This window comes from Amaranthus tricolor, chromosome 8, assembly GCF_026212465.1.
Source record: "Amaranthus tricolor cultivar Red isolate AtriRed21 chromosome 8, ASM2621246v1, whole genome shotgun sequence".
Taxonomy (NCBI): domain Eukaryota; kingdom Viridiplantae; phylum Streptophyta; class Magnoliopsida; order Caryophyllales; family Amaranthaceae; genus Amaranthus; species Amaranthus tricolor.
The window spans coordinates 18147753-18208700 of record NC_080054.1 but is presented as its reverse complement, the minus strand read 5'-3'; the positions used below and the strand labels follow the sequence as shown (position 1 = coordinate 18208700).

The 60948-nt window shown below is 32.0% G+C and overlaps 4 protein-coding genes across 24 annotated transcripts; 2 read left to right on the top strand and 2 right to left on the bottom strand.

Annotated features, from left to right (window-relative positions):
* Positions 1-359: 359 nt before the first annotated feature.
* On the bottom strand, positions 360-1461 carry LOC130820357 (calmodulin-like protein 30). Its single transcript, XM_057685697.1, has one exon. The coding sequence runs from the start codon at positions 1396-1398 to the stop codon at positions 829-831; it is 570 nt and encodes a 189-aa protein (XP_057541680.1). The 5' UTR covers positions 1399-1461; the 3' UTR covers positions 360-828.
* Positions 1462-20142: 18681 nt separating this feature from the next.
* On the bottom strand, positions 20143-23766 carry LOC130820356 (uncharacterized). Its single transcript, XM_057685696.1, has 3 exons — positions 23722-23766; positions 22625-22803; positions 20143-20445 (listed from the first exon to the last, which is right to left on the bottom strand). The coding sequence occupies exons 2-3, from the start codon at positions 22800-22802 to the stop codon at positions 20270-20272; spliced, it is 354 nt and encodes a 117-aa protein (XP_057541679.1). The 5' UTR covers position 22803; positions 23722-23766; the 3' UTR covers positions 20143-20269.
* A 1122-nt stretch (positions 23767-24888) lies between these two features.
* Positions 24889-35897, top strand: LOC130820354 (secreted RxLR effector protein 161-like). 21 transcript variants are annotated; one of them, XR_009045171.1, is made up of 5 exons: positions 24889-25054; positions 31972-32237; positions 32342-32389; positions 32693-32780; positions 35138-35897. XR_009045171.1 is itself a non-coding variant. In XM_057685695.1 (2 exons), the coding sequence occupies exon 2, from the start codon at positions 29500-29502 to the stop codon at positions 30151-30153; it is 654 nt and encodes a 217-aa protein (XP_057541678.1). In that variant the 5' UTR covers positions 24889-25054; positions 25377-29499; the 3' UTR covers positions 30154-31963. The 21 variants fall into 21 exon arrangements, 1 of the variants encoding a protein (XP_057541678.1); XR_009045169.1 differs by having other exon boundaries at positions 31972-32083; positions 32155-32237; positions 32342-32780; positions 35138-35886; XR_009045170.1 differs by having other exon boundaries at positions 31972-32389; positions 32690-32780; positions 35138-35896.
* A 19701-nt stretch (positions 35898-55598) lies between these two features.
* Positions 55599-57313, top strand: LOC130820353 (uncharacterized). The gene has a single exon (XM_057685693.1). It carries the CDS (start codon positions 55821-55823, stop codon positions 57057-57059), a length of 1239 nt encoding a protein of 412 aa, XP_057541676.1. The 5' UTR covers positions 55599-55820; the 3' UTR covers positions 57060-57313.
* The last annotated feature ends 3635 nt before the right edge of the window (positions 57314-60948 follow it).

The following is a 60948-nucleotide window of genomic DNA, read 5'->3' as shown; positions in this document are numbered from 1 at the left end:
TTTTTTAATTTTAACTTTTAGGTTAATCAAACAACAAAAAAAGTCAAACAATTAGAAAACCATTTGACAAATAACTTTTAAGGAAATGAAATATTGACTTTTTAAGCCAAAAACCAAAAAATTACAAGAAATAGTTTTTTCATTGGCTTTGACTCTGTATCCATTTTCTCTAATAAATAGTCAACAACTAATAATTAATTTTTATTAAACATCTCAATAATAAATAACTCAATTAGTTGTCCAATCAGTCAATATTTTAGCTGATTAAACCAACCAGCAGCTCTAATCAACTCATTTACCAAAGAAACTCAAAATATACTTTTTACCACTATTTCTACCTTTCCTTGCTTCACACAAAATTTATACTTTGGGCAAACCCATTGAACATACGGAATTTTTGATAGCTTAACATGTGCAAGCCAAAAAGCCTACATTGTTTTTAGAAAAACACAACGGTATCTCAATTCATGAATTCTACTCTGTCTAACTCTCTGTCTCATTGCAATAAAAAAGGATCAATTGCTTTCTTTATATTTTTTTATTATTGTAAGAGAATAATGAAAAAGAAAGTTAACAATCTCAAAAAGAGCATATAAAGTAGTTATCATGCCCTCAACAACATGCCATCTAGCTATAGATTATAGCATGGTCAAACAAAGTAAAAATAACATGGTATAATGACATAGTAGTTAAGGAGATACTCTTAAGCGTCTCTCGATGATACGATCTTATAACAAGGAGTCTATATGCTAATAATTTCTATTAATTGAGCTATTCAACCCATATATAAAGCACATCTCAAAAAAAACCGTCTCATACAATTGATACTTAATTAACTAATTTCATATTAGTAGTCATCATGGTGATAAATTCAGCCGAATTAATCATCCCATCTCCATTACTATCAACCTCTTTAATCATCTTCTTACAAGCATCTAAGCTATAAATTTGGCCCATCCTCCTTAAAACTTCCATCAATTCCTTAGCACTTATTTTTCCATCACCATCACAATCAAAAACCCTAAAAGCATTCTCAATATCATTAGATTTAACCTTATTATTATGCAATTCCATGTACTCATTAAAATCAATAAACCCATCTCCATCTTTATCAACTACTTGGAAGGCCTTAGTGGCTTCTAAATCAGAATTTATTGCATTGTTCTTACCATTAATTGCCCTTATCATGGCCTTGTATTCTTCCTTTGAGATTTTTCCATCTTGATTTCGATCATACTTCTCGAATACTTGCTTCATTTCTTGCATGTTTGCTTGAAATGTTTTCGAGTTTTTCATCGAGTTTTGTCGAGTTGCATAATTAGAGGTGTTTGTTTGAGTGTTCGTGTTTTTTCTTGAGAGGTTGAAGCCATATCTCTTGAGAAAACTCAACTTTGACATATTTTTTTTCTTCAATGTGTGACTTGGGTAGCGTATATTTTTATGTAATTAGAAAGTATGAATCGTTGGGGATAAATTATGCTCTATATGTAGACATTTTTTGATTCTTGTAGGACATATTAACGTGTTAGGAGCATTCACTTTAAACAAAGGATGCTAGCTTTTTTGATATAGAATAAAGTAGACAATTTCAAATTTGATTTTTATTTAACTTGAAAAGGGTATATATTCTTTCAAACTGAGCTGACTTTGGTGAAATTCTAAACTTAAAATATTGTGTAGAATTTTTTTTATGAATATGTTGAAAAAATTATTGTTAAAGTTTACTCTTTTATTTTTTTTTCTCAATTAAAACCCACGTAAAAGTTGAAGTTTTTTTCAACGAAAAACCAAAAAACATCAAAAGTAAATGCGTTAAGAACCGTAAAAGAAAGAATTAAACAATTTAGCCCAAAAATAGCTCAATTTTTAAAAACAATTCAACTTGAAATCAATCCAATCATTAATTTAGCTTGTCTAATAATTATTAATTTATCATTTTAAATTTACTATTAAAAATAATATTTTTTATTGTAATATATCAATTTAATAAAATTTAAAGGACAAAGGACCATACAATTAATTAATATGGACACAAAGACACGTGTTCTAAAAAGTATAATGGGTTGTACTATGAAATAATCTTGTAGAATTGCAACCACCAATACTACAATGAAGAATCTATGCGCCACACAGCGCATGCCATTACGTAAAAGTTAGATCCTTCGTCTACTTTGGCAATCCACTACACCAATTACACTGATTACCGCGGCAAACATTGTAAGTGCATAAACTATTTTTTAGTTATTTGATAATGTCCGGTGAACGACATTAAACAAAGCGTTTATGTTCAAATAATATACATTAGATGGGTATTTAACATATATGTGAAACGTGTTTTACAATGAGACCATCTCTTATACTAATTCCCTGGAACTGCATCAGACATTGACGACATCGAACAAAAGAAACATCATATATCATATCGTATCATTCATATATAATCTAATAAAAAGACTGTAAAATTTAAAATGACATTCAAATAGTGACTTGCTCTATGGAAAAATTCTTAACAAAACTAATATCAACTTATTTCTTAATATATGAGTAGTATATCACAATAAAATGTGTTCTTTTAAATTTTCATGGAATATTATAGGAGTATTTTTGAATAACAGCTAGATAAATTTCCAATTAAAGTTTCTTAGATTATATATATATTTTTTTTATCTTGTAGTAGTTGTTACTCCCTCCTTTCCTTATTCCCACAAGAAATGCTCACGAGAATTAAGAAAAATAAAATATTTAGGATAGTAAATATATTATTTTATTGAATAATAAATTTGATGAAGGAAAAGTGAGTACCATAAATAATATAAAAATATTAAAATAAGGTTAGTGGCAAAAAATGGGACCACAACTAATAAGAAAAATATTTTTATAAAGTTAGTGGGAAATATGTAAGGACCATAAGGAATATAAAAATGTTTAAATAAGTTAGTGGAAGATATGTGGGCACAAAATCATTATTAAAATATTAAAATGAGGATAAACAATAGTACTTTTGTCCAAAACTTGTGATATAAAGAAATATTTTTTATGGGAACAATAAATAAAACATTCCAAAATGACAAATGAGAACTTCTTTAAGAAACGGGAGTAAATAATAATGTTTCTTAATTAAAATTTTAATATCTAAAATATTTCATCAAGAAATAAGTTCATATTAGTTTTGTTAAGAATTTTTCCATATAGCAAGTCATTATGAGAATATCATGTTGAATTTTATAGTTTTTTTTATTAATTATATGAATGATATAATATGATATGATGTGATACATGATTCATCTTCTATTCTATGACAAAGTTAGATATATATTATGAGATATGAGTAATATATCACACTAATATATGTTCTTTTAAATTTTCTTGAAATATTATAATTTTGATTTAAAAAGGTAGATAACTTTCAATATAATTAAAGTTTCTTAGAATATATATTTAATTTTTTATCTTGTAGTAGTTGCTAATTAATAAAGTTTCTAAATTAAAAATTTAATTTCTATAATATTTCATCAACAAACAAATGATGATCAAAAAGTATTTTGAGAATGACAAATAATTCTTATGATACGTTGGAAGATTACTCATATTTGTCTTAAAAAATATTAATATTTATATTAGTAATTTTATTTTTTTTATTAAAAGCACTATATATTCTAAAATTTCTATCTATTTTATAAAAAATATTATAATTTTATACTGAGAACATATAATTATATTTCTATTTAAAATTTATATTTATATATAGTTTGATACTAATAATTTTGAGTATATCACGAGTTTCTATAATAGTGTTTCGTAATTTATCTTCATCACTAAAGGTTAGTCATCTAAATTAATGCTCTCTTTTTCAGTCATTTTAATTAAAACTTTTTGATTTTTTATATCTAACCCAAAATTAATTATATTTGCACAAATAAAGAATAAAATTAAAATTAACGGGGCGTTTGGTACGTGAAAATGAAAATTTAAGGATAAAGGTAGGATTAGGATTGCAATTGATTGTTGAAAATTGTTAAAATATAACTCAATACTTTGTTTGGTATGTTAATGAGAATAATTTGAAAATTGTAATATCTCTTGTTTGATAGTTGGGAATGAGATTGAGAACAAAATAATTTATCAATGAAAATAATTTGAAAATAGTAATACTTTTTATCTCGTTTGTAAAATTTACCAATTTACAACGGTATATATGTCTTCCGCCATATTTGTGAAATATACACGAGAGGAAGATCAATAATACTCTAGTCATATTTAGTTCTCCCAAAAATTAATTATAACTTACCATTTTTAAAAACATAATAAATTAAATAATATTCGCTTGACTGAGCTATATGTAATAAATTATTAATTTTATGCAAAATATAAAGACTGTAAAATTACGCATATTATAATTTTAGAATATATTGCCATGAAATACATATAGTGTAAAATTGATGTTGACATAACAATTTATTTTGATAGTTTATTTTAGTCTTAATTATATGATAATATCTTTAAGTAATTTAGATTAATTTTTAAATTTAATTTAATGGAGTACTAGACATTATGTTATCAAATTTAAAACAGACAAATCTATTAATCTATTAACTATAAAAAACAAGTAACTTTTTACACTAATCATTTTCCAATCTAATGAACAGTAATTTTATTTTTATTTTGCAGCTTCTGAGGTTATTTCTTAAACCCTAATCTTTTTATTTTATTTAATTTTATTTTTCCTCTTGCAAGTTATAATTTATTTAGGGTTTTTGATTTTTCCTCTATATGTTATGTGGTTAATTTGGTTGTTAAATTTTGTGGTTGATCTTTAATTTGATTAGTTTTTCGATTACTGATGGTATTTGCTGCAGCAACCCAATATTTTTGTGTTGGGGAACTAATTCGTCCACGGGTATATGCCATCTCTTCTCTGCTTTTCTGCTATATCTAATTCATTGCATTTATTTTACTTTCTTAAGATAGTCTCATCCTTCTGTTCTTAGGTTACTGGATAGAAAATCAGTCAAGACTCAAAGAGTAGAAATGGAAGCAAGAAAACCATGCTTCTTTGTACTGGTGTTTATGTCAATTCTTTTTGGAGTTGCTAAATTTTCGCCACCCCTTTTCATTTTATCTCCACCCCTTTAAAATTACGTATTTGCCCCTATAGTTTAAAAAATTACAAAATTACCACTGGACTTAAAAGTTAATTAATAAATGTAAATCACGCTTAATAACACTATTAAGAATTTAATGCAGAAGATTTGTCTATATATATCGAATTCTGAGATGCGTATGAAGTACGAATTCAAACACGGTATACTATCTCTCTAAAAACTGGTATTATCTTTCTAAAAAGTGTTAAAGAAGTTGTAACCCGTAATTGGTTAAATATGGCTAACGAAAGCGACTATGAGTCGGATGCGGTACGTAAAGTTTTCGTTGGAAATTAAAAAAAAAAAAAAGTTGCACAAAAGTAGGCGATTGAACCATGGTTCAAGTGCACAAAATTGGGCGACTGAACCATGGTTCAGTCGCACAAATCTGGGGGACTGGTTCTAGGTCCAGTCGCCCATATTTGTGCGACTGTCCCATGGTTTAGTCGCCTCATTTTGTGCGACTGTTAATTTTTTTTTATTTACGTATTATAGTTTTTATTAATTATTATTATTATTATTATTGTTAGTACTATTATTATTATTGTTGTTGTTGTCATTATTATAATTTTTATTGTTGATAATTTTATTTTAAAATTTTTTAAATTTTTTTATTTACATAATGTTTTTATTATTATTAAAATTGTTATTGTTCTTGTCATTATTAATTTGACTTATCGTTATTTATTTATTTATTTATTTATTTATTATTATTGTTATTATTATTATTATTATTATTATTATTATTATTATTATTATTATTATTATTATTATTATTATTATTATTGTTGTTGTTGTTGTTGTTGTCGTCATTATTATTATTATTATTATTATTATTATTATTATTATTATTATTATTATTATTATTATTATTGTAGTCATTAATGTACTTAATTTATATTATTTATATTTCAAATTTGCAGGAGTTTGAAAATTTTGGAGACAACGTAGACTACTCCGATAGCTTTGTTACGGATAGGGAATTTATCTCCATAGATGAGTTACATAGTTGGGCCGATGCGATAGCAATAACAATCGGTTTTCAATTTACACGTGCTTCTTATAAAAAGAAAGAAGGACGTCCTAGAGTTAGTGTCTATTTAAGATGTCACCGCTATGGTAATATTAGGGGTGATGTACATAATCTAGATAATACTGCCCGACCTGGTTCTAAAAGTAGAAGTTGCGAGGGTAAATTTATGATTGTAGGAAGTAGTCGTAAACCACCAGAAAGACCTTGGACGGTAAGGGTGTATCCTGGTGAAAAAGGAAAACATAACCACCCGTTCTTAGTGTACAGAGATGGTCATGTAAGGGCGAATAGGATTAATGTAGATATTCGGGAGCACATACGACAGCTTAGTGCAACCGGAATGCAACCGGCCTTTATTATGAATTCTATTAGAGATAATTTTCCTGGTTTTTATGCTAGTATGAATCAGATATATAATATTAGGCAATCAATAAGGAGAGAAGAAATGGAGGGTAGGACTCCCCTTCAACACTGTCTTCATATGGCCACAGAACTTAATTATGTGGTCTGGAAAGACTTGGATAACGAAGGGCAATTGAGCAGACTATTAATTGCAAATCCTACCTCTATCCAAATGATACGTACGTGGCCGTATGTTGTGCTAATAGATACAAAGTACAAAACGAACAAACAAAAGTGGCCACTATGTGAAGTGATCGGAATGACGCCAACCAATCACAACTTCTTGGTTGTGTTCTGTTTGATGCGAGATGAGGCGGCTGTGTCGTATTCGTGGGTGCTGCAGGGATTAAGAGATATTTTCGGCACTGCTTAGACTCCTAGCGTCATTGTAACCGATCGAGACGAAGGTTTATCTGCAGCTATTCGTGACGTCTTCCCAGGTAAAAAGGCTTTGTTGATTCATTATTGTGGTTATATCTAATGATAATGTCTTAATTACGTTCAATGTTTTGTTTAATGTAAATGTGCGGCATTTGTTATGCATCTGGCATATTGGCAACAACGTTGAGAACATGGTGGACAAGTTGTTCGGCGGCAAGAAAAATCAACAAGGGCAGGTATTCAGGAAAAGTAGATGGAATCCCTTGGTTGAAAGTTCTACAATCGGGGAATATGAACAGAGATGGCAAGTGATCGTCAGTACGTGGTCGGTTAGGAACAAAAAGGTCGTTCGGTATTTGACTGGAACATGGATTCCACTTAGAGAGAAATTTGTGCGTGCGTGGACGAATGATTGTTTACACTTGGGTAACCAGACTACCAGCAGAGTTGAAAGCCAACACTCGTCTTTTAAGTATTACCTTGGTAGCGGTAATAGCTCATTCGATACCCTTTTCAAAAGGGCACACGCACAGATTACAAATAACCAAGCTAGAATCCGACAAGCGCCACAGGAATCCATGACTTCTGTACCAAGATCGATGCGACAACATTTCTTTAGACCTCTATATCACCACGTATCTCTCTATGCCTTAGAACAGCTCCAGCTTGAGTATAACCGCATGTTAGAACTGGGTGATTTTGTATTTAACAAATGCGGTTGTGTACTTCAACAAACCCATGGATTGCCGTGTGCATGTTATTTACATATGTCCATCGGATCACATGGTGCTTTGTATTTGGATGACATTCATGAATTCTGGAATACTTTGAGGTACACAGAGGTAGGAGACGAACCCGATGAAGGAGTATGATACGCGAACACCAATGACAAAGAGTACTTTCAATCTCTGGTCGATGAAGTCCTTAAATCTGATCCCGCTATTGTTCGCCGAATGTCTCAGGTACTTGAATATGAACTACACTCAGATGGTGCGGAAATACCTGAGCCTTACGCAAGTCCACCGAGAAAGGGAAGACCAAGCACAAGTAAAACTATGAGAAGGAGAAAAAGTTCATTTGAATATAGCAGATCATCTTCTCGTGGTCGAGGGTCTAGATCTTCTTCCCGCGGGAGATCTAGTGGCAGATCTAGTGGTCGAGAGACGCAATCTTCAGTAGGAATTAATTTCAGTTTCAACTTATCCGGTACTTGACTTAATTTTTCGTTTTTTGCATTAATTCGTCACAGTTTACGCATATTAACCTTATTTACATTTATTGTAGATGATCCAGGAGGTCGTGATTTCTTACAGTTTTCATGGCCTAATAACATCCCATTCATCCTTCCTCCTTACTTGTTCGACTGGATTGATGTATTAGGTGATGGTAACTGTGGATTTAGAGCAATTGCCGTCACAGAGCTGGGAGGCGAGGAAGCATGGCCTCTTTTAAGACGTGCTATGAGTATGGAAATGCAAATGAACAGAGCGCAATACCTAACTTTGTATCTATCCCAGGAGTCACTAGACAAGGCTATATTCAGAATAGGTTCACACATCAATGGACCTGCTCCTTTCATGCACTAGGCGACTCATAGTTTTTTTTTATTATTCTTTTGCAACTAATTAAATTAAAAATAACTTACCTCGATTAATAATTTGCGGATTGAATTTAATTTTTGCTCCAAAATTTAGCTTTTGTAAGGTTGTTTTTAGTTGTAGTGAGAATAATTTTAGTGGGAGTGTGGTATATATAGAAAATTTTAGCTTTAATGGCAAAATTGTTATTTTTTCAAAATCTAAGGGCAAAATGGTAATTTACTCAGAGGGGTGGCGATAAAATAAAAAGGACGGCGGAATATAAGAATTGGGTTCTTTTTAGCGCAAATAAGAAACTGAAAAGGTTTTTGGGTTTTTTTTTGTTTTTGCAGATATTTGATAGAGAAATCCAGTATGAGAAGATGGGTATTGTCAGCATCTATCTTTTCATACTCGACGATGGTTACGTGGTGAGTAGATAATTTCTCTATGAATTCAGGTTCTCAAATCTAAACGATTTACTTGCTTTATTGCCTTTTGGAAACCCGATTCTTTTTCATTTTATCGCCACCGCCACTCGAATGAAATTACGAATTTGTCCCTGAAATTTAAAAAATTACAACTTTGCCATTGGACTTAAAATTTCTTATTTTTATACTAATAATAATAATAATAATAATAATAATAATAATAATATTTAAAAAAATAAATTAAATATAATAATTAAAACAAAAATAAAAATTTAATAATAATAATAACAATCACAATAATAATAATAATAATAATAATAATAATAATAATAATAATAAAATTAATAAATTTTTTTTAAAAAAATAAAAAAATAATACTAGTCGCACAAAAAGTGCGACTGCACCTAGGTCGAGTCGCACAAAACAAGCGACTGTAGTCGCACGTTTTGTGCGACTCGACCTAGATACAGTCGCGTGCAACTAGTTTTTTTTTTTTTTTTGAATTTCGAATTATAAAATTTCTTTTGTTTAATTAATTTATTTTTTAAGTTACTTTTAGTTAAATAATAATAATAATAATAATAATAATAATAATAATAATAATAATAATAATAATAATAATAATAATAATAATAATAACAAAAATAATAATAATAATAATAATAATAATAATAATAATAATAATAATAATAATAATAACAATAATAATATAAATAAAATTAATAAAATTTTTTAAAAAAAAAAATAAAAAAATAATACCAGTCGCACAAAAAGTGCGACTCGACCTAGGTACAGTCGCGTACAACTGGTTTTTTTTTTTTTTTCTGAATTTCGAATTATAAAATTTTTTTTGTTTAATTAATTTATTTTTTAAGTTACTTTTATTTAAATAATAATAATAATAATAATAATAATAATAATAATAATAATAACAAAAATAATAATAATAATAATAATAATAATAATAATAATAATAACAATAATAATAATAATAATAACAATAATAATATAAATAAAATTAATAAAATTTTTTTAAAAAAATAAAAAAATAATACCAGTCGCACAAAAAGTGCGACTGCACCTAGGTCGAGTTGCACAAAACGTGCGACTGTAGTCGCACGTTTTGTGCGACTCGACCTAGGTACAGTCGCGTGCAACTGTTTTTTTTTTTTTTTGTTTTTTGAATTTCGAATTATAAAATTTCTTTTGTTTAATTAATTTATTTATTAAGTTATTGTTATTTAAATAAATGTTGTAATAAATTATTTTATTTTAATAGTGTTATTAAATCCAATGGCAAATTTGTAAATTTTTAAAATTTAGGGGTAAATTCGTAATTTTATTAGGAGAGGGGTGGCGATAAAATGAAAAGGGTGGCGACAAATAATAATGCCTTTTGGAAATGTATATGCTCAAATCTCACCTATATTTTAGACTTTTCAAATTGGATGACTTGCACATCTAATTCTTATTACCCAATTTTTATTTTTCGCCGCACTTTTCATTTTATCACCACTCTTATTTTAAATTAATTTAATAAAATGGTCAAAATGCCCTTGGACTTAATAATTTTTAAATTTCTATAAATAAAACACTTTAAACTCACTCAATAACACTTTTATCACTTTAAAAAACATAAAATCTACACATAAAATTAGTCGGAGCTAAATTGCGATTGAACCTAGGAGGAGTCGTTAACAAAAACTCGAGGTAATTTCTATCTTAATATAATTTCAAATTAAAAAAAAAATACGGGTCGTACAAAAAGTGCGACTGAACCTAGGTGGAGTCGCACAAAAAGTGCGACTGAAGCTAGGAACAGTCACACTTTTTGTGCGACTCCTCCTAGGTTCAGTCGCACTTTTTGTGCGACTCCACCTAGGTTCAGTCGCACTTTTAGTACGACTCGTAATTTTTCTTTTTTTTTTGAATTTTGAAATTCCTTTTGTTTATTTAATTTTTTTTAAGTTATTATTTAATAAATGTTGTAATAAATTATTTTATTTTGATATATTATCATATTATGATAATATTATTATAATAATTAGTTTTGAATTTAAATAATTTATTTAATGTTTAATTATTTTTAATATAATAATAATATATTAATTAAAATTTAGTTGTTAATTTATTTTTAATATAATAATTGTTAATAAAATTTTATTTTAGTTGTTAATTAAATTTTAGTTGTTTAATTATTTATTAATATAATAATTGTTTATTTGTTTATATGTGTGAATTATTTTAGTTGTGAATAATTTATATGATTGTAAGTGTTTATTAAATTTACTTAAATGTTTATTAAATTAATATTGTAAGTGTAATTAAAATGAATATAACTTAATGTATTTTTTTATGCTTTTAATTTTTTATTAATAGTTTATTAAAATATGAAAATTGTAGTAAATGGCTGGAAATTAGGGAAAAGGCTTTTTTAGAGGGTTATTGAGCGGGAATAGTTCTAGGCCGAGTTTACTGAGAGGGGATCCCCATGAGAAGGGGGTTACGGGTTCTGCAAGGCGAGCCAGGCAGGAACAGGCGGCCAGACATAGTCAGGCCTAACGTTCGAGTACCCTACACCATGTGCAAAGTCGCTTTGAGCGCCAGACTAGTCTGCGTAGTAATACGGTCAACTCAGGTGATGATGATACTGATTACAACGAGTCTGTCAGTTGGGAAGATTCTGTCGGTCAACATGAGTCTGTCGGGCATCCTGTTGATTGGACGCTCATCAGAGGGCATGCCGGTCAATTTAAGATTAGAGGGCATGGCACGGCTGGCACTTCTGATCACGCAGGAGTCGGCTAGGTTGAGGATGCGGCTCCATGGGGGAGGAGGCGCTCACAGTCTGCGGATATGGACTGGTTGATCACAACACCCCAGCCCGGAGGCCCTGTTGACACCAGTTTAATACCCAGCTACGATAGGCACGTAGCGAAGGTTATATTTGAGGGACAGAGCGCACGCCTTCGATTTTGGATTGTCGCCCTAGGAAGAGGACGTTGGAGACGATCATCAGACTGCAGGACATGTCTGATGAGCTGTATGGGGTGTTACCTGCCACTCCTCTAAGTCGTCTGTCGTACATAATGCACCATCACATTGATAATGCTCTTATTACGGCCTTTGTGGAGAGGTGGCAGCCTGATACCAATACCCTCCACATGCCATGGGGGGAGATGACCATAATGTTACACGACATGCAACGCATTTTAGGAGTAGGCATTGACGGTTCACTTCACGCTGAACCTGCTGATGGTGACTCGAAGCTTGGCCTGGCCGGTCTGTTTGAGGAGCCAATTTCGGAGCTGCGTAAGAAGGGGTATTTCAGCGGTGGGAGCATTAACGTTGGTGAAATGTTGCAGCTATGCCACCGTTCTCAGTCTTTGGAGACTCAGACTACTGCGTATTGAAGAATTAAAGAAAACTGATTTTAGCGTTTAAAGGAATACTGTTTTGTATTAATTTTCTTTATAATTACAACCCTAATTTATACAAAATCTATGAACTAATTAAGGTAATACAAAGCTTGGACAATCAGACATTCCCTTAATACTTTGAACTATTTTGAGTAACCAAATCAGAAAAATATTCCACAAATCAGAAAAATATATTTCCACACTCCCCCTCAAGTTAGGTTAAGGGATTCCCAATGCCTAACTTGGATAAAGTAGTTTCGAAGACTTCAACTGAAACAGCCTTTGTGAGAATGTCAGCTAACTGATCTTCTGACTTTACGTGTGGAATGCTGATGATTTCCTTCTCCAATTTTTCCTTTATGAAGTGCCTATCAACCTCCACATGCTTTGTTCGATCGTGTTGGACCGGGTTTTCTGAGATATCAATAGCTGATTTATTGTCACAGAATAACTTGCAAGCTCCTGTTGGCGGAAAGTTGAGTTCGTATAAGAGCTTTCTTAGCCATAAGATCTCTGTTATTCCTTTTGCTACCCCTCTGAATTCTGCTTCTGCACTTGACAATGCGGCTACCTTCTGTTTCTTACTTCTCCAAGTAACCAAGTTACCCCCTACAAGGGTAAAGTATCCAGATGTAGATTTCCTGCTGTCTCGATCGCCTGCCCAGTCAGCATCTGTGTAAGCTACGAGATCAAGATGATGGTTTTTTCCAAAGAAGACTCCTCTATCACTCGTGCCTTTCAAGTATCTCAAGATTCTCATTACTGCTTCCATGTGTGGGGTTTGTGGTGAATGCATGAATCGACTTACGACTCCAACAGCATATGATATGTCTGGTCTAGTGTGAGATAGATAGATCAATTTTCCCACCAGTTTCTGATACTTCTCCCTGTCAGCTGGTTCTCCTCCAGGAGTCGTCTGGAGTTTATGATTAGCAGCGATTGGTGTCTCTGCTGGTTTGCAGTCAATCATTCCTACTTCTGCTAATAAATCTAAGATGTATTTCTTTTGATTAATGAAAATTCCCTTCTTGGATCGGAAAACTTCTATACCAAGGAAGTACTTTAAATTTCCCAAGTCCTTCATCTCGAACTCCATGAAAAGCCTCTTCTTAAGCTCTTTTATCTCCCTTTCATTGTTCTCCGTTATAATTATACCATCTACATAAATTATAAGACATGTGATCTGCCCACCTTCTTTCTTTAGGAATAGGGTATGGTCGGAATGGCTTTGTTCATACCCAAATTTCTTCATTGCTGCGGTAAACCTGCCAAACCAAGCTCTTGGAGACTGTTTCAAGCCATACAATGCCCTTTTAAGTTTACATCCTTCCCCGGGGCAAATTCATCTGTAAAGCCTGGTGGAGCATGCATATACACTTCTTCTTCAATCTCCCCATGTAGAAAAGCATTCTTTACATCAAACTGATAGAGGGGCCAATCTTTATTAGTAGCTATGGAGAATATGACCCTGATGGTGTCTATCTTAGCAACTGGGGAGAAGGTTTCAGAGTAATCAATGCCATAAGTTTGTGTATATCCCTTTGCTACAAGCCGAGCTTTGTATCTCTCAATAGTTCCATCTGCATGATACTTTATTGTGAAAACCCATTTGCAGCCTACTGGTTTCTTTCCTCTAGGTATCATGCACTTGTCCCATGTGCTATTTTCTTTAAAGCCGAGATCTCATCTATCATTGCCTTTTTCCACCTCGAATCTTGGAAAGCTTCTTCAGTATTCTTGGGCAGGGATTTTGAGTATAGGCTGGTTTGAAATGCCACAGCTGTTTGTGCCAAGTTACTACTTTCCCGGTTAATAGGATACCGAGATCTTTGTGATTCAAACTCTGGATCATACCTCCTTGGAGGAACACCTCTCTTGCTCCTTGGGGGTAATTCATATCTGCAGGGTGAGTTAACAATACCAGATATATCATCATTTATTTGGGGTTCAGATTCAGTTAATATCTCTTGAGACTCACAGGCAACTTCTTGATCATTGGATGCTTCAGACAAGGTAGGGAAAGTCTGAGGAGAAAGTAATACTATGTTTTCCGTAGCAATGTCTGTGGGATTACCTACTTGCTCTTTCGGGTTCAGATCATCAATTACAGAATATGTTAGCCAGCTCAAGTCATCACAGACAGTCTCCCCCTGAGGACGAGGCTGGGAGTAAAAATAGGAATGTTCAAAGAAATCACAATCCATTGTAGTATACATCTTGTTCTGTGTTGGATCAAAGCAGTGGTATCCCTTTTGATTTATACCATAGCCCACAAATATACACTTTACAGTCCGGGGTTCAAGCTTGGTTCGAGCAGTTTTGGGCAAATGAACATACACAACACACCCAAATATGCGAGGAGGTAAGGAGTGAAAAGATGGGATAGTAGTATGGGTACGAAGGACTTTTAGAGGGGTTCTGAACTGAAGAATTTTTGAGGGTAGTCGGTTGGTGAGATAAGTAGCAGAAGCAATAGCTTCAGGCCAAAAATAAGGTGGGACATGGGCTTCAAACATAAGGGCTCGACCTATTTCAAGTAGAGTACGGTTCTTTCTTTCTGCTATGCCGTTCTGTTGGGGTGTATGAGGGCAAGAGGTTTGATGAATAAGACCATGGGTAGTAAAGAAATTTTCCATTTGTTTATTCATATATTCCCCCCATTGTCTGATCGAAGAATTTTAGGCTTAGCATGAAATTGTGTGACAATCAAATTATAGAACTTAACAAAGACATCAAAAACTTCAGATTTGTTTTTCAAAAAATATATCCAACACATTCTAGTACAATCAACGATAAAAGAAACAAAATATGAATAGCTATGTTTTCTAAACTCAGGTGCAGGACCCCAAACGTCAGAATGTATCAAAACAAAAGGTTCACTGCTATGATTAAAACTAGGAGAATAAGAATGCTTATGACTTTTTGCAAGAACACAAGCTTCACAGTCCAAATCCACAATACTTTTAGCTAATGATGGAAAAAGACGTTTTAGATACCCTAAGGATGGATGTCCAAGACGTCGATGCCAAGTCCATAATTGATGATCAGGGAACCCACGAGCAAGCAAAGTGTGACCCGTTTGAATCGCCTCGTCCACATAGTATAAACCATCTCTTTCAGTACCATGACCAATAATCGTCCCTGTCTGAGCATCCTGCACAATACAACCAGATGAAGACATAAGTACAGTACAATTTAACTTCCGGGTCAACTGACTAATAGATAATAACTTATGAGATAAGCTGGGAATTAAAAGACAATTGTTAATTTTGAGAGAGGGAAAAATTGTAACGGGTCCAGATTGATCTACACTCACACACTCCCCATTAGCGGTCTGAATATAGGTGCGGGTTTTTTATTTGTGGATAAGAGGTCATTAGGATCAAAAGTCATAGTGTCGGTAGCCCCACAATCAAATATCCATTTGGAAGAAGAACAAGGTTTACAAAGGAGACCATGTTTTTGAGGGTTGAGAATGTTTTTGGGTATTTGGGAAATGGGTTTTAAATTGGGCCGGGGGTGGTTTCTGGGCTTAGGGTTTGTGGTGTTGGGTATAAAAGAGTGAGAGGAGGGGAGTTTTGTGTGCCGGTTTATTTCCAGATCTTTCTCCATTTCTCTTTCCTCTGGTCTGTCTTCTCCCTTTCCCTTTTTCTGTTCACCTGTGTTGCCATGGGTGACTTCTTTGTTGTGGGTTGGTTCATCAGTGACCATGTTTGTGATGTAGAGGGCACCAGTAACCATGTTAGCCTTACCGCCGGTTTGTTTTGACTGAGCCTTGGTGGCGGTTTTCCATTGCCGGTGCTCCTCCCACCACTCCGGGTAGCCGATTAACTTAAAACACCCTTCCTTTGTATGTCTACTTCCTCCACAGTAACTACACTTCAGGTAAGCCTTGTCCTCCATGTCACGCCGGAATGAAACGTTTGACCGGTGATGTTTGACGGCCAACCCACTCCCAATTTCTGAGGGATTTTTTCCCGATGATGAAGCGTGAATCATAATACCACGCGCGTGAAATTTTGCGCCTGATTGCAGCATAAGCCATGTCTACTGTTGGGAGTGGGTCAAGATTCAGTAAGTCCCTTTTTTCTTTGTCAAAAGTTTCATTAATTCCGGCCAAGAATTGGAAGAGCCGTTGTTTCTGGATGAATGTGTTAAAAATGGTAATGTCTTCAGCGTGTATCATCGGATTTGGTTGTCTTCGATCTATCTCCTTCCATATTGTGGTCAGCTTCCCATAATAAATCTCTAATGGATCTTGGTTTTGTTTGATATTATTTGCTTGTGAACTCAGATCAAATATCTGAAGTTCATCCTTCCACTGCACAGTAAGACCTCGATCCCCTTCCATAGGTCTTTTGCAATCGTATAATCTAGGAATTGATTTATTAGTTCAGTGTCTATGTTTGAGATTATCCATGATAGGACTATTGAGTCCTTTTGCTTCCAGTTTGTGTAATTAGGATCTGAAGTGTTGGGAGGGTCGTCAATGATATGGCTGAGACGACCCCTGCTTTCTAATGCTATCTGCATCATTTTACACCATGTTGTGTAATTTTGGTAGTTTAATTTTTCGGCTAATTTCAAATCTGGAGAAATAGTTTCAAGGGTTGTGTTTGGTTTTTGCATCTGTTGAAACAGTCTGAACATGTGTTCCATCTGTTCCATTGTTATGATTTGGTTTGAGTTTGTTTCTGCCATTGTTACAGGTAAGTTTTTTAAGGGTAAATGATGATGCTGAACAAAGGTTAATCCCAGATTAAACCTTACAGCTCTGATACCATGAAGAATTAAAGAAAACTAATTTTAGGGTTTAAAGGAATACTGTTTTGTATTAATTTTCTTTATAATTACAACCCTAATTTATACAAAATCTATGAACTAATTAAGGTAATACAAAGCTTGGACAATCAGACATTCCCTTAATACTTTGAACTATTTTGAGTAACCAAATCAGAAAAATATTCCACAAATCAGAAAAATATATTTCCACACGTATAACATGGCTATTATTATGTTGTGGTCGTTGTACGTCGCACAGTCTATTCTAAAGTGATATCCTGTTGCGATACTGTCTCTCTAAATCTTTACATGAATTGTTAGCTGCTGCTCTCCAATTTTGCTGGCTGCCGCAGTGGAGATGAATCATAGAACTTGGTTTAGTTATGATGAAGTTCTGGTTGCTCCGCCTACCCCTCATCCATCTTTACGACTGAAAAAACTATTATTGTGTAACCTGCATTTGTTATGATGAATCAGAGTTAATCTCATGCCATATGCAACTTGGTAAAATCTTTCTTGGACAGTTACATTTTAAACTTTTATCTTTTCTTTTGTCATCTCCCTTTTTGAGCATTTGGGTGCTGAGCTATGCATATATACTTGCAATGAAGTTTTTTAATAAACACGTGAGATGCAGAAATTGGTTCAGTTAATTTTATGATCAGCAGTTTTTATATATAGTGCCTCACAGGTTTCTGGTGGATGACTTGGAAAGATTATATTTTTTATCATGAGAATGGGATAAAGTATTCTACGGGTAACTGTTTTTTATGTTGTGTTGATACCTACACTGTCTTCTGGGTTTGCCTGGCATGATGAAGGATTCCTTTAGCTTGCAAATTACCTGCTTGGCATTCATATATGGCACACGCGTAGGAATTCAATCTTATTGGAGTAGGAATGAACTAATGTGCGAAGTATGGGGAATATTGGTTATTTGTATTGGCTTATTTAAATCCAAATGTAGGTGTTTTTGGATGTATATACGACTTTCTCGATCTATGATATATACTTAACTAAATTTTCGCAATTCAATAAATAGGTTGAAGAACATAGAACTTTTCTAAGGCAGAATTCAAATTCATTTACCAAGAATTTGGTGATTATAGGGTTACTATGCGAAACTTGCAAAACTAATTTCAATCATTGTAAAAGGAGCTAACCTTTGATTTTTTTTGTCTTACTGCAGAATTCGAGCATAAGACACAATAAAAGGTATCATGTTTTTGCAGCTACTATTGCTTTTTCTTATATATACCCACGCTTCTTGGGTCATTACAATTCTCATTTGGAATGATCAGACTTCATGGGTATTAAAATCTTAACGCCAATTATAAATCAAGGTCCTATTTGTCACTACCGAACTGTTGTTGCTGCACACCCATACCTGCAACAATCTAACGCAATTTATGATTCTGCTTGGTTTTGTGTTATTGCAACAGTCACCTATATCGATTATATTGTCAGTCTTTTCCAAGCAAGCTATTCAAACTCTTAACTTTCTGCTCATTATAGCGAGATATAGGGGAGGCCAAGTTTGCTATAATTTTCTACTTTTGTCAATCCCACTTAACTTGATACATTTTTTTGTAGTATGCTTGTTTTTCTTATAGATTTATCCGCTACTTCTTTATGTAGATTTTGGATTGAAGATGAAGCGAGAAATACCCAAGCGCGGTCAAAGGTTCCGGAGGAGGGGGACGATGATGAAAATTGGATGGACAATAATGCTTTAGGAGTCGAGACTAAGAATTATTTTGTTGCTTGAGTAGACAAAAATTTTGTTAGTCTGATTAAACTTGTGTAATAACTTGTCACGGGGACTAGGGGTGTTCAAAGAAATCCGCTTTGCAAAACCTAACCCGGATTATCCGGTATCCGGTTCTTAAAACCGGATAATTTACATCCGGACAGGGTACCCGATTTCTAAACTGAATATTCGGGTCAGATATAGATATCCATTTTTTGTTGATTTGGATACCCGGTATCTGGTTTTTTTTTTTTTTCAAAAAAAATTAAACAGCTTCATCTTCGAACCTAACCGGCTAACCGGCCTAGGTATTTAAATCACTCATGAATTCACTCTTAATTTTTCTTAAAACATTAAAACCCTTTAGCGCCATTTCTACTTCATCACCATCTAATTCTATAGTCTATACCAGTCGAGTGCAGATTAGCCTGGTAGAGTGGTAGTAAAATATTGGTGAAGTTTTTTTTCCTCTTTCTGTGATGGAAAAACAAGTAGTGAAGCAGAATAATTAATGTCCCCTAAGTAAAACAAAATAATAGCTTCTTCGATTTGCTAAGGGAGTCAGATCAGAAGGTTAGTGATGATGCTATCTTTAATATGGTAATCTCATGTCATACCCTTAACATCTGTTATCTTATAATGTTATTCCCAAATAAAAAATATTTCCATAAAAAGAATTAATTGCTTTACAAGTTGTTTTAATGTCCGCGAGCTCAATGATAACCATAAAATACAAGTTGTATTTTACTATTTATTATTTGATCTAATGAAATGTGGTTTTACATTTCCTTTAGCTCCTTCCATATGTGGCTTGGGAAATAAAGTTGTTCCACGAAATAACTTTAAATTATTTAATATGTTTTTTATGCGTCATAACTGAATATCTAAAGTCATAATATTTTAATATTTTTTCATGCCTTACTTTTTGATTTTGTAGGCTAACATTACCTATACAAATTCAACCATTGCATCTTTCACAATTTTGTAACACATTGACATTGTAATATTTTTTATTCGTATTATTGTTAATAAAAGCGTATAAAATACATTTTGAAATTCGATAGTGTAACCCACAACTAGATCTGAGAAAACGGTCGGTCGGTCGGGTTTTGGGTCGGATCAATTTCGGTCGGGTCATTTTCGTGTCGGGTCAGTTTCGGATCGGGTCAGTTTCAGGTCGGATCACTCCGGGTTTCGGATCGGTTCGGATTGATCCAACGGGTTACCATAAAACATCAGAATATCCAATCGACTAATTCAACATAAAAAAAAATCATTAAAATGTCTAAAATGCATCATACTACAAAAAAAAATATCCAAATGAATCAATTTAAATGTATAAATAAGAACATGTTAAATAGCAAATTGTTCAAACACTTCATCTTCATTTTGATTTTCTTCTTCGCCTTCATCTTCTTTTTCATCTTCATCTTCTTCATCTTCATCTTCATCTTTATCTTCTAAATCTTTGTTAGCTTCTTCATTACACATTGGTGGAAGATCAACCTCTAATCCATTTTCAAGTGGATCTATCAACATAAAACAAATTCACAAAATAAACTATAGTTTTAGTTTAACGAATTGAAGATCATATTATTTGCATTCAAAACTCAAATAATTGATAAATTTACCTTCTTTTACTTTATAACCAAATAGCCAACTACGACTAGTAATTAAAGCCTCAGCAGTATCCGGTTGAAGAGAAGCTCTATACTTAGTAAACACTCTACCTCCTAAGCTAAAACCTGACTCGGATGCAACAGTAGTAATTGGAATGGCTAATAAATCCTTTGCCATACGCGCAACCTGTGCATGTCGAGTTTCATTTGTTTTCCACCATTGCAATACATCTAGTTCAAGATGATGATCAAGCCTAGACTCCTCAAGATAAATATCTAATTGTGACAAATTTGCACTAGTCCCTCCAGCAAAAGATGAAAATCCCTATTAAAGTACTAGTAATTAGAAGGTTAAAATAATAACAATACAATTATAAAAAACTTCAAAAAAAAAAATACTTACAGGAAGATCATCATCCACGACATGACTACTAGCTTCACAGTCATAGGGAGTATCATTCCTTACATACTCCGCAAATAAATCATAGAGTTTGTCTTTGACTTGGTTGGCTTTCCAGGACCCATTTTGAGGATCCAAGTGTTCAAAACAATATTTGATCAATTGAAATTTATAACGAGGATCCATCATGGAAGCAAAAGAAAGAACAACGCTATAATTTTCCCAATATTTATCAAATTTATTTTTCATATTCTTTGCCATATCTTTTAAAAACTCATCTTCACAATCAGCATATTGTATCAGCAAACATTCGATTCTCCACACACTTTTAAAGTACAAGTTGGCAGTTGGATAATTTCTCCCCGAAAACTGTTTTGTTATATCATCAAAAGGTTTTAAAAGTGCAACAATTTTTTTAACCTTTAACCAATCATCATGTGTAGGAATATTAGGAAGGTCTTTGTCAATTCTTTTCAGGTTTTCATAACAAGGACAATAAATCAATGCCCTTTCAAGCATCCTATAGGTAGAATTCCATCTTATAGGACAATCCAACCACAACCTTTTAGAAATACTAACACCAATACCAATTGCACACTCCCTCAACTTTGCTTTTCGTACTTCAGAACCATTTATATACTTAACCAAGGTCTTTATTGTTTTTATTTCATCTCCAATGACCTTCAAACCATCTTGAACAATTAAGTTCAAAATATGAGCACCACAACGAACATGAAAATAATCACCATAAGCAAGCAATGGATTATACACACTTAGACTATGAGCAAGCAATTTTTGCATATTATCATTGTACTTAGCATTGTCTAATGTGATAGAGAACACCTTTTGTTGAAGCTTCTATTCTTTTATAATTGCAATTAACCTTTCATGTATCATGTTGGCATTATGAGGAGGGGGGACATGACAAAAGGCAATAATCTTATTGTGTAACTTCCAATCATCATCAATATAATGTGCAGTTAATGAAAGATAACCCTCATCCACAATCGAATGCCACATATCAGTAGTTAAGCAAAATTTTGAAGACACCCCAATGCTCATTTGTTTCTTCAACTTAAGTTTTTCATTTTTATGGACTTCTAAGCAATACTTCTTAGCGGTTTTTCGACAAATAAATTTACAATCTTCATTTAAGAAGCTATGTATAGCTCGATTTCCAGCATCTTCAGCAAATGTAAAGGAATAACCATGTCTTATAATTGCCCTAGCCACTAATTGTTTATACATGGAAGGGTCAAAATGTTTTAGATCACCCTTGTCTTTCTTACCCTTTTTTTGTTTGTTAATTTCAAAAGTAACTCATGCAAAGCAAGACTCACTATGACGCTTAAAATTTGTGGTTCCATTAGTAGAATGAGCAAGAATAGGACCTTGTTTGCAATATTTACAAAGAGGTCTTGGAATATTGTCCTCAAACATGTGACCATCAAAACAATCATAATCCTTCCAAACAGGAGAAGTCCATTTTCTTTTTTTACATTCGGACAGTGGCGCATTCATGTTGTTTGTAGCTGCTTGCTCTTCTACTCATAAAGACAAAGAAACAAGTTTGTATCAAGCTGATTACTCAATGACCGACTTAGAAAAATTAAACATTAGACTAATTTATAAAAAAACATTCAGTTAAACTAATTTATAAAAAAAAAAACAAATTTATTCATAACTTACCCACACTTGGACATGAATTCGCACTACATGAAGAAGAGATTGAAAATCCCGGTGAAATAATTGGAGTTGAAGATGGAGTTGAGGATGAAGATGGTGAGAGTTGAGTATATCCTTGAATTATTGGAAGATTTGGCATTGAAAATGGAGATTTTGGAGGTCTTCGTTTTTGTTTTGACATGCTTATCAACAAACAAACAACATACAAAAAACCCATACATTATAAACCCAGACTTTACACAACAGCAACACAAATTTTTAAAGCAGCAAACTTACTTAACTTGTACTACAATTCAATAAATCAACCAAGATCGCCAATAACATAACCAATAATAAGAATTTAACTAACACAGAACACCAATTTCGCAGAGAAGTACACCCTTTAAATTACAGTCCACAATAAGCAACTACATCGACAAATAGGAGCACAATGTAGTCAGCCGTTCAAGTACCACGATTGGTATTATTCATGTCTTTCACTCCTTGATCACAGTTACAGTCGAACATGATTCAGATCTGACAAAATCTAGCTCATATACAAAGCATTTTCAGGAAAGCATGTACCAAACAAAAAGGTGGAGTTTTTAGTGTTTTGTGAGCTCCAAAAGTAACCCAAGAACAAACTATCCACTATAGTACTGAAATCTTTACGACACCTAAAATTCGTTTTGACTATCAGGCTTTGTTTTCCTACACCAAACTTAATTAAACGTCCTCGGAGGGTTGCAAATGCTGACAGATCTTTCCCTCTTCAAATTGTAATTGATTCAAAAACTTCCGAAATATTTCAATTCAACCCTTAATTGGCATCACAAATCAGAATTAACAAGAATCAACAACAACAACAAAGAATCAACAATGGCAGAACAACAACAAATCAGAACTTACATTTGGAAATAGGAAAATTTGGAAATAGGAAACGCAGTTTAGGATCAGATTAAAGAATGAAAACTTCTGAAATATTTGAATTCAACCCTCAATTGGCTTCACAAATCAGAATCAACAAGAATCAACAACAAAAACAAAGAATCAACAAAGAATCAAAGGAAAGGGACTAAGGGAGTGAAGACAAAGAAGATTCAAATCAGCAAGTAACTTACATTCGACAATGGCGGCAGCAAAATCGAGCGTGAGAACTTGAGGAAGATGAATGGCGGCAGCAAAATCGAGCGTCAGAACTTGAGGAAGATGAATGGAGGCAGCAAAATCGAGCGAGAGAACTTGAGGAAGAGGAGGAATGGCGGCAGCAGCACTTAGGTTTTTTAACTTAGGTTTTTTTAACTTAGGAATGGCGGAAGAGGAAGAACGAGAGAACTTAGGTTTTTTTAACAAGCACCAACCCATCGGGTCAGACCCGACCCGGACCCGACCGACCCGTTTTTTTACGGGTTCTTCGGGTTCGGTCATTTTTCGGGTTCGGGTCATAATTTTCGGGTTTCAACCCAATTTTTTCGGGCGGGTTTCGGATCAATTTTCGGGTCGGATCAATTTTTCCCAGGTCTACCCACAACTAGTTTAATTCAAATGTAGAAAGACTATATATAATAAGTTGTCAAATTATCGAATTTATAATCTCGTGTATTGCACAAGTTTTTATACTAATTAGAGATATTAATAAAATTATTATATTGACAAATGTGACAAATCGATTATTACAATGAATAGGAACAAGTTATGAAATATACACGATTTTTAGGGTTTATTACACTTACACTTTTATCAATAGATTTATTTTAAGTATTAGATCACTCATCTTTCATAGTATTTATTATTATTTATCTTGTTTCTTCTCAAATTCTAAATGAGAAGATAAAAAAAATGAATGGAGTATTAATATTAAAATTTTGTGTATTACAAGAGTTTTTATGCTGATCAGATATATTATTAATAAAATTATTACATTAATAAATGTGACAAATTGATTATTACAGTGAATAGAAGCCAGTACATTGTTTTCCCAGCTTGTCTTGTATGAGATCTTCTCACTATAAGACGGGCCCATATAAGCGGTCAATTTCTTTAATTGATTACTTTAAGATCGTACGTGATCGTTTTAATGTTGTAAGTAATCACTCCAAGAGTATAAAAATTGATTATTTTAAGATTGTAAGTAATCAATTTAATATTATAAATAATTACTTAAAGACAAAAAGTATATATTGGACTAATTTAATAAAAATGGTCTAACCGTGAGACCATCTAATTCATTTAAGAATTAGCGTGTGTTTTCCTCAAAATTTTGAAATACACACGATTTTTAGGGTTAAGTAACTTCCCCAAAACTAATCTAATATTCTAAGCAACTAAGAGAGTGGAAAGACGTGGGACGAAGAGGCGCGGTGACCCTCAGCAATCAATCCAAGTTATCGGCTCGCATTGTCGTACTTATCCTGATGATGCCCTTTACCAAGCTATTCAAGATCAACAAGGCTTGTAAGTTTTTTCTTTCTTACAATTGTTATATAAATTTTGAGGTGCGATTATGTCGTTGGTCAATCATATAAGAGAAGATGCTTTAAAGATTGGAATTGAATCTGGTTTGGTGTTGAAGTTCGAATGGTTCTGCTTTATTTTGGAAATTTGAAGTTGCATATTTAGCGGAAATGACAGAAAATAAAGGAGTTTTTGGTTTATTATGGTGTGCTAGAGTAATAAGTAAATAGTTCTTCTAGTGAAGTTTAGCATTTCATTCTTTTCTTCTTATTACATTGCAACATGATGAGTATTGATTTTTACAACACCTTTCAATTCGAAGAACCAATCACGGCACAACATGAAGAAGCTTAACAGAAGAAGGTAATAAAATCTTTTAAGAAGCTTCTGAATGATGATTTTATTAATAGTTGGGACTAGGGATTGTATGAATTATGTATTGAGCCATTTTTTTAATATTAGTGCCAGCAAAGCAGTGATAATTGGGGACTTTTTGTGGTATATGACGAAGGAAACGATTATGTGATTGAATTGGAGAATTTTGATGAAATGCTTGAACCAAATATCATTCAAGAATCAAATTTAAAAGTTTTTGAGAATAAGAATCTTGATGAAGTTCTTGATGTAGTCATTAAAGGTTTTATCTCCATAATTGCGTCATTGAGAACACTTTGTCTAATAGTGAAATTCTTGATGTAGCCATTGAAAGTTTAGTACACAATAATGACATCATTGAGATTTCTTTGTTCAATGGTGAAATTAACTACCAAAACAATGTTGCATTCTAGTGTTGAGAAAAATATTGAAAAACCTTTAAAGAGCAAAAATTTTTATAAAAATTCTTATGTTGATGGATTCAGAAGATCAATGGGATGGATATCTTGACTATAGAAAACTTAATAGATGGGAAAACTATTATGTGTTCACTAATGTGTTGGCATTGGGTGGAGAAGATGGATGATAAAACTTCTCAATTAGACTTTGTTGGAGACCATATGAGTTTGTGGCCAATATCAACGATATGTTCATTGAAAATGCAATTAATTATCTATATTGTTCTTTGGGGCATTGGAGATAATCTACGAATTTTGATTTGGAGGTTGATGTCTACATTGATGACATTCTCTTCATTTTGTTGTTATATGAAGAAAATTCAAAGGTTGAATTCAAAAGGAACTCACAAGTAGTCAAGAATAGTGGTGTTCAACGGCTCGGGCCTCTATTTTGAGCTCTCTTATCCTACCTGTTTTTAGAAGGGTTTTATAAGGGTTGGGTTTTAAATGGGTCGGGACAATAACAGGCTCTGTTATAATTAAAATGAAGCGGGCTATAAAATTCTTGGGCATTGCTACAAGAGAAAATGTTGGAAGTCATTCTTTTTAACAATTTTTACCATTGTAGTAGATTTTCAATTCAGTATTCTATTTCTTATAATTTGTTGTTTTAGTTAAGACTTAAGGACAAGTCTTTTTGAAGGGGGAAGTAATGTTATGGGAGATTAGTAAGCATGTGTTGAGCACATGATAATAGTTTGTATGAATTTTTGAAATCAATGAATAAAGAACATCTTCCTCATCTAGCTCTCTTATCTCTCTATCTTATTTTTAATCCTTCTAAATTTTCTACTATCTTCTCTACAATGTTTCTTTTAATGGTCATATTAATTGTCCAAATTATGGTTTATTGTTTAGTTGAATGGGTGAGTTGTTGCTATATTAACTAGTTTTATGATGATAATCATGTTTTCGGTGAAAGTATGCTTTGATGGTCCAAAGTTTAAGGGGGAATAAAGAATATAAACTTTTTATTGGTGTTACTCTTATAGAGGAACTTGTGGATGCTATGCTTGTAGAAAATTAATTTTTGACGGCTTTTTGTTTCATTTGATGATGCATGAGACTATTTTTTTTTTGGTTGCCTTAATGTGAGCTATTATTTTCTCATATGTTATGATTGTTTTGGCCTATCAAATAATGATTGAAGCTTTTTTGTCGATGATTGATTGTTGAACTCAGACATAGTAATGTGATTCGACTACGTCCACAGGCAGGGGAGAGAAAAATTTTATCACTAGAGGAAACCCAGAATACAAATATTGGCTAGGTTACAGAAAATAAGAGTTTATAAATTACTCAAAAACAGAAAATCTTAGTCAAACAAATTTTTTGGGATAATGCAAAACTAATGCCCAAGACTCCTTTTATAAGGAGAAGAATAACAAGCCTTTGTTGTTCTTCCGATGTGGGATAATGAAAAAACATCAATCTTCCAATGTGGGATTCAAGGCATAACCTTACAAATCTCCACCTTGACTTGAATCCTCTCAGCAACAACAGATAACAGATGTACTATCCACGAGTACCAGACACAAGTCCTCAACCTCAGATTTTTTTTTTCTTTCTTGCCCTAAGAGGGCAATCAACAACTTCCCACATTTAACAAGTCCAAGCAATGTTGGAACTTGCTGTGCGGAACAGACTTGGTGAACATATCAGTAGTACCCACTTTGTTCACCTCAATTATCTTCTCATTGCTTAGGAAATGATATTTAACATCAATGTGTTTGGTTCTCTCATGATGGACTTGATCCTTAGCCAAACATATGGCACTAAGACTGTCACAATATACGATAGCTTGATTATGATATAGACCCAGATCACTAATCAGTCCTTTCAACCAGATTCCCTCTTTTGCAGCCTTTGTCAAAGCCATGTACTCTGCTTCCGTAGTTGACAAAGTCACTGTAGGTTGCAAAGTAGCCTTCCAACTAACAACAGAACCACCAAGAGTGAACACATAACCAGTCATAGATCTCCTACTACCAACATCTCCAGCATAATCAGAATCGGAGTAACCAATAACCAAACACTGTATATCACCTCTATAAATGAGACCAACATCAGAAGTATCCTTGAGGTACCGAAATATCCTCTTCACAGCTTGCCAGTGCTCTTTTCCAGGTTGTGACATAAACCTACTGACAACACTAACAGCATGTGCAAGATCAGGTCTAGTGCAGACCATAGCATACATCAAGCTCCCCACTGCACTAGCATAGGGAACTCGAGACATGTACTCCTTCTCTCCAGCAGATTTTGGTGTAAAAGAAACAGATAAATGAATATATACAGCAGATGGAGTATCTACTATATACAGCAGATGGAGTATCTAAGGTTTTAGCATTAGACATACCAAACCTGGACAATATCTTCTGAATATACTCTTTTTGAGACACAAAAAGTTTAATCTGGCTTCTGTCTCTGTAGATCTCCATTCCCAAAATTTTCTTTGCAGCACCCAAATCTTTCATCTCGAACTCAGCACTCAAAAGACCCTTCAACTTCTGAATATCTGACTTATCCTTTGAAGCTATTAGCATATCATCAACATACAGAACAAGATAAATGTAGAACCATTCTTCAACTTGCTGTGATATACACAACAATCATACGGACTCCTATTGTAGCCAATCTCTATCATGAAACTATCAAATCTCTTGTACCACTGCCTAGGAGACTGCTTCAGTCTATACAATGACTTCTTCAACTTACATACATAGTCTTCTTTTCCAGGAACTTGGAACCCATCTGGCTGAGTCATGTAGATTTCTTCCTCCAACTCCCCATGTAGGAAAGGTGTCTTCACGTCTAGTTGTTCAAGCTCAAGATTCTGATGTGCAACCATTGCTAGTAGCATTCTGATGTCCACGCAGAGAATGGTTTACAACCTATGAGCAGATAGATAGAGGTATGGTTGAGCAACTACATTCAGAAACTGTTCAGCCAGATCCTTCGATTGCATCACCAGTTCAGACAACTTTGGCTTATGATCGACCTAAAAGGTCGAATTTTGGGAAGCCTCCAGAGAGGTATGGGTACGAGGATATGGTAGACTATGCTCTCCAGGTTGCTGAGGAAGAGGATCCTTATGAGCCATCCACCTACAGAGATGCAGTTACATGTACAGAGTCTGCCCAATGGCTTGCAGCAATGGGAGACAAGATGGAGTCACTTCAAAAGAATAAGACTTGGGATCTTATACAACAACCTACGGGGAGGAAGATTATTACTTGCAAATGGGTCTTCAAGAAGAAGGAAGGAATGGTTCTTACATTTATCTTGTCCTGTATGTTGATGATATGCTAATAGCTTCAAAGGATAAGTCAGATATTCAGAAGTTGAAGGGTCTTTTGAGTGCTGAGTTCGAGATGAAAGATTTGGGTGCTGCAAAGAAAATTTTGGGAATGGAGATCTACAGAGACAGAAGCCAGATTAAACTTTTTGTGTCTCAAAAAGAGTATATTCAGAAAATATTGTCCAGGTTTGGTATGTCTAATGCTAAAACCTTAGATACTCCATCTGCTGTATATAGTAGATACTCCATCTGTTGTATATATTCATTTATCTGTTTCTTTTACACCAAAATCTGCTGGAGAGAAGGAGTACATGTCTCGAGTTCCCTATGCTAGTGCTGTGGGGAGCTTGATGTATGCTATGGTCTGCACTAGATCTGATCTTGCACATGCTGTTAGTGTTGTCAGTAGGTTTATGTCACAACCTGGAAAAGAGCACTGGCAAGCTGTGAAGAGGATATTTCGGTACCTCAAGGGTACTTCTGATGTTGGTCTCATTTATGGAGGTGATATACAATGTTTGGTTACTGGTTATCCCGATTCTGATTATGCTGGAGATGTTGGTAGTAGGAGATCTATGACTGGTTATGTGTTCACTCTTGGTGGTTCTGTTGTTAGTTGGAAGACTACTTTGCAACCTACAGTGACTTTGTCAACTACGGAAGCAAAGTACATGGCTTTGACAAAGGCTGCAAAAGAGGGAATCTGGTTGAAAGGACTGGTTAGTGATCTGGGTCTATATCATAATCAAGCTATCGTGTATTGCGACAGTCTTAGTGCCATATGTTTGGCTAAGGATCAAGTCCATCATGAGAGAACCAAACACATTGATGTTAGATATCATTTCCTAAGCAATGAGAAGAGAATTGAGGTGAACAAAGTGGGTACTATTGATATGTTCACCAAGTCTGTTCCGCACAGCAAGTTCCAACATTGCTTGGACTTGTTAAATGTGGGAAGTTGTTGATTGCCCTCTTAGGGCAAGAAAGAAAAAAAAATCTGAGGCAGAGGACTTGTGTCTGGTACTCGTGGATAGTACATCTGTTGTTGCTGAGAGGATTCAAGTCAAGGTGGAGATTTGTAAGGTTATGCCTTGAATCCCACATTGGAAGATTGATGTTTTTCCATTATCCCACATCGGAAGAATAACAAAGGCTTGTTATTCTTCTCCTTACAAAAGGAGTCTTGGGCTTTAGTTTTGCAGCATTCCAAAAAATCTGTTTGGCTATAGTTTTCTGTTTTGGAGTAATTTATAAACTCCTATTTTCTGTAACCTAGCAAATATTCGTACTTTGGGTTTCCTCGAGTAATAAAATTTTTCTCTCCCCTGCTTGTGGACGTAGTTGACATATTGTCGGTGAACCACGTAAATTCTATGTGTTTTGATTTTGTCAATCTTTACACTTTCTTTCTTGCATCAGTTATAACAAACTGGTGGATGAACCTTGTACCAAGATGATCTCTTGCTTCTTGCTTAAGTTAAGTGCTTTGACATTTTGTATGGTTTTGGACCAATCAAGAATGATTCATCAACTCTCATTATGAATGAGAAAATGTGCATTAAGTGGTGGATGGAAGTAGTGGGAAAGAACTTGAGCAACATATGCTTGTTTATTGGCAGTGGTTAATACTAGTATAAAGAGGTAATTGACAAGATGTATCAATGAAAATTGGTTTTTTGATTTATCTCTACTTATAATTTGTTATGAACTGAAAAACCAAGCACACTCACAGAAGACAAGAATAGAATGTTAGTGTATGTTTTGGCAATGTTCGAGCCTACCTGACTCCAATCTTATTACTCACTTCAAAATCAGATATTACAGATGACAAGAGTAATGGCTTATATAGCCTAGCTTGACCTCCGAACTACTTTGGACAGCTGTACAATTCAGCCCTATTTATTATAACAGAAATAACAAGAATGTACAGCTAACAGCCCTTCTAAGTCTTAATATTCTGTCTATCCTCCTCTGATATGTTATCAACTTCCTTTCCTTAAATGCCGGTATGACACAATTCGAAACGCATGATTGCTTTGTTAAAAGATAGCAATATTATAAATATCATGTAATACTCGTAATGTTTTCTTGTGCTTTTTTACAATTCGATGTTATTGATTTTAGGGGAGCTCTTATTTGTTGATCTCTATTTAGTTAATTTCAATTTCAGATTTCACATTTTACCGTCTATATATAAGGTCCATACAAAAGTCTTGCAGTTCTAAATTCCTTGTTGCTCATTGCTTTTCATTGTTAAATAAAACTGCAACCATGCTTCATTTCATGATATTGTCAATCTTATTCTCATTTTATTTCACGAGTCCAATGGTAATTCCTTTTTAGTGAGGAGTTAGGTATAGTTTGCTTTTACAATATTGCTAAAGGAGGTGATTAAAGGTTGAGAAATAGATGATTTGAGCTGAATAAAAATTTGTTGTTGAAATGTGTTGTTACAACTCTAGTCTGCATCATGCAGCAAAACATTGCCGATATCTTTCCATCCCTACCATGCTGAGTAGGTCTTAAGAGCTTAGAACAACCGAAATATAGGCTGCAAAACCATCTGCATTGACTACAAAAGCCTTTTTACAATTGTTTACGAAACTGTAATGTTGTGCGTTAAATAAATTTGCAATCAAAAAAATAATGAGCACAATTCTATGTTTTCAAAATCAGTATCTATGAGGAAATTTATATCCTTAGTTTTTTGATGTGGTAGCAAACTTAATTATGCGCACTGTTTTTGTTTTACTTCAATGGTAATTTTACCATGGTCATGGCAGATGCTTTGTCAAGTATGCATTCTTGGGATAAGAAGGCAAAAGAGGAGGAAAAAAGGCAAAAGGAAGTGATTAAGGGTGATCCAGCTATTATAAATGCAGTCTCTGGATTGCGGTATTCTCTCCTTCAGCTTAGTATTTTACCTTGTTTATACGCATAACACTATCAATAATAAATTTTTTCAGAGGAAATTGAGTCGCAAGGAGAGAAAGAAAAGCTTTTCAGCTAGAAAGGGAAAGAAAAAGGGAGGCGGCTCGCACAGGAACTTGTATTTTTCATCATAACCCCTATTTGTAAAATCTCTCATTGCTTGTTCATTGCAACTGGGTAAGTATTTTTTGTTAGCTTATGATTTTACTTGCATCTATTCAGAGAGTCAAGATGGAACACCACATATGATGCTTATCCTCGTTTTAGAAGGTATGTGAACATTTCTTTGCGAGTCTGGGTAGGTTGTAGCATCCCCACTCCTCCTAGTGGTTGACTACTAGACAGCTACACCACTTCATTACCCCACGCCACCGCTAAGTGGCTCGGGTCGGGTGTACGTTACTCTTGTATTAACCAAGCGGTTGCTTTCATTGACCTTTGATTGCGAAATATTATTTGGAACTTTCCACTATACCATTCCCAACTGGCTCCCACTTTGGTGGGGTTTAGGAGTCGTATTTACACTACCTTAAATAGCTAATTGACTAATAATATTTCTAACACTGTTAGAAGTATTTTGGTATTTGGAGAAAACAAACTCAGGCAAATATAGACGTCGTAGTCGTAGTGGAAGAAGTAGCAGCAGTCGCTCCCCACTGAGGTAATTAATTGTTTTGTTGTTACTCTTATCCTTTGTGATTTTATTGGAATTTTTGTCTTTGGGCCTCCTAGAATCAACTGTTAGAATTTGTATTTTTAATATTGTCTAGGGCCTTTTAAGGTAGCTGTTGTAAAGTGGTAGGTTAGACAAACTTAAATATATTGCTCAATGCACATCCATGAACCCTCTAAAACAACTGCTTGATTAAGGATGTTTTAAAATTAATTATTTTTATTTTGTTTCTGGGAGGAACTTTCCTAAATTTTGGGGATGAAGGAATGTTTCATGTGACATTCCTATAGTTTGTACGTGTACGTATTTGTGATTGATAAGTGATACAAATAATTGAGTTAATTTTTCTTTTGTACTTAATTGATCGAGTTTGAGCACCTCATATATTGTATTGATTTCTCTTTTAAATAGGAGTATGTTTTTAGCTTCTTGCTGGGGATCTCATTTGATGGCAGTATGGCTATGGTTATTTATTGATGTTGTTTTATTTTTTTTATATGTTGATGATGTAAATTGAGCACCCTCACATTCACAAGTTTACATCTCCGAGCAAAGAATCTGTTACTCTTTAAATCTAGAATGCAAGTTCGATTCATTTTGATGATTATTAAGACATGAATCTTAATAAAGTTGAAATTGAATTAGTTTTGTGAAGTGGAATTACTATTTTATTGAGATTGGTAAAAAACTTTGTATTGTACAATTGATTGATGTATTGGATGACTAGGCTATTAGTCGCACAACTTATTTTGAATCATAGGAATATAACTATCTGATCCAACAATTTTAATCAATATATATATTTATTATATTATTTTAAAACATGGCTGCATCAATTCGTGTCGGCTACGTTGTAAAGGTTTTCAAAATCAACAAACGAATATTTCTTGCGTTGTAAAGGTATAAAAAAACTGTTTTGGGTCGTATCAAGGAATATTTTAAGGCTTCGATTGATATTTAGGCACTACAATAACCGCATTACTCCCTTTATCACATACACAACTTTTGAAATTTAAAAGTTAAACCATGAACTATTAAAGGTAAAGGACACTCTTAGTATTCCACACAAGGCAGGGTCCGGTTGGGGATATTTTTTTTCCTGAAAGATGAGGACAAGCTATACCTGTTCCCCTCGAGGAGGGAGTAAAAAGAATGCGCACAGTCAAAAAATCCCCCAACTGATACCTGCGCTCAGTAGGAGTTGAACCATGAACTATTGTGGATGCCAAATAGCTTAAACATCGCAGCCCTTTCTGATGTAGAAGTTAAATATAATTGTAAAATTTAACTCCTACCTTTGTTGATTAATATTTTCGAGGCTTTATGTAAGATCATGTCAAATACCATTTGCTTCAATGTGAAGTTAATTGGTACATCCATGCCATCATTGTATAAAAGAATATTTTATGTTACTATTTGTTTATTGGCTTATTAAATTATGTGCATTCTTATCCATGTCATCAATTTGATTGTCAAGCTGAAACTGAATAGCTGACCAAGTAATTAGTATTCTATTTCCCTTTGGCATACGTGATTGTAAGAGCAAACTTGAGCAAACTTTGGGTAAGCCTGGAATGATGCAACGAGGTAACGAAAGCACAAACTTGAGCAATCTGAATAGCTGACTAATGTTGTCTACTTTAAGCTGTTGCTTAGGTTGGTAGAGTGTATGAAACTTACGCACGAAGTTGGCCGAGGATTCTAGTCTGAGATTTAAAATCACGGCAAAATTTTGTTATTTTATTAGGCGCAGGGTACCCATCATCGAGTATGCCTTTACGATGGATAGACATGGGTAGACTTTTTTTTGGGCGGAATGATATGATATTTGTCAATTTATTTGTGCTCTATTGGGATTAAGCTGCCTGAATCGAGCATTGCATACCTTGGATTCAAAGTGGTATGTGATGCCCTGTGAGAATGTATTGTTTTAGATCACCATTTTCCAATTAATTTTAGCCAGTTTATGACTTGTTTGCTTGTGGCCCCTTTTTTTGTTTCTGAATTACTGCCCTTCGATATATTTTCTATGCACAGTATAAACTAGTGGCTTTTTCTGGTTAATTAAAGCTTGTTGAAGATATATGATGATACAAACACTGATCCCCTTAAATTTTCTAAATTGGATTTTGGAAAATCAAATTATAAAAGAAAAAAATAGAAAAGGCAATATTCAAAGAGTTTCCATGTTCCATTTCATCTTTGCTCCGACTAAATGGACTTAATGTGCTGTTAAGTACTGTTTGAACGTATTAGATGTATTCTTTGAGGTGAAATAGTATTCTTGATCTTATCTAAGTACTGTTATTTCTTAAGCTGCTTCTCCGTTTGAATTTGACTTGCAGTTGTAGAAGTTGCTCCAGGTATTGATATAGATTGAGAATGGAATGAAAGGAAATAGATTGGGAAAAGTAATTGTAATGTAAGTGTTATTGTTAGTAAGTTGTTTGGCATGGAATGTATTTAGAAATCTAAAACTCATGTAAATTGATATCTTTGGCCTAAAAGCTTTGGCATAATATGAGTATTTTGTAATGTGTGAGGTAAAAGATATATTTTCGAGAAAGTAGAAGAAATGTGCGGATAAGATAAATCAATAAAATATGTTACAAAACTTGTGGGATAGAAAGAGTATTAGTTTATAGATCGTTAATTTTGCATCATCATCATCCTCCAAGCTTTTTGCTCTTTGGTTAATTTTATTAATCAATTACGTATTTACATGTTTTCTATTCAAGGAAAAATACGTCCTTTTTTTTTTACATATTTTTTAGATCTTTTTGATTATTTGCAAAATTTGGTTAGCTATCGTGAAGATAATTCAACAATAATTGCAAGGTTGAATCATGCATTTTTGGAAAATTGTCGATTACTCTCTACGCAAGGGAAACATGCAACGATATGAGCACTTGATTAGAGAGAACCAATTTGACTTTATGTCAGGATAATCATCTGTTGAAACTATTTATGTTTTGAGGAGATTGATAGAAAAATATAGTGAGTGGAAAAACGATTTATATATGGTGTTCATCGACTTGAAGAAAATAGATGATAAAATACCACGAGGTATTGTCTGGAACAGCCTCAAGGCTATAGGTATTTCATAAAGGTACATTAAAGCAATTCAAGATATATATGAATCCTTTACTAATTACAATCTTGTTCTGAAAATTATTTGCTTTTCACATTCATTAAATATCGGATACTGCTTTCATAAGTTTAAAGTTATTAACACTTTATAAGCTTTTAATGGATAAGAGTCTTTTAGTTTTAACTTAATATTTAAGTTTTTAACATATTTAAAGTCACTTAGGTAACACATTTATAATTATTTAACCAATTAATATACAAAAAGTCTCAAGTCTCGACTCTTTAATCTAAAGCGCCAAAACAAGTGAATTTGTAGTTGAATTGAATGAAAAAGAAAGAAACGAAAAAGACAAAGGTTAGAAATGAAAAAAAAAAAAAAAAAGTAAAGATGATAATAAAGTATCAGTAATTCTGGAAAACTTTTCACTTTATTCGAAATCCATCACACGCACTTGTTTGAGTTAATGAAACTAAGAAAAGTAAAAAGAATATGATGCCTTTTCTTTCGCATTCTGATTTCTGATCATCATAAAATGTTACGCCTACGCCCTATGATTCCTTCTCTTTCTTTGATCTTCTTTCTTTTCATGCTTTTTAGCTTACAATTCATATTCTATTGTGTTGTGATTGGTGTGACTTGAGTGCACATTTGATGTGTGCATTCATGTAGTGACTCTTGGGTTGGAATCCCATAAGTTTGTCATGAATGGGTGTATTAAGTTGAGTCTTGATGATTGTGGTTTATGACGGTGATTAAGTATGGATTAATAAGGTAATGAAGTGTGAAGAGTTATGGGATTTAATGGAGAAGTGCAAAGGGCTCCTAGTATGCTGTTTTTGACTCTTCATATACTTAGGGATGTTTCATTATCATTTAATCATAGCTTTAATGTACTTAATGTTACTTAGTATGATCTCTCCTATAAATAGAGAGCTCTTATTCACTTTGTAAGTGGTGAAATCATCCACAAATACACCCCAAGCCAAACACTAGCCTATATCTCTTCTCTATTGTAATTCTCCATATTTGAGAGTTCTTTGAACTCCTTTTGATAATATAAGAGATATTACACACCGGAGGACGTAGCCTTAGTTGGGTGAACCTCGTTAAATCTTTGTGTTGTTTTATTGCTTTATTTTCTCCTACAAACATTGATATCATTGATAGCGTAATTTGTTTGTCACTAAAACTTCATACACTCGATCTTGGTAATATTGGAGTTTGAAACACATTGTTCGAACTCTAATACATCGTCGTTTTCATATTGCTATAGCCGACCACTTCCTCTCTTACAAAAACATTCCTACGTGTTTATTCGGATCATCAAGTTAGATATTTTGAGTCGGTTTGAAATTGATTTTGTGTCAAATTAATTTTTTACATAATTACAAATTAGTTTTGAAGTCTATTAAATCGAGTTCGATTACAAGGTCGGGTGAATTTCGAATTATCAAATCTGTTTCGAACACCTCTTTTCAAAAGTAAGTGTTTGAGTCCTCGTAGAAAAAAATGATCAAACAATAAATTAAAAGTTTTGATAAAATTAATGAAAAAGTATAAATCATAGTCAAAAAATTAGAATAGCAAATTTAATTGGATAAACTAAATATAAAATTACAAACAAATTCTATGGGGAGTAATTAAGAGATGGAAAGATAAATAAAGAGATGGAAAGTTAAGTTAGAGAGTCTATTTGGGTAACATAAAATTGTTGATTGGTTTTTACTAGTAGAAAATATGACTAGTTATAATTGTTAATTCAGTTTTTAAAAGATTTATTTAATGTGTTATTGTGAAGATCTTAACTATATTAGCCATCAAACTTCACTATTTACATTAACGACCCGTTTAGTAGATAGTAATAAACAGTAGTAATGGAAATGAAAAATTAGAGTAATTTTGGTTGAAAAAATCTCTTGACTATCTTGATGGTCATGTTTGTCCAACTTCAATCATCTCATTTTTTCATAAAATTCATTCCAATGTATTACCATTGAGAGATGTGGTATTAGGTGGTAATGGAAGTTTGTAAACAAAAAAACTTTTTTGTGATCAAAGTTTCATTACCATGGGAATGATATGGAATTTTTGATGAAATTTTACACTATAAATCATTCTCATTACCACCATTTAGTACCACTAACCAAACGAGGCGTAAATACATATATGCAAAGTAAAAATGTTACTTTTCCATATTATTGATAGATACAATGGACCTTAAAAACTCTCACATCATAAAGTCAATTAATAATGGGACAAATTCATAAAAGTTGTCTTATTTTTCTTTTTTTGGTTATCAAATTAGTCTTATTTCTATTTTTGGTTATAACCCATCCTTCTTTACTCACCATCCATAGATTTAATTTAAATTTTCTTCTATCTATACGTATTTCTCTCATATTTTCACAAAATACCATTTTATAGACTTTAAATATTCATTAATTTTCATTTGGGCAAAATTGGACAATGGGAATATATACAAAAATTTCACACACAAAAAAGGTAAATTCATGTAAAAGAAAAAAATATTTAATGAATAAATTTTGTTTTAATTCGAGCTAGGGGGTACTTTCTAGCTCAATCCTATCTTATGATACCCTATACTAGAGTGAGAATGAAAGACAAGAGTCAAGTTAAAACTTAAAAGGATTGCCCTTCACACGAGGGGCCTGTGATATCTTTGTAGGAGTCCCAACTTTTTAGGGACTTTAAGCTTTAAGCATGTTGCACCGCTACTAAAATATTGGCATACTTTATAATGTGAAATATCATACTTTCATGGTTAGAAGAGTTGTTACTTTCCTTCTCTTGTGATAAAGGTTGAGTAGGAATAATGATATTGCTACTTTTTTATATTTTATAATGCATTTATAAATCTTATTCTTTGTTAATGAGTTTGAATTAAGTTGCCTGATCATTTTTTAATCAGCGGAATATATTAAATATGAGTTATATAAAATTTATTATTATATTTATGATTTTTTAATGATCTAAATTAATCGATGGACTATGTAAAAATTTATTAAGGTTTACAATACATCATTTGTCCAAGGAGATGTGGATGTGTTAGATTTCGTTAATTTAAAAGAAAATGTTTGTTATAATTTTTTGAAGAAATAATTTTTACAAATTTTTTATGGGCGGTCTCACTGTTGAGACACGTCTCATACTTAAGTTAAATAATCTAATATTAAAATTTTTAGCTTATAGACTTCTTATTTTGAAATCGTCTTACAAAACATACTCAATAATTTTTTTAGCTTTGCGATGTGGAAATAGGTCTATTAAAGTCTACTAAGGCAATATGTACCTACAAAATATCAATAGCCAATAGTTGCTTACTCACCTTTGTCCCATAAAATTCATTTCATTTTATTTTTGGTCTCATTTCCATTTTTTTTTTTTGTCAAAATTCAATTTAATCATCATATAGAAATTTAACTTCATTTTTATCTCTTCTATTTATTTCTCTCACTTTTTAATAAAAATATCAATTTACCCATATTTCTTAATTTTTCTACCAATGCAATTGTCAATCTCAATGGGCAGGACCGAGAGAGTATAAAATATTACTTATATTTAAAGTTAATTTGCCTATAAATAAAAAAGACCTAAATAACAAAAGATGACACCTCATGAGAGGGTGAAGAATGAATATCTTGAATTTGTAATAAGAAATAAGCTGATTATATGGATCCGTCTTATAATAAAACGTTCTCATATAATATTTATTTTAGAGACCAAATTGAATGGAGTGGATTATATTTTAATTTGGTGAAAAGTATATTAAAAGCCACTTTAGAAAGGACACACTTTGATCTAACCTAGTTTATCATTATAGACATGTATTATACAAATATTTTCGAGACCAAATTGAATAGAGTGGATTAAGGTTTAGTTATAGTTGAGATTTGGTCGCAATTATTTTATTTTCACAATGTTTAGTTATATTACCTTTTCGTTTATAATAATAATAATAATAATAATAATAATAATAATAATAATAATAGCTATGATTATTTTAGTTTCTACCCTACGTCGTAGAACGTGCAAGCTCTTTTGGATCAATAAATAATGTAATTGCTTATGCTTTTTTATTAAAAAAAAATGAGCATAGTTGATGTTTGTAATTGTTTAGTCAACTAATAAATGTTAATTAATCTAGTATTGACATAAGTGCTTAATTTACTTCATTATAACATCATGCTCTTGTCATCAAAGATTAATTATAACGAAATTTGATACTTTATGCATTTAAATTTATTTTAGAAGTAAAATTATTTTGGTTTATTCTACTTTGACTTAATGAATTTAATTTGTAAGTTTATTTTATTCAATTTTTTTAAATTTTTTAATGAAAATAGGTTGATTTGGTTTCACGACAAAGTTCTATAAAAACCAACCCTTTTACATATTTTGTGTGATCCTATTTAATTATTGTTGACATGAAGTAGCAAATTAACCATTTTACATACTTTTGAGCTGCCTGGTTATTTGCTTACCTTACTCTTCATCAATGTAATCTATCATGTTTATATTTAATTTTAATCCTTTGGACTTTCATCCCCAAACGAGTGAACACCGAGGAATAGATGAAAGAGAATCATTTTAAATAGTTTATGTATGTACAAAGACGAAATATTAGTAAACTGGTAAGGAATATAGAAAGTCGTAATACGAGACTTAAAAAGAGAACGAGGGAGACAAAAGATGACTTAAAGGACGAGAGTGAAAAGGGATATAAATAATCTAAACTTAGAAATTAAGATGGTTGCAAATTAAAATAGAAAAGAAGAATCCATAAAAATGACTATTGCAACCCATATATTAATTTATATAGTTGACCACAATTTTGGGATGAAGGCTCTTAAATTATTATTGTTAATTGTTATTGTTGTTTGTTGCAATTTTATAATATGTAATTCCAAAACAAATTTAACGGTCACAACTTTGACATCTGACGTGTTTTACTGTATAAAATTCACATGAATTATATATTTATAAAAATCCCGTATAATGCACAGATTTATCGGTATTAAGATATATTATGATTTTTAAACAAATATATAATTTTATATCATCGTTATTAAGTTGAAATTTTCACATTAAAATTTTATGATCAATGTAATTATAATATAACAATGCAATTTGATGATAGATATTTTTTTTTTACTTCCCTTTAATGTATACTATTTCATACCTTTGAATTGAGTGATTTTAAAAAAATGTAATAAATGAAGAGAGAAAATAATTTGTGTTGGAGAAATTAAAAAAGAAATTAAAAAAAGAAAATAATGCAATTAGAAAAAGAAATTAAAAAAATAAAGTGGTGGGTCACTATAAAAATAGAAATAATGCAAAATAAGAGTGATAATTAATGCTAAATAAGTGGGATAAAGTCAAAAAAGGAGTTTTAATTTTTTTCAATTTTTCCTCTATTTTCTTGATTTATACAAAATATATTCTTGGGACTAATCTCATAGGACTCACGCAGTACTTTATAATACACTATTAAAACTAAAAAAATATATAATAATAGATAAAAAAGTATACAAATATCTAACTTGAAAACACAACCCATTTGCCATCATAAAATGCAATGGTACGAAAATACCCTAATATTTATAAATAGTAAGATAGTTTAATAATATAGCAATTAATTGATTTAATTAATTATTATTTCACGTAGAAAATCTTCGTGAGGATATCAAATGAAATTTTTCAGTTTTTTTAGTTAATAGCATAATATACTATCAAAAAATAAAAAAAAAATAATAGATAAAAAAAAATACAAATATTGACTTAAAAATACAACCCATTTGCCATCATAAAATGCAATGGTACTAATATACCCTAACAAATATTCTTTGTTTCTCTCAATTTGTGTTACTTACATTTTAGTATGTCTTACTAATTTTACATCTTGTTTTATTAATATCATGATAGTTTAATAAATATAGCAATAAATTAATTTAATTATTATTTCACGTGGCAAATCCTTGTGAGAAAGTCATATAAAATTCTCCAGTTCTTTTAGTTAATAGTATGATTAAAACGAAGCTAAAAACACCATACATACACAGATTCATCTTACATATTAACAAGATTTTTGACCAAAGTCGTTATAATGCTAAATCTCAAAATATTACATATAAACTAAATTGAATGGAGTCGAAGAGTACAATTGTCTTATTTAAAAAAATATATCATTTTGCTTTCCACTAGCTATACTTTTTTAATGAGATTTTTTAAACGTAATTTCAATAATTCTATGGCTACTGGGATTAATGGAAGATTAGAGTGTGATTTGATAAGTTAATTTGATGGCTAATATTGTTCTAGTACACTAGACAACATTATAGAATTATTATTTTTGTTACTTTTATGATGTAACGATTAATAATGTCTCAAGATATTGTATGAGATAAGATGGAAACAATTAATTTAATTAAGTCTTAGCTAGATTATTAGCCAAGTACTAGTGTTAATAAATTAATGGACAGAATAAGCATTGGATAAACCTTTTTTCTTATTTAATCACGCTTTTTGTTTAGAGTGTGATGTCTTTTTTATGAGTTTACTTTTATCCCAAATAAATAGCTTTAAGTATGATTCGGTGAAAATCAAAAAAATGTTAATGTATAAGTGATAAAAAGGTGAAAAATGGAAAATAATATGTGAATGATTTCAAGTATAAATTAATAAATATGTGAATAAGAATTAAAAAAATATATATATCAAAGCCAAAAATCAAAAGTAATCAATTATTTGCAACAAGGGAGTATATTAAATAAATATTTGATGATCATCATTCGCTTTAACATTCTTTTGAGAAAGTGATGCGAAACTAGCTTCTAATTTACGGATACTAGCTAGGGTTAAAATTTAAAATATCATTCCTCAAGTGTCAAAATCTGATCTCTTTTTCAGGGGCTCTATATATACTTGTGTGCCTACTTCTTTACCTTTTTGATCATATTATGATTCAACATTAAGATTATAGAAGTATGATACTTCCTCCGTTCCGTTTTAGTCACTACGTTTGCATGGGCGTGAGAATTAAGAAAAGTGATTGACCTACACTGTAGCTAATTGTTTACTTTATAGAGTATAGTATTTTATTATTGTTAATTGAAAAAGAAAAAGGAAAAATAGGTTGTTAGGTTACTTTATAGAGTATAGTATAGTATTTTATTATAAAGTATAGAGTATAGAGTAGGATAAAATTAGGGGTAGGTAGAACTTTAAATGATTGTTTTATTACTAAAAACAGAAATGTAGCAAGTAATATGAAATTGCCAAAAATAGAAAATGTAGCGGGTATTATGAAACGGAGGAAGTAATTTAATAGCAAGAAGTTTGATATTTACTTTTTGTGATCGTATATTTACGATATCCTACTCATAGAAATTATAATCGGAGTATGTTCATAAGATAAAAGACGACATATCATGCTATAAACGAGGATGCGATCAAAAAGTCATTCGACTTGAGAAAGACCTACAAAGAAAAGTAAAACAAGACAAGTCAAGACAAAAAACACGACAAGATAATACATGATAAATATTAAGGCTAATAACATGATTAATTAAATATCAAAGCAATCACAAAAACCAACACAATAAACAAGGCATAGGTAACATAATAAGTGTATGTCTGGGCGACTATTCTAGGTTTAGGTTACAAATACGATTTCGACTATTCTAGGTTTAGGTTACAAATACGATATCTTCAACTACGTTTATCTATATTCAAGTCCTAAGAATGGTGCAACTCGTTCATGTCATTCATAATTTGCCCCTCCTATGTTTTTTTAGGTCTACCACATCTTCTCTTTCTATCAACCATGTTGCTTTTCCACCCTTTTGATCACAGACACCGTCGGTTAACTTTAGTTGACTTTCTTTACACACAACCAAACCATCTTAATCTCCTTTTACGTATCTTTGTAGAATGGGTGCAACTCATAGCCTCTCTTGGAAAACTCGGTTCCTAACATTTTGGTGTGTCGTCCACAGTACCACCTTAGCACTGCATCCTTGCTACATCCCTCTTATGCTCATGTATTTTCTTAATTAGCCAACACTCTATCCCATACAACAAGGCGGGTTGAAATGCAACTCTGTAAAATTACCGCTTTTACTTGTTAATAGACTTACCACATACAACAAGGCGGGTTGAAATGCAACTCTTTAGGATTACCGCTTTTACTTGTTGATAGACTTCTACCACATACAACAAGGCGGTTCGAAATGCAACTTGAATTTGTTGTCTTACATCTTCATCTCTATCTCCTCTAAATTATTGATCCTACATATTTAAATTTGGTTGTTTTTGCTATAATATTTCGCCAATGTTCACTTGAGGTTCTTCTACTTGCTCTCTTCCACTAAAATTGCACTATAAATGTTATGTGCGATTCTATGCACATTCTGAGTGCCCAACCGGTTAGGGGCTAAATTTATTTTAAGATGCATTTTTTGTGTAATCAAGCTTTGTAGTTCATACTTAATTATTCGTTTTTTATGTATTCGTTTGATTATAAGATAAATTTTGCTTGTTGTTTATGTGCGAAACTGAAGCATAAATTGTTTTGTTTTAGAATGTAATTATAGATTATGGTGTAAAGTATTTATATACTTGATGCAATTTTCTTTAATAAATCGTAAATGTGTAAGGGCCCCATTGTGAAAGAAATTCAAAAAAAATAAATTTGAGCCTCCATATATCTTTGCTCCGCCCCGAAAAATATTATCTTTTGATGTTCAAAAATCAAATGGAATTGAATAAGTGATACTCCTACTAGTATTTGCCCCTATTCAACATTAAAAACATGAAAAATATGTTCAATTTTCATCACCTAAAATTAAGAATCAAACATTTATTTTTCCCTCTTTGCCTATCGGGATTTCTAAGCATTACCCCAATTAGCAAAATAGAGTAAAGGGAAACATATTCTAATTACTATATGAACTTTTGATAGCCATGTACTTTATTTAAATAAAAGTTAATTATATTACATCTGATGATCTAAATTTGAACGATCAACAAAATGAATTTTCGGTAATTTCTATTAAGCAATATCCCGAGGATAATATTTATTCTAATACAAATTATATTTGTTCCATTCAAAAATGAAACAATATCATATTAGATACATGTAAATTATAATCATCAGTATTGATCAATTATCTTCAGCCAACAATATTATTTCCATGGTGATTAATTGTAATTGTAATAACTAATAACAATTAATATTCACAAATTCTTACATGAGAGGTTTCACCATGAGATGTGCCCTATACATAGATTAAATAGCCAATTATGAACTTCTTATTATGTGATCTTCTCACCGATTCACTGAGAGACGGTCTCTGTTGTGCGACAGCGGAAGCAAGATCGATGAACAATAATGAAACAATAAAGAAATTCAATGCAAACAATAAGAAAATGACACAAGAGATTTAACGTAGTTCACTACCAATGTGATAGCTACGTCCACCGGCACCGAGATCAGATAATTTCACTATGATCGCAAAGAATTTACAAGATGAATCTCAATAACACTCACAAATAATAATGGCTCTCTTGTGATCTCTCTCAATTTGTGATTAATGAAACTCTACCACTAATAGAAGGAGATATATATACTAAAACCTAACTAAAAGATACTTGGGCTCCAAGAAACTCAAATAATTGTCAAAAATCCACGAGCAAATAAGACAAAACGCGTAACTATTAAAAGCGACGAGACATCTATAGTGAGCAACGACTCGTGGCAAAAAGCGACGAGTCGTCTCCAAAAAGTCACGACTTGTGGCAAAGTTTCTGACCCAAAAATGCGACTTCAGAGAGGAAGCCACGACTCGTCGCTTTCTCTACTCCAGAAGCGACAACTCGTCGCTTAGTCTCTGACCTTCACCTTTACTCGTTCTTCTTCAACTCATCTACAACCCAATCAAGACTCGATTCGAGTCACCAATCATCAACAGTCTCTAATAAAAGTAACTCATTCATATTTATCAATTACATTAAGCATATATTAAAAATCGAAAAAGAAAGAGGTCCTACAAGCACAAAATCAATATTAAGTGCCAAAAATAAGATCTATAATACATATTGATGCATGGGCATTTGAACATTATAAGCTGGTTTTCCTTAACATTATTTGCATGTGTTTGGAGAGACCGGCAAAGAAAAATTTTCCCCACATGTATATGTCTACTTTGACATTAATATAAATGAACTTGCGCATAATTTTTAATCAAATACTTTCAATAAAACTTCGCCATCAATTTCTTGGATTTTTGATCCACATTCTCCAACCATTTTTCATAAAATGTCTATCATTGTTGGTGCTTCTATTAATGATTGGACCCAAAATCATACTTGATTTACGTTTAATATGTAATAACATGACAAATTAAAGTTACTACTCCCATTGAGCACTAACGTTCAATTTGCTTTTTAAACACTATTTATCTCTTACTCTTAATTGGTATTTTATTATTAATCTACAAGTTAAAACATAGTCATGTGAAATCTTGTTTGATTCGTCTCAATGCAAGGATTATTCATATCAACTTTCCATAATTTTTAATAATTTACAATTAGAAATATTAAGGATTGAATAAGTGCATTGGATAGAGTGTATAAAGTAAATGGGACGTTAATGCTGAATTGAAGGGAGTATTACATACGAGAGTATATCTTAATTCATAGATCTATGATAATGACAAATTAAGAATTGTTAATATCTTTTTTATAAAAAAATGTATATTTAGTCATAAAATTTTTAAAAATTATTATTAATAATTAATATTGTCATCATATAAAATCCGTTAGAGTATATAACATATATTGGGGCCTCAGCCATCAACATAAGCTTTTGGTTGAGTTGATTCCTTGACATGGTTTCAAAAGTCAGCGTGATAAGAGGCAATATATAGGTTCGAATCTCAATCACCTCTTATTTAAAGTTGAATATTCGGTGCTAGGTACGAGGCGGAGTTATGATATATCCACACTTCTAACCCTTATGAGGTGGACTTATATTGCATCCACATTTCTAGCGGAATAAGCTCTCATGTAAGGAGGCGTGTTAAAGTATATAACATGTCATAGACCTTTAAATATTAGCTTAAGTTTTTAGTTAAGTTAGTTCCTTGAAAATTTTGACTTTTACTTGTTTTTCTTTTGGTTTCTTAAGGACTAGTTCTAAATTCTTTGTCAAATGAAAAATAAAAATTGAAAAAGAAATTTAATAACTTTTTTTTTCAAACCAAACACTTGATTATTCTCCTTTTTGTTATAAATCACCATTCCACCAACCACAAATTTACTAGTTCATCTATATTATTCACCTTTAATCTCTTAAAATTATTGTAACAATAAACCCTTTGTAACATCTAGGACATACTTGCATGAACATTTCAGATTCAATCTTGTACTCTTTAGATAACATTAGAATATGGACCATCAAATCTATTTAATGGGCAAATTACATATAATCTATCATATACAAACATACCCATGATCCATCATTGTTAAAGGGGAGCAAAATTTACAAATCCATGAATCTTGTCTTTTTTTTTTCCCATGTGTTTGACAAAGTCCATGAATCTTACCAATTGAGGGTAATATTATCATAAACAATTTATGTGACTAATGTTATAATATAAGATGCCATGAATTTAAATTCAAGGGATGTCACCCATTACATAACATCTATTGTATTTGGATGGGGTTTTTGGTATGTTTTCATTTGCTTTGATGTCTTAATATTGTTAAAGTACATGGAGCCCCACATTGCCACTAAATCTATCAACAACATAACACTTGTGTCCATCCTTTCTCCATCATCTATTTGCATATTATTTGTGCTCCACCACTATTAATCATCTAACTCACTAGAAATCTCCATATGAGCTTTTAGATCTTTTTTAAGTGTAGTTTTTAAGACCATAAGGTTTTCCTTTATTGTAACACCTTTCTTAAAAAGTGTAATGGAATAATACTTATTTAGTAATACAATAGTTTTTGAATGCATTTTGCTTAAATAATAAGTTTTGAGGTATTGTTGTTTATATCAACCTAACATTACGAACATTACGTACTTTTGATATAAAAAAAAAAAAAGAAATGTGTATGTATTATAAAATAAAATAGACCTAGAACTCACATATGACTATATACACTTTAAATACACTATACCAAATAGAAGTCATATACACTTTGAATTATATGTTGACAATTATTATATAGTATTAAGTAATCATAGTTCATCATCATCATCCTACCCAGTATATTTCATTTATAGTATTAAGTAATCATAGTTAAAAATGCTTAATATATGGCATATGATCTCTTATGGCGATGGATTTCATTTTCATAAAAATACTACATGTCAACATTGACATGACACTTTATAATAGGTTTAAGAATTAATATATTTAATTCTGAAATAAATATATTTTGTTATCCACATTATGTTTATATATTTGCCTTCTTAACATTTAAAAATTGGTTGGCACATCATTACGCCTTTTTAAATAGATTATTTTATTATATTTTCGAGATAATTTTTTAAAATTTGTTTCATTTTGCATCACTATATATACGTTAAAGTTTAAATAATTTTTATTTTATTTGCTTACCCCATATTTTCTTATCTTATACTACTTTTATCTGCTTTTTCTAGCTCATCCTTTTTCTCTTCTTAATTCAATTTTTCAAAATTTTGTCTATTAAAGTATAAGTTGAAAACACATTGACTTTCTTTAAGAATGTGTTTTTATGCAATTTGGTTGATAGCTTTTTTTTTTTATATTTTTGAATAAAGCTTATTTTGATATAATGGTGCATTTTTTCTATCAACAAATGCATATTTATGTATTACATTAATTTTTTTTAAAAAAAAAAAAAACTCCCAACAAAAGGCAATCAATTCAAAAAAGTAGAAGTATTTCCATATTGTGTGCGAGTTGAAGGTGGCTTGAAGGACCCATTAGAACGTGCCTGGCTGTTGAAAATGTGAAACTTTTTAACTAAGCTTGACTAAGATGTGAAAAAACAAATATAAAATGGGCCAATGCTTCAAAAAGTCCAATCAGTCAGACTATTTTCATGTTAAAGTTACTTAGCTTAGAAATTTTAAATAGTTTTCTTTTGCTAATTTTTTAAAATTTATTGTTGACAAAATCTATTCATATAAATTTGTGTGGATTTAATAAGCGTATAAGGTCAACTGTTAGTTTAAAAGTCAAACTATTCATGTTTGGTGATAACTTCAATAACATTTTAAGTAATTTGTTAGTTTATCTTGATGAAGTAAGATGAATGCAAGGAGGAGGAGTGGATTATGGAAGGTGCTTCAAAGTGCCATGGTGATGGGCAACAAAGAGCTAAAAGGGATGCAATGGGATACCTTGGACTGAGCCAACAACAACAACAAGCACAAATGGCCTAGCATGGCTGCTTAAACGAGCAAGTAATATATTTGAACATAGCAAGTAAATAGCCAAGTTTTCATCATAAAGGTTTACCTTAATGTTTTGTAAATCCATAACGATTGAGTGAAACTCCTTTAAGTGTGCTTTCAAAGATTTACCTTTCGTCAAGTGTAGATCACAGAGTTTACTCTTTAAGAGTAGTCTATTGGTAACGGTCTTTGCCATATATAATGACTCTAATTTCTCAAAAATCCCCTTAATTATTATCTCCTTGACAACCTCTCTCAACACCTCATTAGAAAGACACAATCGGATTGTCGATAGTGCCTTTGTATCTATCTCTTCCTATTTAACTTCACTCAAGCCACCGGGTCCTTTCTCCTCACCATTAAGGGCTTTATGCATCCCATTTTGTATCAATATCGCTTTCATCTTAACTTTCCTTAAGTCAAAGTTGACAACTCCTATCAAACTATTCTATGTCTAGTTTCATTGTAAACATGTATCACGAATATTTCACTTTGAAAATACCGAAAAGCTATGATACCAATTGAAAATATATATGAGCTAAATTAGAGTGTAAAGTATAAATTTCAAACTCTAATATATATCACCAAAAATGAAGGTATGAAGTACCTTCGTGAACAAATTACTCTTTCAATGAAATGATAATCTATGTAGGAATAAAATGCAATAAAGAACACAAAGATTTACGAGGTTCACCCAACTTGGGTTACGTTCTCAAAAGTGTGTAGTATCTTGTTTATATTATAACAATTGAGTTTCAAGAACTCTTACAATGAAAAAATACAATAGAAAATAGATTAGAAGAATAAGGCTATGTGTTTAGTCTTAGGTTTTTTTTGTAGATGATTACAATGAGTATATGAGCTTCCCATTTATATGGGCTAATTACTATAATGAGTTGCATAGTTAGCTCTAAAACACCAACAATCAAAGACAGGATCCCATGCACAAACTGCTCGTTCAAGCCTTATCAGTGCTCGTTCGAGTAGACCTTTTCAGCACTCACTAGACTGTTCCACACCAAGTGCTTGTTTAAGCGCCTAACATGCTCGTTCAAGCGCCTAACATGCCTGCTCGAGCACTGATATTCTACACATTCTGTTTTCTTCTGAATTGTTGCCTCGCTCAAGGCAAGATGCCTACTTTTGATGCCTCGTTCGAGCATCTATGACAGCAACTGACTCTTGCAGTTCCTCATCAAGAACATCGATCATACACCATTATTCACCATTATCAAACCCATGTTTAAGTTACTCCATCAATACACTCATAACTTTATACATTAACACACACACTTAAACACACACTTAACTCACACTTTAACACACATCCTTAATGCACACTCTAAATATACATCTTAATTGGTGCACTCAAGTTATTATTAACACTAACATCACATTTATGATTCTGTTAGGTTTACTTTAACTCTTAATTTGCAATATTTTTGTTAACACAAAGAATGTTTTAGCTTTCTCCATTAAACAAAATGAAAATTTTATTAGCATCAAGAGGCATAAATTTTGCAAGGCAAATCCAACCTTGGAAGAAATAAGTACAATAACTAAGTTAAATAAGGAAATACCAAATATTAAACATAGCACTTATCAACGCATTATTTGATTATTATAAATTATCAAATTTATACCATTTAATTAAAATAATGTATTTAGTGCTTATATTATATATATGGCTCTAGCCTCTAAGGGATACATGTTTGTAGTCTTCAATTATTTATAATAATAAAGTCATAAATGATACACTTAATTATTTAGAAATTCCATTGCTAAGTTTTAGCTAGCTCTAATTGTCTTAATCATATAAGACGATACACCCACTAATATAATTTAGAATAATGTCAAAAAAGCCAGAGAAAAAGAGAAACATATAATATGGGTTGATACTTAAATAGCTTAAAATTCAATGAATTGAATACCTTACTTTCGCATCCTAACAACTCTAGCTAAGTATAAGATTAAGGTTAACTTGAAATTCAATGAATTGAATTACACAATTATACATAATAACCACTTAGTTGGTGTGAGTATGATCATTCTCACAATGCATGTTTTTTACTCTTTATATTTATTTTAATTTGTTAATGATAATGATATTTAAAATCACAATATGTCCTGTTTTCAATAATAAACTCAACGGAACATAAAAATAAACATTTATACAAGTTGATTGATTTTAATATACTATCATATCATTATTTTTAGAAGGATTCATAAGCAAATAAAGACTTGTTCATAGTTTATGTAGCACTAATATTTTACTTGATATGAAGTATATCATAATCGATGATATAGAGCACTTAACTCAATGATATGTTGTACCCATTTTTGTTTAGTTTGTACTTTTTATAACATTTGACTTTATAGGCACATCACACATGCTCCATATTGTAATCACATAAGGAACCGAAATATATGAACAATTTCTTGTCTAAATTTTGTTGTATTTTATACTTGCGCCCTTTATTATTCTATACCGTTAGATATAAAGCTTTATATGATATAATAAAGAATAAATTAACTTAATTAATATAATACTCAACGTTTTTCCTACATTAATACCGATTATTAGTTAAAAATAAATAATTTTTTTGACTTGTGGTAACCTACAATTATAACTTAATTGTTTAAAAAGGGAAAAAGAAATAATTCTTCATTACCCTTTCGCCACCCTCCACAACTCCACCAATGCAACTCCCAGTCTCCCACCCCTTCCCTATCCCTAACGCAGAACATCTCCAACCATGAAACGTCTTTACCCCTATCTAGCTTCAAAACCCTGAAACACCCCCATCCTTACCCAGCCCAAAATCCTAGAACCCATGAGCCCATAAACCCAGAATCGCCCTCACTTCCCACCCAACCTCAAAATCCAGAAACCCATGAAAATCGAAAAATGCCCTAACCCCAAATACCCCAAAACCTTTGAACCTTGAAACGTCCCCACCCCCTACCCACACCCAAAATTAACAACCAAGGGGAGGAATGTTTTGCGATTTAAGGGTGCAATTTATAAGTAGTGGTTGGTTGGTTTGTTGGTAGCGACGATAGGAAATGACAGTGGCATTCTGAACGGTTGCAATTAGTATGTGGTGGTTGTTGCTGCTTATTTAGTGGTTGGTAGGTGTGTTGGGTGTGGTGGGGCTGGGGTAGGGGGGAATGATGGGGACGGTGGGGTTGGATGGTGCATGGTGGGTGTAGAGGAAAAGGGTGGGTTGGTGCACATGATGGGGGGAGGGGGGGAGGGGGGAGGATTTTGTTTTTTTAATTTATACTCCCTCCATTTCAATTTAGATGTTCCATTTGGTTTGGGCACAAATATTAAGAAAATAAAGGGACCATATAAAATAGTAGATTTATGTGTAATATTGGGTGCTTTTAATATTAAGAATTAGAGGGGATCATCTAAAATAGTAGACCCATATACAATTTATTTTTAATATTAAGAAAATGAAGGGACCACCTATAAATATAGGTTTTAAAATAGAAATAGGACAAGTAAGGTGAACTTACTCAACAAGAAAATAAGACAAGTAAAAAGAATTGGAGGGAATATTTAATTTTATCTTTTTTGAGTAGATATAATTTGTTTTACTAGTTACTCAATTTGAATTGGGCTATCTTTAGACATGTTGATCGAGCAAATATGTAGCTATTTACAATTCTCGATGAGAGATTTGTGCACCTCATCACTCACAAGTGTATTGATTCTTTTTTAATTAGATACTTATAAAGCCGACCCCTTTGAAAAACGACCTCTTAGTGTCATTTGAACCTTATTTTGTTTTACAATAAACCTACTAAATTTTAAAAAGTTAATTAAATTTTTTTTAAAAAAAAACAATTTAACCAATTAGAAATAATAAAAAACTAAAAATAATTATTACTTCCTTTGAAAAGCACTTGACCAAGTCACAAAAGTACCATGGGCGTTTGATAGCTTCTGAAGGTTTCATTCTTGCATTGAAACCAAGAGTAAGTAATCTTTACATCCCTTAACAATTGCGTCCACGACTACGCTAAAATGAGCACCTAAACATGAAACAAATGCATTGTTTGGCTCTTTCTTTGTGGTTGTGTCTGATCATATGCATCCTCAGTCACGTCTCCACCATTGACCATATCTAACTGACGCACTAAAAGGGTATAAAGAGTCTCTTCCTTAAATTATGTTTGGTATAAATAGTATCACTTCATCATACTCGCAATTTAATTATGTAGTAAATATATTAAAATTGTTTACCTTTAACTCATAAATTGGTGATAGGTCAGGTTTTTAAGCAATGGGATCAATAGGCTCGGGTCTCAATTGGTCCTCCACTTTCTCAATCGAATTCTTAGGACTGCTTGTTGACTTAATATATCACCAAGATTAACCTCAGCAAAGTCAACAATAGGTAATTAATCTCATTTGCTTTAAGATGGCAACAAATTTGGCATTCATCTTTTTAAGGATGACACGATTTAATCAAGTCAAAAAATACACTTAATTATATGTTGAGTATTTGTAGGAACCGCTACAAAACCGCAACATAGTAGTGGATTATTTTTGAAACTCGTCTCTTATTTTAATTTCACTTTTATGCTTCGATACAATTTGAATTGGAGCAGATGTCTTGAGGTAGATGACTTTTTTTGCTAGTATATTAATGTTTTATGTATATACTATTGATAATTTGTGGAGCTAAAACTTTAAATTTAACATCAAGTCTAGCCATATAAACTTCTATTTGATATAGCAATTTAATTAAAAAAAAATTATCTGACATAGCTATTTATGAAAAATTAAATTTTTATGTCTCATATAGTGTTTTATATGTATTTTAATGGTTTATTGTGCTAATAAAAAAATTAGCATATAATGTTAAAAGTATATGGGAAGATAAGTTTTAAGTTTGAAAAAAAAATTCTAACTTGTTAATTTAATTTTTATCTAATAAATAGTCAAAAATTCATAATTAATTTCTTCTTTAAAATATTGGTTTAATCAACTAGTTGAACTAGTTAGCAACCAACAACAACAACTAGCCTTTCAAAAAAAAAAAAAAGCAACCAACAACTAGACATATCAAAATAGTCAAGGAAAATCCTTTTCGATCGTATATTTTAAAATCTGAATTTTCGATTCAGATCGAATACTTTTTGAGCTATATTAAAAGTCATTTACTAAATAATTTTTTTTGACTATTTAATCAATAATAAAGTTAATTGGCAAAAAACACAACCAATAAGCATACATATAAAAATCATTTACCAATTAAATTTATAAGTCAAAGAGTTGAATTTTTTAAAGATGGGAAATGTTCTTTTATTACAAAGAAGGCTAAATGAAAGGTGACTATTGAATTTTAGGTCTTATAGGAGAAAAATGATATTTGTTTTAATTGAGACAAAATTCACTTCTCTAAGAAATATATATTTTTTTGATTATTGAGTAGGCAAAGAAAATTAGAGAATTACCTGAGAAATGAACTTAAAATCTTATCAAAAATTATTGTATGAGACAGTTTCAATGAGAGACACGTCTTATACACAAGTAAATAGACCATCTAATACTCCCCCTGTTTCACCATAAGTCTCTCATTTATTTTTTGGATCCTATTTATCTCTTACTCTTAATTTGTATTTTATTATTAATCTATAAGTTAGAACATAGTCAAGTGAGATCTTGTTTGATTCGTCTTAATGCAAAGATTACTTATATCAATTTTTCATAATTTTTAATTATGTATAGTTAGAGATATTAAGAATTGAATAAGTACATTGTATAGATGCATAAAGTAAATGGGACACTTATGGTGAATAGGAGGGAGTACATATTATGAGAATATAGACTCCTTGTTGATTTTCTCTATTTGAGAGATGGACTTTTATAAGAGTAGCTCAAATCTTATTTGGGATAAATGATACTCCCTTCATTTTCATATGTTCTTCTCAAATAGAATTTATGAATTTAAATATTAAATTTTGACTAGAATTTTTCATTAATCTATACGGAATAAACATATTCATATGAAATATTGTTAAATTCGTCTCAATATAAAATGAATAAAAAGAATATTTGAAAACAAAGGAAGTATTAATCGGCTTCAGCCGAGATAAAACCGTTTCTTTAATTATTAGAACCGCTACGTAATAATGTAAGATAGGGGCAATTAAGTCAAGTTGAATCCATTATTATATATTAACAAAATCAGAGAGTGGAGCCTACAATCTCAAACAGCTATAAATTTCATACCTTACTTCTCAAGCCACCCCTTCTCTCCCCCAATACACACCAACACTACCTTCTTCAATCTACATCCTACACTTTTCCTCCATTCCCAATCCTATTTACATCTAATTCTACTCATTAACTCTTCTCTCTCCTATCTCCATCATACCAAGCAAACTAACTCACTTTTCATACCCATTTTATTTAAATCCAACCACATTCCCCCCAATAATGGTCGACGTCGACCGGAGAATGTCTGGTTTAAACCCGGCCCATATAGCCGGCCTCCGCCGTCTCTCTGCCCGAGCTGCCTCTGGCCCATCTCCTCCTACTCCTATCCCTTCTCGCCTCTCTCTTTCCTCTCTAGCTTCCAAGCTCATTTCTCACCTTAAATCATCTGGTATCCAAGTCCAATCCGGGTTAACGGACTCTGAGTTTGCCCGTTCTGAAGCCGAATTCGGGTTCGTTTTTCCACCCGACTTAAAAGCAGTCTTACAAGCTGGTCTCCCTGTCGGGCCTGGTTTTCCTGATTGGCGTTCGCCTGGGGCCCGTCTTCATCTTAAAGCCCTCATCAACCTCCCCATTGCAGCCATATCACTCCAGATCGCGAAAAACTCACTATGGTCCAAATCATGGGGCCCACGACCTTCCGACCCGGAAAAAGCCCTTAAAATTGCTCGTACTTCCCTTAAACGAGCTCCACTCTTAATCCCCATTTTTAACCATTGTTACATCCCTTGCAACCCTTGTTTATCTGGTAACCCCATTTTTTACGTTGATGAGGATCGGATCTTCTGTTGCGGGTTCGATTTATCTGACTTTTTCGATCGCGAATCCATAACAACAATCAACATAGACAATAACACAATCGCATCGACCAGGTCTTCACTCCAAAAACAAAGGTCATTAAGCGGATCATCTTCGTCGTCTTCTTCTTCCACGTCATCTTCCTCGTACTTCTCTCGAAGATCTCTAGAAGGTTCTAGAACTCCGCGTTGGGTAGAGTTCTGGAGTGACGCAGCTATCGACCGTCGTAAAAGAAACTCCAACTCATCATCATCTCCCGAAAGATTTATCGACATGCCAAGATCAGAAATACCAAACTGGGTCCATGACTACATAAAGCAAATCGGGTCGGTTTTAAGAGAAGGTGGGTGGGCTGAATCTGACGTTTCGGAAATCGTACACGTGTCAGCTTCTGGATTCTTTGATGGTGGTGAAACGATGCTTGTTGATAATCAAAGTGTTTTAGATGCTTTGCTTTTGAAAGCGGATCGATTCTCAGATTCGTTAAGGAAAGCCGGGTGGAGCTCTGAAGAAGTAACGGATGTATTCGGGTTTGATTTTAAAGTACCGGAAAAGGAAAAGAAACCGGTGAAAAAATTATCGCCTGAATTTGTTGAAAGGATTGGGAAACTGGCTGAGTCGGTATCTCGGTCTTCGCCGAAGATTAGTATCACAGCATTATAATTGGCGGGGTTACCGGTAACTACGCACAAGAATTAGAGATTCTTTTTCTTTTTTTTTTTTGAATTTTATTAATCTGTATTAATATTAATTTTTTACATAAAAAGAAAACATGGTTATCTCTCTTTTTTAGCAAAATGAAGCGTGGAAAGAGGGGAGATTTACTCGGTGTTTTACAAGGAAAGGAAAAGATTATAGCAACAAATATATTGAATATATAAATTTGAATATATATTTTAATAATGATTAATAAATATACAATGTTTTATTTTATATATTGTAATTGTAAATTTGATTTATTTTAGTTTTGTAGGTCTTATTTTGTTTTATTTGTCCACATAATTTATTTATTTTGCTACGATTGGCAAATATTGTTTATTAATAATATATAGGAGAATAAAAATGACTTTAAAAAATATGTGAATGTGATCAATAAAGTCTATTTTCATTTAAAATCTTAAGTTAAAGTAAATTAATGTAGTAATATTTACTTTAAGGGCATGCTTAAATTGTGTGTAAATATTTAAAGAGTGAAAAAAAGTCAAAGTAAGAAAATGAAGCTGATAAATGATAAATTAGTGAAATTTGATTATTGTAAAGGTGGAAGAATGATTGCAAAGTGATAAAAAATAAAGGGAACTCTAAATTCTATGGGGTAAATATTTATTCTAAAGGAGGGTGGGAGGAACGTATTACCTCCATAATAAGGAAAATCATCTTTTTTTTTGTTCATTATTTTTATTTTATGCTTATTTTACCTTCTTCACAACTATTTCAACTATTTCAAATGGATTTTTATTTGCATTTATTTCATTAGTTTGATTTTATTTTTCCTTTTAATTATTTACATTCAATCTAAGCATGTCCTAATTGAAATTATATTCTAATTTTCTGAAGTGAATATCTAATTTTACTATAATGTGTTATGGCAAAGTTTGATTTTTGTTTGATTGTAGAAAGAAGTAAATAAGTATAGCAAATAAATAGCATTGCTATGTTTGACTTTTGTACATTGCTTCCGTTCTTTTAAAAAAAATCATTATGATTGGTTAGTAGCAAAATTGAAAAAGTAGTAAAGTACTAGAACAAATTGGGTGGTTAAAAATAAGGAGATAAAAATAAGCAGATAAATTAAATTTATAATAAATTTAAAGTAAAATAAAGAGAAAATTTGAGTAATACCACTATACCCCGCATAGGAGATATTTATGAAAAAGTTGGATATTAGTAAACAAATGAAGATAGTGAATAAATTGTGTGGATGAAATTTAAAAAATTTAAAATATATTAATGAAATTAAAAGAAAATAATAAGTTACTTTCAAAAAATAAAAATGACACAAAATGAGTGAGTCGGTGCAAAATAACAATTTATATAAAATAAAGGAAAAAGTGTCAAAAAGTGTCAAAAAGTTCATAATAAAATTTTTTAAAGTACCTAATAAATTTTTTTTTCAAAACATACCTAATAAAAATTTTCTTTTCAAAAGAGTACCAAGTAACGGTTGGGGTTAAGTTTTCCGTTATCTTTTTTTCCCATTTTTAAAAAGTACCTAATAAAATTTTTCTTTTTAAAGGAGAAGCTAATAATATTTTTCTTTTCAAAAGAGTACCAAGAACACAACATAATTATCCAATACAAACACAACATCATATATAACTCTTAGAATATCATCTATAAAAAAGTTCACACATCATCCAATACAAACACAACATAAGAACATCATCCAATATAAACCTAGAGGTTCACACAACTAAAGTTTCATAATTATCCAATACAAACACAAAATATGACAAATGTTTCAAACACAAAGAAAATTGGATTTTGCCCCTTATGCGAATGAAACATACTATATGAGTACTTATGCAAAAACCTATGCTCCAACATTCCATGGAATGGCTGGTCACAGGCATTGGCCAATTTCTCAATTGGATAAGCCTCTTCCTCTACCTTTTAGAAATATGCCAGGAAGACCCACAAAAAACAAGCGAAAGCCCGAGTTTGATGAGGGTAGAGATGGAAAGAAGAAGAAGAAAAAGAATTTTGTTGAAAAGGACTTCAAGCAAAACAAGTGTGGGAACTGTGGAGGGCTTGGTCATTACAAGAAGACTTGCAAGAACCCAGTCAAATCAAATGAGGCATCCACTAGTGCAACACCAGTTAAAAGAGGAAGATCAAAAAAGCATCCTAGTATAACTCCATCAACTACATCATTACCCCAACACCAACTCAAACCACAACCAGAACCCCTAAATCAGCTCACCTAGCAACTACAACAACCACCATAGCCATTCCAACTCCAACTAACAGTGCTGCCACTTTATTCACTGCCAATTGTGGTCAACGAAGAGTTAAATATATTGCAAGGAGGAAGAAGCCAGACAAGTCTACACCAACACAAGGGAGTCAACAACAATCAAGCTATGTTAATGATGTAGTAGACCAAAGTAATCAAGTTTGAAACATTTGTCATATTTTGTGTTTGTATTGGATAATTATGAAACTTTAATTTTGTGAACGTCTAGGTTTATGTTGGATGATGCTCTTACATTGTGTTTGTATTGGATGATGTGTGAACTTTTTTATAGATGATGTTCTAAGAGTTATATATGATGTTGTGTTTGTATTGAATAATTATATTGTGTTCTTGGTACTCTTTTGAAAAGAAAATTTTTATTAGGTACTCTTTTGAAAAGAAAAATTTTATTAGGTAACTTTTAAAGATGGAAAAAAAAGATAACGGAAAACTTAACTCCAGTCATTACTTGGTACTCTTTTGAAAATTTTTTTTTTATTAGGTATGTTTTGGAAAAAAAATTTATTAGATACTTTTTTGAAAAAAAAATTTTATTAGATACTTTTTGATACACTTTTAAATCGTTGGAGTATTTGATAATGGAATGCACGTGTGAGTGGTTTTGGGAAGAGACGTTAAGATATAGAGAAGCGGAGTGTAGGACCCAATAAAGAAGATGGGTTTTGAGAAGCTGATAAATTAATCGAATTACAACGTTAATACTCCCTCTTGTTGGTGTTGGGAACACCTAATTATTGCTAATGCCTGGCCCTGCCCCTTACAAAAAAGTATTGCAATTGGCAAATTCACTACTCCTTTTGAATCTCACTATCTCTCCTTTATGGTGGAGTACAAATTCTCTTTTAAGTTTGTACCAAATAATTTGCTCAATTTCTATTTCAATAACAACACTAATTACTAATAAAATAAACAAATACGTTTTGAATATTTTTTTAGGCTTTGACCAAAAATTTTTACAATGCATGATCATATATATTTAAAAAATTTGATTAATGATAAAATAGAATAAATAAATAAATTAATAAAAGTCATATGATCCACATTACCATCGGAGAAAATAGAATTTTAAAGAAGATTTGAAATATAACTCAATCATAAGTAAATAAGTTAGTTATAAAAGTTCGACAAATCATATAATGAGGTTTCAATTAAGCTCAAGAGTAAAAAAGTAAACTCTTTTATACGAGTTGGGTTCTCAAAAAGAGAGATCTTTACAAAATGAAATCTTAAACGAATTGCTCATTATACTTTACCTTATTGAGACTCTTTCATATTTAATGAAAATAATCAATCACATAAAACAATATTACTCCATGGAACTTGAGTATACTCTTAAAGGCAACACTCATATCAAACATTCTTCCTAGCTCGGGTGGTAGGAGAGCATACCTTCCTTGCTCACTACTCCAGTTTTTAGTTCAATTCAAGATTCAATATACATATAGTATTTGTTTGTTTAACAAAGGCACGCAATTGTGCGAATTGTTAATTTTTTATTCAATTTTTATTTTCTTCCTTTTTTTCAAGTATCATTATCTCATAGCCGTTAATTAGTTGTTGTCTAAATCTAGCTCT

What these genes read in the sequence shown, in the direction of transcription:
- LOC130820357 (XM_057685697.1), bottom strand. Translation starts at nt 1,398, where the DNA reads ATGTCAAAGTTGAGTTTTCTCAAGAGATATGGCTTCAACCTCTCAAGA.
- LOC130820356 (XM_057685696.1), bottom strand. Translation starts at nt 22,802, where the DNA reads ATGTCAAAACAAAAACGAAGACCTCCAAAATCTCCATTTTCAATGCCA. An exon ending in GAATTCATGTCCAAGTGTGG is followed by an intron (nt 20,446 to 22,624) that starts GTAAGTTATGAA and finishes TTATGTTGATAG; the next exon opens with ATCCACTTGAAAATGGATTA.
- LOC130820354 (XM_057685695.1), top strand. Translation starts at nt 29,500, where the DNA reads ATGTCTCGAGTTCCCTATGCTAGTGCTGTGGGGAGCTTGATGTATGCT.
- LOC130820353 (XM_057685693.1), top strand. Translation starts at nt 55,821, where the DNA reads ATGGTCGACGTCGACCGGAGAATGTCTGGTTTAAACCCGGCCCATATA.